Source organism: Salvia hispanica, chromosome 1, assembly GCF_029641045.1.
Source record: "Salvia hispanica isolate PSC_SH4W2 chromosome 1, Shi_PSC_v1, whole genome shotgun sequence".
NCBI classification, from domain to species: domain Eukaryota; kingdom Viridiplantae; phylum Streptophyta; class Magnoliopsida; order Lamiales; family Lamiaceae; genus Salvia; species Salvia hispanica.
This window is the reverse complement of record NC_142692.1, coordinates 63,007,650-63,079,738: the sequence shown is the minus strand read 5'-3', so window position 1 is coordinate 63,079,738 and position 72,089 is coordinate 63,007,650. Positions and strand designations below refer to the sequence as shown.

The 72,089-nt window shown below is 36.7% G+C and overlaps 4 protein-coding genes and 1 pseudogene across 4 annotated transcripts; 3 read left to right on the top strand and 2 right to left on the bottom strand.

Annotated features, from left to right (window-relative positions):
* Positions 1 to 15,924: 15,924 nt before the first annotated feature.
* On the bottom strand, positions 15,925 to 17,949 carry LOC125185662 (patatin-like protein 2). Its single transcript, XM_048082229.2, has 6 exons — positions 17,580 to 17,949; positions 17,324 to 17,507; positions 17,091 to 17,252; positions 16,700 to 17,005; positions 16,439 to 16,614; positions 15,925 to 16,350 (listed from the first exon to the last, which is right to left on the bottom strand). Exons 1-6 carry the CDS (start codon positions 17,912 to 17,914, stop codon positions 16,011 to 16,013), a joined length of 1,503 nt encoding a protein of 500 aa, XP_047938186.2. The 5' UTR covers positions 17,915 to 17,949; the 3' UTR covers positions 15,925 to 16,010.
* A 4,629-nt stretch (positions 17,950 to 22,578) lies between these two features.
* Positions 22,579 to 25,198, bottom strand: LOC125219595 (patatin-like protein 2). Its single transcript, XM_048121611.2, has 6 exons — positions 24,823 to 25,198; positions 24,557 to 24,740; positions 23,799 to 23,960; positions 23,404 to 23,709; positions 23,135 to 23,310; positions 22,579 to 23,047 (listed from the first exon to the last, which is right to left on the bottom strand). Exons 1-6 carry the CDS (start codon positions 25,143 to 25,145, stop codon positions 22,708 to 22,710), a joined length of 1,491 nt encoding a protein of 496 aa, XP_047977568.1. The 5' UTR covers positions 25,146 to 25,198; the 3' UTR covers positions 22,579 to 22,707.
* Positions 25,199 to 50,082: 24,884 nt separating this feature from the next.
* On the top strand, positions 50,083 to 50,834 carry LOC125218110 (putative calcium-binding protein CML25 pseudogene; annotated as a pseudogene).
* Positions 50,835 to 52,828: 1,994 nt separating this feature from the next.
* On the top strand, positions 52,829 to 55,017 carry LOC125224321 (small ribosomal subunit protein eS1-like). The gene is made up of 7 exons (XM_048127705.2): positions 52,829 to 52,957; positions 53,049 to 53,096; positions 53,191 to 53,296; positions 53,846 to 53,983; positions 54,075 to 54,260; positions 54,374 to 54,574; positions 54,738 to 55,017. Exons 1-7 carry the CDS (start codon positions 52,947 to 52,949, stop codon positions 54,828 to 54,830), a joined length of 783 nt encoding a protein of 260 aa, XP_047983662.1. The 5' UTR covers positions 52,829 to 52,946; the 3' UTR covers positions 54,831 to 55,017.
* Positions 55,018 to 66,430: 11,413 nt separating this feature from the next.
* Positions 66,431 to 69,527, top strand: LOC125224415 (ubiquitin-conjugating enzyme E2 variant 1A). Its single transcript, XM_048127815.2, has 5 exons — positions 66,431 to 66,577; positions 68,534 to 68,673; positions 68,781 to 68,906; positions 68,972 to 69,098; positions 69,286 to 69,527. Exons 1-5 carry the CDS (start codon positions 66,547 to 66,549, stop codon positions 69,339 to 69,341), a joined length of 480 nt encoding a protein of 159 aa, XP_047983772.1. The 5' UTR covers positions 66,431 to 66,546; the 3' UTR covers positions 69,342 to 69,527.
* The last annotated feature ends 2,562 nt before the right edge of the window (positions 69,528 to 72,089 follow it).

Sequence of the window (72,089 nt, the reverse complement as noted above, 5' to 3'; positions counted from 1 at the left end):
AACTACATTACTTAATAGAAAAGTGGAACTACATCATACTTAGATTAAAAAAAAAACTACATTAAAACTAAAATACTAAAAAAAAAAGAAAAAACCAAACTAGTCATCTAAATTCAACCTCTGCGCCAAATTCTTGATCATATTCTTAGTCCTCTGTCGGGCTTCCAGATCGGTTTCTTCACGAAGGCTGTTTTAGGCGTCAAGTATAAACCTATACTCAACCACCTCGCGATAACCTCCGAACTCCTCGATCGCCCTGTCCATGAGCTGAACAGATGGAGCAGGCGCAGCCTGCGGGGGGGCCGCTGATCCAGACGCGCCCGCCTTCGCCTTCCCTTTGGCCTGGGCTTTGGCAGCCTTGGTACCAACGGGACGTCTAAAAGTAGACGTAGGTGTGCCGGAACTCCCTTCCGGCTCAGTGTTCAGATCCACAGGAGATGGGCCACTGCTCGTGTAATCGCCAGCGGCGGTGTTCTTCGTCCGCTTCGGAGCCGAGGATCCAACCGGTATCCCTCTGTTGAACTTCCCCTTGTCCTTCAAGATCAGCCAAACATTGTACAACTTGAACTGCCCGAACTGCTGTTGGTACTCGGACAACGACTTGTTGAGGACATCCTCCATGCTCTCACCACTAGCTCTTCCGTCCCTGTTCCTGTTGTAGATATAGCAGAAGTTGTTGACGTGGAGCTTGATCCGATCCCAACACTTGCGCAGCTGAACCTTGGTCCGCTTGAACGCCCACTTCGGTTTCACCTCGTTGTAGCGTTCCTCAATGCGATCCCACATCCTGGCCGAAGTCTGGTTGTTGGAGGTTATCGAATCCTCCAATACATCGACCCAACACTGAGCCACCTTCAGGTACTCATCCAACTCGTAGTCAGTACGCCCTGTTGCGTACTCCTCGTTCGGCTCATCGTCTGGGAGTGGGACTGGGACCGATGGCGCCTTTTCTTTCCGCGCCATCTTCTTCTTCCCTTTCTTCGGCGGTGGCTGCACAGGGGCAGGAGGTTGCCCACAACTAGGCTCCATATCCTCAACCCGATACTCTTTGGTGCCGAAGAACGGATCGAACTCAGAGTCGGAGACGAAAGTGGATCCTACAGATCTAAGCGTCTCAACCCGGTAGTCTTCGTGGCCGGGCCACCGGGCGCCGCGGCCACCGCTTCCTCCTCCAAACATCGGCATATCGTCGTCGACATTATTCGGGCTCGGGTATTGACTCGGATCCATTGTTGGAAGTGTGGATATTGAGAGAATATAGAAGAGAAAGTAAAAGGTTTGGTGTGTGAAAAGTGAAGAAAATAGAGTATTTATAGTGGTTTAAATTAGGGTTAAATAATTAAAAAAAAAATAAAAAAAATGGCTCGGGCTCGGGCTCGGGCGCCCCTCTGCAATGGGCGCCCGAGCTCACGCCCGATCGATCGGGCTCGGGATCGGGCGCGACCGAACTATCGGTCGCGCTCGGGCGTGACCGAGGGCTGCAATGGATGCCCGACCACGCCCGAGCCCGATCTCGGCCGATCGGGAGCGCGATCGGGCATCCATTGTGGATGCTCTAAGTATAGTATCTGCACATCTTTTGAACAAGTAGGGCTCATCCCAAAAGTAAGATCGTACATCTCTATAAAATTTCTTTTTCTGATAAGGAGTAAGATTTGGAGGATGTACCTTTGCTGCCAAATAATTTATAATATCGGCGTACCATGGGAAAGTGGCTTGAGTGAAAAACAGATGCTCATCTGGGAAGTCCTTGTTGATTTCTTGAGATAAATCTTCTCCTTCCACCGGGTGCTCCAACCTTGACAAGTGGTCCGCTACCACGTCCTCGCACCCCTTTCTGTCCCTTATTTCCACATCAAACTCTTGGAGTAGCAAGATCCAACGGATAAGTCTGGGCTTCGCATCCTTCTTTGCTAACAGATGTCTAATAGCTGCATGGTCAGTATAAACAATAGTCTTAGTTCCAACAAGATAGGCCCTAAATTTATCAAAAGAATAAACAATAGCAAGCATCTCCCTTTCAGTAGTCGTATAATTAGCTTGAGCAGAATCTAAGGTTCTACTAGCATAATAAATGACTCTAAAAATCTTGTCCCTCTTCTGCCCCAAAGCTGAGCCAACTGCAATATTACTTGCGTCGCACATGATTTCAAATGGTTGACTCCAATCGGGTGTGATGAGGACATGAGCGCTTACTAGAGCTTTCTTCAAGGTCTCAAAAGCCTGCAAACAATCGGAAGTAAAATTAAATTTCACATCCTTCTCAAGTAATTTACAAAGAGGTTTAGAGATCTTAGAAAAATCCTTGATGAATCTCCGGTAGAAGCCTGCGTGTCCTAGAAAACTTCTTACTCCTTTTTCGTTGGATGGAGGTGGGAGCTTCTCAATGGCTGCAATCTTTGCCCTGTTGACTTTTATCCCTGCAGAAGACACTTTATGCCCTAGAGCTATACCTTCTTTCACCATAAAGTGACATTTTTCCCAATTGAGAACAAGGTTAGTTTCTACGCATCTCTGCAAAACCTTAGCTAGATTGCCAAGACAGTGTTCGTAAGATTTACCAAACACAGAAAAATCATCCATAAAAACCTCCATCACTTTTTCAATCAAATCATGAAATATAGCCATCATACATATCTGAAAGGTAGCAGGAGCATTACATAAGCCAAAAGACATCTTCCTATAAGCATAAATACCATAAGGACATGTGAAAGTAGACTTATGTTGGTCTTCCGGAAAAATTGCGATCTGATTATACCCAGAATAGCCATCAAGAAAACAGTAGTAATCATATCCCCCTAGTCTATCAAGCATTTGATCAAAGAAAGGTAAATGGAAATGGTCATTCCTAGTGGCTGCATTTAACATCCTATAATCAATGCATACTCTCCAACCTGTAGCTACTCTAGTGGCTATCACCTCTCCATCCTGACCGGGCTCTACCGTCATCCCTCCTTTCTTAGCTACTACTTGCGTAGGACTTACCCATTCACTATCAGATATTGCATAGATAATCCCTGCATCTAGTAACTTTATCACCTCTTGCCTAACTACGTCTTGCATGATAGGATTAAGTCTACGTTGGTTTTGCACACGAGGTTTATGCCCTTCCTCAAGTAAAATTCTATGCATGCATGTGGTTGGGCTAATTCCTTTCAAATCACTAATAGACCATCCTATGACAGACCTATACTAATTCAAAACACACAAGAGCTTCTAACACTCTTTTTCACTCAACGCAGCGGACACAACAACCAGGTAAGTGTTATCCGACCCTAGGAATGCGTACCTGAGATGTTCGGGGAGAGGTTTTAGCTCTACCTTAGGCGGTCCCCGTGGCTTTCCCATTCTTTTCTTCCTTTCTGCCTCTTCTTCGGGAGTGCGTAATGGCAAGAATGCGTTCCCCTTTTGAGGGATTCTTTCCGATAGCACTTCTAATTCTGCAATGATGGCTCACACGTTAGCATCACAAGAAGATAAGTTAGTACTAGGAGTGAAGGAATTTTGTAAACAAGTTTCAAGAGGATCTTGGGTTTGGTGATAAGTGACTTCCACTTCTCCCACACAATCGGTGACGACTTGGATGACACTGCATTCTTGGTAGCCTTCTGCCCCTTCCTTTCCATGAAATTTTAGGGCGTCGTAGATGTTGAATGTAATGCTTTCATCGTGTAGCTTCAATGTAAGCTCTCCTTTTTGTACATCTATCATGGCTCCCCCAGTAGCTAAAAACGGTCTTCCAAGTATTAAGGGCACCTTCTTGTCCTCCTGCATGTCAAGCACAACAAAATCAACTGGAAAAATAAATTCTCCAACCCTTACCAAAACATCTTCTACCATCCCCATTGGTGTTGTTGTGCTCCGATCTGCCATTTGCAACGTGATTGAGGTGGGGCGGATGCTATCAACGTCAAGTTTCCTGTAAAAAGATAAAGGCATCAAGTTAATACTAGATCCTAGATCACATAACGCTCTACCTTTCACATCATTGCCCAAAACACAAGATAAAGTAAAACTCCATGGATCTTTGTGTTTAGTGGGTAGTCCCTTTTGGGTAGTCCCTGTTAACCCCACTGTCTCGTACTTCCCCCACTTCCTTTTCCTTGCCACCACATCTTTCAAAAACTTAGCGTAATTGGGCATTTGTTGCAGGGCCTCTACCAGTGGAATGTTGATGTGGACTTTGCTCATTGCTTCCAAGAATTTAGCAAACTGAGCGTCAAGTTTCTTGCTCTTCAATCGTTGAGGATATAGGATGGTAACACTGTTGTGTGGGGATTCGTCTGGTTGCTGCTGCCCCGCCGGCGGGCCGCCGCGATGGGGTGTGGCGGCCGCCGGGTTTTCATCAGTGACCAATCCAGAGTCTATCTCGATCTGCTGGGGTGTAGACGGCGGGTCGCCGTGATGGGGTGCGGCGGGCCGCCGCACTTCTTCGGCAGACGTGTTGCCAAGCGACTTCACCGCCTCCCTTCTTCCCCTGCCTAGGTCTCCTGCCTCCGGAGGTTGATATGTAGTTCCGTTACGCAGCTGCACGGCGTGGCACTTTCCTTTCGGGTTTACCTCTGGCAGGCTAGGAAGCGTACCTGGAGTGTGCCTGCTTCCTATGGTTGTGGCTAGGATCCCAAGGTTAAATCCTCCAACAGATTTCAAACAGATTCTCCCAATTAGAGCGGGGTTGATCCTCCATACCTGCACATGTTTCAGAAGAATTATCAGAACAATAATCTTGTGCATCGTAGGAGAAATCAGAACAATTTGGGTCGTAGTATGATCCCCCATGGTCGGGGTTATAGTACTCATCGCTAAATTCCCCCTGCTGCTCATAGCCATATGGATCCTCCATCCCTGCAGGAAAATCAATAACAAAATAAAAATAAAAATAAAAATAAAAATAAAATAAAAGTGATTAAAATCCAAAGTAGCAAAATTATCCGTTTGAAGATATCACTCCAAAGTTAATTGTCTTCCCCGGCAACGATGCCAAAAACTTGATGTACTTTTTATTAGCACTAAAAATACCTGCAAGTATACATGGTAGATCTAGTATAGCTCAAGGTCAGTACCGGGATATCAAACACGGGGAAGACAAACACAAAGTGTCTATCCTCTACTAAGACTCAATTACTATCTGGAAAAGCAGTAGGTTTTGGAAAACTTTTGAAAACTAAAAACAATAAAAAGCATATAACAACTAATTGCAAATAAAACGCAGAGATAATCGATAGAGATAAGGGAATCCCAGGGATGTGCGTTCACAGTTATGGTTATACAAGTTCCAAACTACAATACCCTAGCACAGTTATTACTTGGATAGAATGAGTCACCTAGCTTATGCTCATGCGATGCAAACGTTGATTACAAAATTAGGGTTGTCAATCCTAACACGTAACTCCATAAAGCTCCTAAGACCCTTGAAAAGTCCTACTCTCAATTAATAGTGCCGTTTTAAGGGAAGCTAACTGTAGTGTCTACTAAGTGAATCTAACTCGCTAGAACTCTGTCACAGTTATGAAGCAAGCTATATTAAATCATACAAGATTGTGTCACTCAATCATGCAGCATCAAAACTACTTAGGGAAGAAACAAAGTAAAAACAAAACGGATATTAAATAGAAAATTGGAATTGTATAACCAAAGTCGTTACTAACACATCCCTAGAATCCTATGAGTTTAGTTACACATGATGAAATAAGCTAAACACATAGATTGAAGGGAAGACAATTTGAACATAAAACTAAAGCAAATAAAACCCGTAGGTTGAATCCTTGTCGTTCTTGATGTTCTTGAAATCCTTCTCCAACTCCTTGCACAAGTGAAGTACTCTAGCTCTTGATCTCTATGAATTATTTTGCAAGTAGAAGCTCTCTCTTTTTGATAAAGCTTGAGGTCTTATTTATATGGGAAAGCCAATCCTTGTTGTAGAAGGAAAAGATCTTCAAAATATGGTAAATCTTGGAGCAAATCTAGGGCATCTCGAATTCACCGCCTTTCTCCGGCGGGCCGCCGCACCTTGGCCGGCGGTCGCCGCGTTGGAGTCCAGAGAGTCTGTTTCCTCGGCGGCGGACCGCCGCACGACATCCGGCGGTCGCCGGGCGAGACTTCTCTTCCAAGCATATTTTCCGAGGCAGAGTGCTGCATTGATCTGCCCGCCGGGCGCCTGCGGTCGCCGCACACATCCGCGCCGGTCGCCGGTCGCATCTGACTCCAGATTTCCAGACTTTGCGTTTTGGCTCCCTTTTTCGGCTCAATTATGCACGGTTCTCACAAAACACGTTAAAAATACCAAAATAGACAAAATATGCAAATAATGGACGTGTAGAGTGACTTTGACATAAAAAACGGACCAAATAACGACCTTAAAATAGTGCCAAATCCGAGCGTATGAACTCCCCCAAACTTACATTTTTGTTTGTCCTCGAACAAAACAATAAAGACACAAGAATAGGCGCACGAAATGCACAAGGACTAGACGTCATAATTGCCTCAAAAGATGGAAGAATAGATTAAGCATGTATTAACGCAATCAAATCAAGCAAGGCTTATTAGTGCACTTTCATTACTAACTCGTGGAACACCTTGAATTTAAGCCCTCACATGTCGCAAACTTCCAAAGATGGGAAGTGTTCTCTCACTCTCGAAGTGTATAAAGGTAATGTGTATATAAGTACTCAAATCATGCATCATGCAAAGTCTGAAAGGTCTTTATCTTTGGTTGTAATGTAGGCTCTTTGGTAGGTGAAGAATATTTGACTAAAAAGTGATTAAAAATAAAAATATCCCAAGTAGAGTAAAGATAACTCCACTTTTCTAAACCCAAGACACTTTTAACACTTTATCTATTTTTCTCCTTCAACTCACTTTCCAATCCTTTGATTTTATTATTTTTTTTCTTTTCACAACCTTTCACACTTTTTCTTCTTTTTTTTTTCCCTTCTTTTTCTTTCTTACACATCCTTTCTTTTCTTTTCTAAGATTAAGCACATATTTGGAATTTTTCTAAATTTCACAACTTGTACTTTCTTTACATTAAGCACACTACTTTTATACTTTCACCTTATCTCTCCAATTCCTTTACAAAATAAGATAGTAAAAACTAACTAACCCAAGGAATTGTCCCCATTATGTTGGCTTCCAAAGAATAGGCTTAAAGGCTAAAAAATTGGCTCCAAAGGGAAAAATTTTGAAAATTTGAGAGGGTCGAAAATTTGGATAAAAGTAGGCTAGAAAAGATGGCCTAACATCCTCCTAAATCAACTTAAACACTATGTAGACTTAGGCAAGACTAGGAGCAAGTTCTAGAAACATATACATGCATGCATATAAATCACACAAGAATGAAATTTAGGCTCAAATCCTCACAAGGTATAAGCATGATTCAAAACGAACAAACAATTCACTAATTATGCACCTTTTCACCAAACCATCAAATCAAAACGTTAAGCCTTCATTTAAACATAGATAGAATGCAATATCATTGGCAACTCGATCTAAAGTGTGTCCCTAAGCATGCGTGTTTCTAAGTTCTTCATGTTAAGTTCACGACATGGATTCAAGAAAATATTTTTAGAACACAAAAATCACCTACGGGGTTTTGGAAAAAACAAAAGCAAGAACTTTAAAACAAAAAGAAAACCCTAAAACAAAAACCTAAACTCACGGTCCACCACTTCTTCCCCCCAAACTTATTTACAACAAAGTGTAAAATAAGTTTGTAGAGTCGGTAGGGACGTGAGTGAATTACTAAAAAGAAAACATACCTTGAATAATTTTGCGTAGAGGTTTGACGGGGTGAAAATTCGAAAAAATTCAAAAAATCGCGCTGTAAATTGCTCCCAGGTGGCGGCCCGCTGCGGCATATCCGGCGGTTGCCGCGCAACAACAGATTGTTCCAGCGAGAATCTAGGCAAAGGTTGGGTAAGGTATCAACTAGATCCAAAACATAATTTAAGCCAAAGATTTGTAAGTAAGTACATGATTAGGCCTGCTTATTTGGCCGGTTCCGGTTCTAATCGGACCGGTTTGGAACCGGCCGGTTAAGAACCGGTTAATTCCGGTTCCGAACCGGAACCAATGTGTAATTTTAATCCGATTTTTTTATAATTTTAAATAATTCAATACTAAAAAAATAATAATCCAACATCTAGAAATATAACAAATAATACCTAAAAATTCAAATAAATACACAAAATATACAAACCAACAATACAATAATATTCATATACTGATAAGAGTGTTGCCAAGTGTAATAGGTCGGACTAGTTTATGTTAGCAATTTTTTAATACAGAAATAGGAGTTCTAAACTTTAGCAATTTTTTTAAAAAATGAGTTTTAAAATTGAATTCCATTTTCTCTTTTTTGGCTAAACAAATATTCATTGGAATTTCCAATACTAATTGATCTTGGTGTGACTTTTTGGTTTATAACGGAAAAGTTAATAAATTATTCACAAATAGGTTAAAATCGTATGTTAAATGAATTGTTACATAAATTTATTATAAAGTTAAATTTCTATCGTATGAAATGATATTGTATTTGTATAAGTTCTTTTGGAAATTAAAAACAAACTTATGATGTCCTACTCATTGTAGTTAGTTCATAAAAAATGGATTAGGGAAATAATTGTAGATTCAAAGTATCACGGTTTAAACATTTTAAATACTTTAGAAAACAAAGCTCGTAAATCTAACACTGTTTATATCTAAAAATCACTCAATGTTTCAAATTATTTTACTTTAATTCAAAATTAATTTAATTAAAATAGATTTATTAGTATATTAAATTATTAAAAAATAAAATTGAATTATAATCCGGTTCCAGTTCGGAACCGGAACCGGTTTTATTTAAAAAGTTGGTACCGGAACTAGAACCGAATTTTTCGGTTCCTCAATTAACCGACCGGTTCTGGTTAACAGAGAACCGGAGAACCGTTTAAGCATCCCTATACATGATTACATACTCCCTCTGTCCCATAAAAAAAGGGGAATTGGGGGAATTAAGAAGCGGGGAAGAAAGGGGGAAAACGATCAAAGGGTATATGACACATGGATCAATAGATGAAACTTTAATACCAAACCATAGTTTGAAATCATGAAGCAACAAAGTCTTTATGAAAATAGTCCAACAATTCAAGGAAACATAAGAGTTTAAACTTAGAGTAGCGGAAGCATTTGAGAGTTGACTACTACTATGTATGAAGACACAAATAGCAATCGAAACATTGATTGAATACGATCTTTGTCCCAATGCTTAACATTCTCCGTTCTCGTCTCGTCTCAACCTGCACATAGAAAAAACACATGCATGACTGAGTACTTGGTGCACTAAGTGAACTCATGCCAAAAATATTTTTATCAATAAAGTTATGTCCAGCCATCGTTGAGTGAATCTCGGATTTTTACTTTAAAATGTCGAGAAACACTAAAATCATTTCCATCGTTAAAGGTGTCTGCGCAGACAAATGTCATCATCATCATCCATCATATACCATATCTGAAGCATCATGTGAAACGAGAATGTGGCCACAAACTCGATCACTGGACCGGCTGACCCAAAAGACGGCTCACGATCCCCATCAGTGCACTAGCCTAAGTAGGGGCTCAACCCTAGTTAGACCCGAATTCGTTAATCATCAAAGTCTAGTAGAATATTATTCTAGTAGACAATCAAATATGCAATTCAAAACAGAAAATACGGCATGACATAACATTTAAACCATCCTTATAGCACCATGTTCATATCGTTGAAAATAAAAGAGTTAAAGTAATAGAGCCTACCTCAATAGCTTAATAGCTTAGTAATTTCATTAAACAAACTTCTCGATCCGACCTTAACAAGTATGCTAACAACCTTCTTGAAAAATAAATAAAGTAAACATCAATCTTGAGAAAATAAACATTTCGAATGCATGCATCATAAGATTCAATTATTCTCGCTCTTCTTTAAGAATTTTGTTGGAACTTGAAATTATAATTAAATCGTTTGATTTAATTAATCCTCGTTCTTTCTTGGGCTTCACAAATTTTGATTATTTGCGGCTGCCCGAGGCGTCGCGGGGCGATGCCAGCTGGCCGCTCATATCTTCGAACTCATGATCTCGTCAATCTCGTACTTCTTCATCCTCTTCGAAAATCGTTTGGGAATTATTTAAAATAAAATCTGGTATTTCTCGAGTGAAAACTCAATCAACAAAAATAATAATAGAACACGATCCCGAGTAAAGAATTTAATTTGGGCTCCGGAATATTTACAAAACCATAAATCTAACCTCCTATAATATAATTTACCCAAGACCAAATAAAACAAGACCCTATTCTAAATCAAAAGGCCCAGTTCATAATTCACTCATTTAAATACTTGGCCCATTATTTTAAAATCTCAGCCCAAAATGAAATTAAAAATAAGTGGCCAAAAAGATTTTAAAAAAAATCCAATTCGCAATCGAACTAAAGAAAAATGAACATCGAAAAAAAAATTGAGAAAAAAAGAAAAAGGAACATCAAAATTGCCTGTCTGCTATCTCCTCTCTCAACACAATTTCAAAATCAATTTAGGGGGCTAACACTTTGTAATGAACATAGGATAGCCCAAATTTGTATATATGAAAAGGTTATTGGACTTTGATTTGTTTTTACTTGGGTCGGCCCAAGTTCATATATATTTTGTTCGATTTCTTCCGTTTAGACAAATTATTATTTGTCTCGTAGTAACTTGGTGTTATTATGTAACACCCACCATAAAATAAAGATAAAATATTTTATCACTGCAATTTCTAATCGATTATCATATTTATACAAATATACATAATATATTAACATGTTCCAAAATGCTTCAACATCATTTACAACCATAGAAGAAGTCATATATAACAGGCTTCAACCTATCATACTACATTCGATATACAAAAGTCTAAGTCATGCACAAAAGCAAAATCAAGAGTAACCCAAAACCAAAAACAATTGCAATGCTGATGAGGAAACAAAAGAAGTGTCAACAAAAGAAGTGTCAACAAAAGAAGTGTCAACAAAAGTCCTCCATCCACCTAACCTGCAACATATTTAATTATTTAGACGCAATTATAAAATAAGAAGGTAGATATAATAAATGTAGTCATTAGTTCTTTTATTTTGTACTTATTTAATCATTATTGATCGCATAATTCACTTATTTAATTTAACTCAAATGAGTGTATAATTCTAACAACTTTTATATTCATTCTAGCATCCACCATTTCCACCTTTAATCTTAATTCAACATACGAATACCACCTCAATATTTTCCTCATCGCACGTGCTTGGACACATCAGGGTGCACAAACAATAACCTGTCTTCCATGTCATAATATGTACTATTTCCTCTGCGTGTGGACCGATCGAATTCATATATCGCCTGGCCTTATAGCTCATGGGGCAGTTCATTATATCATGTTATGAATCGCCTGGCCGTATAACCCCATGAGTAAATGTTGTGTTTCAACACATATCACTGCCACCGCGCGTGGCTCGATCGAATAGCTTATAACGTGGTGCACTTATATAAATTATACCTCCTGGCCGTATAGCTCATGGGGCAATTCATCATCATATATCATGAACCGCCTGGCCTTATAGCCCCCATAAGTGAACATGGTGCACCCACATACTTATACCACCTGGCCGTATAGCTCATGGGGCAAATCATCAAATATCATAACCCACCTGGCTGTATAGTCCCATGAGTAAATATGGTGCACAATTTATATCTTTGCCACCGCGTGTGGCCCGATCGAATAATCAATTCATATTTCCCATTAGTTTGGCAGCCCCATGTGACATCAACCAAGCACGACATCCACATATATATCATCCATATTTACTTGATTCCTTTCATGGTTAAACTATGTAATGATTTATTTCATTTCACTAATAGCAATTTTTCTTATTCTACCGCAATATCTCAACTGAAACTACTTTTGTATAAACACATGAAACCATTTAATCATAACATAATAGCACATAAAGAATTATGCTACAGTTAACTACTCAATTTATATATACTCATGAGAGCACTTAATCATCACCTAATAACACATCAAGAATATAGCTTTTAAGTATAATACCTTGAGTTAGCTTGACCAAACCTAGGTATTACTGAACTTTCTCCTCGTCGTTATTCAACTGACCCGGATCAGCTATTCCTCCACCTTTAGTAGAAATTCAAGAACAATTTATTTCTATATTTAAGCATGTAAAGTTATTGGATTCCAATAATTATACATATAAATATACCAACTTTCATAACAATAAGTTCAAAGAATATAGAACTATCTTAAATATTGACTAACAATTCCGGAACAGTCTGAATGCTATGCAATCACCATTTGCAAATAGATTTTATCTCACCTCTTTCACAAACAATTTCAACTTCTCAATTCATTCTTATATATTGTCCACTATTGAAGGAAAAGACAATGGCTAATATTATGTGTGTGAATAGGACAAGATAAATAAGCATTTTCAATTTAACAATAAATTAAAGTAATTCAAGGAAATGAATTCTTTCGTCTCCCTCAACACCTATTTGCCTACTTGAGTCAATTCTACATATTCTAATGTAGTTTAAATTATACACCTAAGCTTCTAAAACAAGGTAAGAACTAAATTAAGAAAAGAAACAGAGATGGGTATTTACAGTGGTGTAAAGAGCTACTAATGTATGCGAGTTTCCCGGAGAAAGTGGCGCCGGAAAGAGAGTTTTCAAGAAAATGAGGAGTTAGAGATGGATGAGATCGTTTTTCCCTTTCTCCTCCCCCCCCCGGACTCCCCTCCGTCGGTTCCTCTCCCCCTATTTCTGTTGACAGTGAAGATTGTAGAGGAATGAATGTGCTTCTCGAAGGTGCTGATTTTTGGGAAGATAAATTGGGTAAAATTTTATCCCTTATTATATTATTCTAAGGAAAACTAACTAGACTTAAAATGTCAATTATTTTATTTCTTATTCTAATATTAAATTTTCTACCCTTAATTTTGATTATTTTAATTTTTTGGAATATTTGGGGTGTTACAACTCTCCCCCCCTTAGAAAATTTCATCCTCGAAATTTCATACCTAGAACAAAAAGATACGGATATTGTCTCCGCATCGCATCCTCTGGTTCCCACGTTGCCTCCTCTATCGTATGACTTCTCCACAGTACTTTAACTAAGGAAATTTTCTTATTTCTGAGCTCCTTGACTTCTCGAGCTAAGATTTGCACAGGTTCCTCTTCATATGTTAGATCTGGGTGTACATCTATTGATTCAACTTGTACCACGTGTGAGGGATCTGATCTATATTTTCTCAGCATAGACATATGGAATACGTTATGAATCTTTTCGAGTTCAGGTGGTAAGGCAAGTCTGTATGCCACTGGACCTATACGTTCAAGCACCTCATAGGGTCCGATATATCTTGGGCTGAGTTTGCCCCTTTTACCAAATCTGAGGACTTTCTTCCATGGTGATACTTTCAAAAAAACTTTATCGCCAACCTCAAACTCAATATCTTTCCTCTTTGAGTCTGCATACGATTTTTGTCTATCTGAGGCAGCTTTCAATTTATCTTGTATTACCCGGACCTTCTCCTCGGTTTCTTGAATTAAGTCTGGCCCCACCATCTTGTTCTCGTTGAGCTCCGTCCAACACAAAGGTGTGCGACATTTTCGTCTATAAAGCGCTTCATATGGGGCCATCTGGATGCTCGACTGGTAGCTATTATTATAAGTAAACTCAATTAAGGGCAAATACTTTTCCCAACTACCTCCGAACTCGATAACACAACACCTCAACATATCTTCCAAAATCTGGATCACACGCTCTAATTGCCCGTCCGTCTGAGGATGTAATGCAGTGCTAAATTTTAATTTGGTGCCCAAAGCCTCTTGTAATATATTCCAAAATCTTGATATAAACCTTGGGTCTCTATCCGAAATGATTGAGAGTGGCACTCCATGAAGCCTCACAATTTCACCAACATACAACTCCGCCAACTTTTGTAAGGAAAAATCTGTTCTCACCGGTAGGAAGTGGGCTGATTTGGTTAATCTGTCAACAATCACCCACACCGAGTCTTTCTTTCTCGGTGTTGAAGGCAGTCCAGTCACAAAATCCATCGTGACATGATCCCATTTCCACTCGGGGATAGTAATTGGTTGGAGTAATCCTGAAGGCACTTGATGCTCGGCTTTCACCTGTTGACAAGTTAGACATCTAGCAACGAATTCCACAATGTCTCTTTTCATACCTGGCCACCAATAATGATTCTTCAAGTCCTGATACATTTTGTTGCCTCCAGGATGAATTGAGTACGGACTCTGGTGCGCCTCCTGGAGTATCTTCTGCTTTAGCCCCTCGTGGTCCGGTACACATAATCTCTTTTTGAAATGTAAACCACCCTCGGCATCAAGCTCAAAATCTTTCGTCTTCCCATCTCTGATCAACTCCATCTTTATTTTCAGTTTATCATCTGTTTTTTAGGCTTCTTTAATTTGCTGTAGCAATGTGGGTTTCAATCTCAGTTCTGCTAGCAATCCTCCATCACTTAAAACTCTCAATTGGGCATTCATCACTTTCAAAGATGCTAAGGATTTTCTGCTCAAGGCATCAACAACTACGTTGGCTTTTCCTGGATGATAATCGATAATGCAGTCATAATCTTTTAGGAGTTCAATCCACCGTCTCTGCCGTAGGTTTAACTCCTTCTAGGTGAGTAGGTATTTTAAGCTCTTATGATCTGTATAAATGTAGCACTTCTCACCATAAAGGTAATGCCGCCAAATCTTCAAGGCAAAAACTATCGCTTCCAGTTCAAGATCATGGGTAGGGTAGTTCTTCTCGTGCGGCTTCAACTGCCGCGAAGCATAAGCAACTACCTTCCCTTCCTGCATCAAAACACACCCCAAACCATCGTGTGAGGCATTGCTGAATATCGTGTAATCTTTCCCTGTTTCGGGTTGGATTAACACTGGTGCCTCAGTCAAGAACTTCTTCAGCCGATCAAAACTGGTCTGACACATCTCACTCCAACAAAAAGGCTGGTCTTTTTGCAGCAGAGCGGTCATAGGTTTGGCTATCATCGAAAAACCTTTCACAAATCTTCGGTAATAACCAGCTAATCCCAAGAAACTCCGAACCTCAGACACATTCTTAGGCGGTTTCCAGTTTATTATTGCTTCGATCTTCTTCGGATCAACTCTGATTCCTTCTACAGACACTACATGTCCCAAGAATGCAATCTCTGATAGCCAGAATTCGCATTTGCTGATCTTGGCATATAGTTTCTTCTCCCTGAGAGTCTGCAAAACTGTTCTCAAATGTTTTTCATGATCATCTCTGGTCTTTGAGTATACCAAGATATCATCAATGAAAACAATCACGAACATGTCTAGGTACGATTGGAAGATTCTATTCATTAGGTCCATAAATGCTGCGGGTGCATTGGTTAACCCAAATGGCATAACCAAGAACTCGTAGTAGCCATACCTAGTCCTGAATGCCGTCTTTGATATATCGGACTCTTTTACCCTCAGTTGGTAGTACCCAGACCTTAGATCGATTTTTGAGAATATTTGGGGTGTTACATATTCCAAGTACTATAATATACACATTCCAAACACTTCACTTGATTAGCAACGTCCACGTCATTAATTCAACGGGATTTTCCTCGCGAATTAGAACTTTCATACACGTCACAAAGCAACTCCATTGTTTAAAAGAGATGTCTCACTTGATATCAACACATTACATCGAAACAAGTTTCAATCATCAATCATCAAACACATAACGACTATACTCATTTAAAAAAAATAATATAAAAAGTAAATGAGAAGAATGGCATGATGACAAAATTCCACTTTCACTATTTCACGATACAATTTATTTAGTGTAGTACATAAAAAGTACGGGTGTCATAATTTTATTACATCATTTTGGCGAATTATTTTATTTGGAATACAAAATCATCAGAAGAATAGCCAAGGCACACAGGATTGATCAAGGTCAAGGCCTTGATATTCTACAAAAAACTTGGCGATGAGAAGGGAAAAAAGGAGTGGGTACATGAATTGTTGATTTCACTATCAGCTTCTTCCCTATTGAACTAAGTTCTCCATTCAGCTTTTCGATTGGAATTGAAGTGATCTTACACTGGGAGCTTGGTCTCAAAATTTGAGCATGCTTTCCTAGTACATGTTTGGTCTCATCTGACACTGATCGTGCAAAATCAACGAAGTCGTTCAATGGATTTTGGAATGGCTGCTTCGTCTCGACCTCTCCCTTCTTTTCAGCATTATTTTCACACCCCCGAAGCTTCCGTTCATTCGACAATAAACTCGCAAACCTGCCCAGATTCGTGTATGTTAAATATAAATCAAAAAGGGAAATTATATTTTTTCTATAGAGATAGATGATGAGCATGTGAATCGTACCTTTTTAGAGCTTGTTCATTAGTTCCACCATTTGGGACCGGTTCAGCTAGACCGGACCGCAAATTGACCCTTGAAACCGGTCTAGACAGCATTTCATTAGCAAGTTTGACAAGGTCATCCAAGTTATCTTGTGTTGCAGCATCCACCGAATTCTGAACCGCATTTAAGGTATCGTTCTGTATATATATATTTATTATAAATAAATAAATAATGATAAACAATTAAATGGAGTAATAATTAATAATTAATAAATAATAATACCTGGATCCTGAGGTAGTTATCTTTTGAGCAAAGAGCTTGAAAAATCTGAGAAATGTGAAAGTCGACCATATCAGCACCTGCTTGGGTGAAGATCTCGACCATGGGCGTAGTGCCCTTGTATGAAAGCCATTTCAGAATGCCCCATTTCTTAGCCTTCTTCACGCTGTATTTCTTGTTGCCTATGCTCGCTGCTCCCGTGCCTAGAGATATGGTGAGAAGACGAGGATAGTCGACTGGCCGCATGTGGAACAAGTCTATGTTGCTGTCGAACATCTGCTTCGTCACTTCTGCTATGGCTATCAGAGCCTATATATATACAATTTTTCCAATCTAATTAATTTCCAATTATTTCTCGAAGATGAAGATGAGATAGAGGTATTAATTTATGTACCGGATTGTTTGCAGCGACGCCGCCATCGACAAGGTTATATTTTCTAGAGTTGCCTTCGCCGTCGCGTGTGGTGAATTTGTGGCCGGGGAGAAAAGTAGGAGCTGCCGATGTGCTTATGCATATGTCTGAAAATTTTGCATCTAGTAGTGGCGATTCTCTTGCCTGCCAAAATTAATTAATTTTTGTATTGGAGATAATAATTAATTTAATTTGGTTGGCAAAATTGTTAGTACCTCATAACTGGAGAAGATAACCGGCTGCAGAAGCTTGATGTCGAACGCCGGAATAATAACATTGGTGATCGCATCGCTCAACTTTGTGTCTTTCAACTCGTCCCTCAAAACCTTATGAAGGTGCTTCCCGTGATATAACGGCCCCATTAACGATATCAGAAATTTCATACCCGGAAATAACCAACTGCAATGCAATTAATTAGTATTTAGTACGTATTAAAAACTAGTATATCAATGAAGAATGTTAATTACGTACAGTCCCTGAGGAAATATCTTGGGGCAGTTTTCCAAGTAGAAAGGCATGATTTGTTTGGCAGCGTAAAGAGGGCGGTTGTTTTTGCCCGGAGCTGTGAGCATGGTCGTGACTAGGCCGCCAGTGCTTGTCCCAGCTATCACGTCGAAGTAGTCTGCTATCCTCGCTTCCTTGCCGTCTAATTCCTGCAACTCCGACTCAAGGCGCTCGAGGATAGCAGCGGGGAGGATACCTTTAATACCGCCGCCGTCTATGCTCAACACTGTCACATATCTCTCGTGCTTTTGTGGCAGTCCAAGTTGATGCAAATTTGAGCTTGATCTTGAGATCTTCTCCATTTGGTATTATAATTAATGGAACAACTTTTTGATCAGATAGTGAGAAGATTTGATGAATTCATGCAATGATCAGGCCTACTATATATAAATGTGATTGAAAATCACTATATTTATGTTAAATTAAATTGTGGAAGCAGGCTTGATGCTTCTAGTTAGCCGTCGCGATTAACTTGTAGCCAGGCAAAAAAAATCGATTTAAGTCAAATCGGGGTTGTTTGGAGTTTGAATTGTAAACATTTCTAATATACTAGTTTTAATCGGTGAGGCGTCATATGATAACTTTGCGTTTACACGTAACCAATATACTATATAACTTTGAATTAATTTGAGGTAGTTACAAAAAATGACACGGTTAAGACTTCCTTCAAATATAACTAACATTTAAGCCAACTCTATTACTACTATTAAGTAAATGGATTAGGTGGTAGTTACATTACATGGAGTATATATTATACGGAATTTACTAATTAATTGAGGAATGACATAAAACTATATTCTAGTATGTACTATTACTAACTACTGATTTATTGGATTTAATGTTGGAAAGAATATCAAGATTTCAAAACAAGCTACTTGTTCATGTCCTTTCCTCATATATTTTGTCCTTTTTCTCAGAGAATTAATTATACCTTTTTTCAGTTTGTCAGTTTGATTTCACTAATATCCTCACCGATGATTAATTTTTGTTTCAATAAATTGTATATATAAGTACTATATATATATTACGGACCCAATTACTATATAATCAATTTGACTTCAATTGGTAAACGACCAGATTATATATTCAATATATCATTAATTCATGTAAAAGATAACTAAATGAACCCAAATTTACTTATTTTCAATTGGGTTTATTAGTTAATACTCCCTCCGTCCCAATAAATATGAAACATTTGGTTTCCGGCACAGAATTTTATGCAGTGTTGTTTTGTGAGTTAATGAAGAGAGAGTAAAGTAAGAGAGGGAAAAGTAGAGAGAGTGGTGTTTCCATTTTAGGAAACGTTTCATTTTTAGTGGGACAACCCAAAAAGGAAAACGTTGCATTTCTAATGGGACATATGGAGTATTTTCAAAATGGACCGCCGGTCAAATCGAAATACTATAAAAAAGCATAAATATATACAATGAAAAATGCGAGGAATGATATGTTATATACCTTATGTGAGCACCATTCGTGTTTAACATACGTTTAACATTATTCGTTTTAATTTATATATTTAGTTTGATTCTAATACATTAAAAAATGTTATTGAAATTTTTAATTTCACTTATAAAAATCAAAACTTTATTTGTTATTTTATTAATTTACGAAATTATAAAGAAAATGAGTAAACCGAGCTTTGATTTTTGTGAATTGTGAAATTAAATATTTCAATAACATTTTTTAATGTAATAGAATCAAACAAAATATATAAACCGAAACGAACAACATTAAACACGTGTCAAACAAGAGTGATGCATATAAGGAGCTCATAAGGTATGTAGCATAGCATTCCTCAATGAGACGCATACTATCTTCATCTTTTAAAAAATAAATTTTTTTGAATTGACACATATTTTAAGGCATAATTAACAAAGTAATAGAGATATAAAATTAAAGAAAATATAATTAAAGTATTATTAGTAGATAATGTGTCTCACCTCATTAGCTTAATTTTCTTAAGTAGAAAGTTTCAAATTTTAAAGAATAGATCAAAAATGAAAATAGATTATTATTTTAAAGGATGGACTAATGTCAAATGCAGACTTATAATCGTGGTCAAAGATGGTAATAAGCAAATGTACAGATGTTCTACGAGCATCATGATCAAATATAATTACACATCTAATAAGTAAATTATTTGTACCAAATATAGTTTCTGATTAAGCAGATTACCTTTTCAAGATTTTCGATGTTTAAATCCTTTAATTATCTCAATGGCTTTTTTTTTACAAAAATAATATTTGGGCTGTCCATATTGATGTTTGTATCCATGTACAAAAACTAAGGCGAATGCTTTATGTCGATTCTTATCCATGCCCATACATAAGAAAGAGAACCAATATTACTTGTATTGAATAATTCATTTTAACAAATTCTTATTCATATATACAAACAAACATATAGTTTGAAAAAATTAGTCCAAAATCTCATAAATTATTCAAGACCACATGCGACATTGAGAAATAATTATTCCATAAAGTACGTTGATTGGTATAGTGAAATGTTTTTCCATACACAAAAACTAGGATGAATATTTTATATTGATTTCCGTCATTCTTATATATGCACATGTTGGATTTATGTGTTATCTATGATTCAATAATTATATACCATGGGGGCGCATGGTAGTCCAGAAATATATTGAAACACCACCAGTGGCGGAGGGAATTCAGGACAAGGGGGGAGGTGGTGCCCCAATTTTTTTTTTTTTACTACTAGTATTATACATATAATTTATTAGTAAGGTATTTTACAAAAATTTTCAAAAATAGCTATAAATATTGAAGGAAGATTCATCTAAATATAAGTAAATAAATCAGAATATAAGATTTGGGATGAAATTTAAATTAAAAAATTAAACCCTAATTAAAATCTATAAAAACCTCCTTCCGCAGTCCAACAATCCTCATTCCTCCACCTTCCCTTCCCATCCCGTGATCAACAGGCGCTCCGTCAAGGCGTCAACCGCCGAATATTCAATTTAGCCATCCAGCCTCAGAGCCTCCAAGGTTTGTTTCTTGATTTCTATGAGTATTGAAAGCTTTACTCCAGTGTTGCTAATCTAGACATCTAGTACTCTACTACTCCCTCCGTCCCGGCTAAAATGACACATTCCTTAGCCGACACGGTATTTTAGGAGTTATTAGTTAAAGTGTTTAATTGGAGAGAGAAAAAGTGAGTGTAAGTATTAAAATAGAGAGAGAAAGAAAGATAATATTTTAATAGGAGTGAGAAAAAGTTGTTGGGTGTATTAATTGGAGAGAGAAAGTTTCCAAAATAGGAAATGTGTCATCTTAGTTGGGACAAACTAAAAAGGAAAACGTGTCACCTTAAGCGGGACGGAGGGAGTAATAGAAAGTGGGTTGAAAAAGTTAGTTGCATGTGGGTCTTACTTTTATATATTAGTTTTACAATAAAATGTGAGTGAGAATGAGTTAGTGGAATGTGAGGTCCACTACTAAAAGTGGTCAAAGTGAAAGGTGACAAATTTTTAGGGATGGACGAAAAAGGAAATAAGTGATAAATTTTCAGGGACGGAGGGAGTAATAGAAAATGAGTCCTACTTTTATATATAGTTTTATAAAGTAATAAAATGTGATAGAGTAATAAAATGTGATAGAGTGATAAAATGTGATTGAGAATGAGTTAGTGGAATGTGAGGTCCACTATAAAAAAATGATATGAGTAAAAGGTGACAAACAATCGAAAATGGTAATAATTGAAAAAATTTCAAGGACGGAGGAAGTACTACTTATGCTAAGCGAGATGATGTCAAAGCTATTTTATTGGAGAGTCCAGAAGTCCTAAAATATATCAAAAATAACTTGGTTAAAATGCAACAGCGCTTGCAGACTCGACCAAATAAGCATCGCCGGGAGGTGGAGTTCAACGAGGATGATATGGTTCTACTCAATCTCCAACAGTATTGGCAACATTCCGTGGCACGCCCAATCTCAGTCAAGCTAAGTCACTGATTCTATGGGCTGTTCAAGGTCGTGAAAAAGCTTTAAAAAGTGGCATACCAACTGGACTCACCACTTGAGGCGAAGATTCACAACGTTTTTCATATCAACTTGTTGCGTCCATTTTTCACCACCTCCGTCCCGATGCCCCCTGTATCGTTGCCACCTGTACCTTGGATAGCCAGCCCATTCCATTCCCACTCTTGGCTTCAGCTTCCCGAACCGTGTTAGTCGACGGATCACCTCAAGACTAGTAGCTCATACGTTGGTCTGACTACCCAAATGGTTACAGAAAATGGGAGCCGGTCAATCATCTCCGACATCAGTTTTGATCTCCGCCTTGAGGAAAAGGTTGTTCCTATCGGGGGGAGTTGATACGAACCCAAATGGAGACTGATCAAGAGCCAACCCCAATGGATATGGTCCACCACAACGATATGTGGATTTTGTTTAGTTAAATCCTTGCTAGTCAAGTTATTACTTTTGTTATTTGCTTGGTACTTAAGTTTAGTACATTGTGCAATTTTCATTTAGAGTCGGGCATAACTATAAGCTCTAGATTTTCTCGACGGTTCTTTCCTGGATCATACTTGGAGTCGAACCGTCTAGGGTCCTATAAATAATTCTTATATATAAATATGAAAATATTAGAATTAAATTATTCTTCTTCTTTCTCTTTTACTTCTCTCTCGCAAGTTTCACAAATTCCTAACCATCCTACTCCAAATCCCGCCACCAAGCTCCGCATGCATACTGTATTACTTATGTGTGCACGTGATTGTATAGATTTTCATATTATATTTTTCTAGTAAGAAATTTCTAATTGAGTACAAACTCATCCCATATTAGGAGTCTGAGATAAGTTGGAATATGTAGATAATTTATGTCCAACCTCAATTAGTTTGTGGCATTTTGGGAGTGGCCCATAAACAAATCCGTATGCGCTTGCTCCAAAGCGGACAATATCAAATGTCTATTGCAGTCGACAATCCGAACAATTTCCTTTTATAAGAAAATTAAATAAAGAATCTTATATCATACTTTTTGCATCATTTTGACAACTTATTTTACTTGGAATACAAAATCATTAGAATAAAAGAATAACCAAGCACACAAGATTCTCATTATCAAGACATAGATATTCTGCAGAAGACTTGGCGATGAGAAGGGAAAAAAGGAGTGGGTTCATGAATTGTTGATTTCATCATCAGCTTCTTCCCCACTGAGCTAAGTTCTCCGTTCAACTTTTCGATTTGATTTGAAGTGATCCTACATTGGGAGCTTGGTCTCAAAATTTGAGCATGCTTTGCTAGTACATGTTTGGTCTCATCCGTCACCGATCGTGCAAAATCAACCAAACTATTCAATGGATTTTGGAACGGCTGCCTCGTCTCGACCTCTCTCTTCTTTTCAGCATTATTGCTCCATAGCCGAAGCTTCCGTTCATTTGACAATATATTCGCAAACCTGCAAGATTCGTGTATGTTAAATTTATAAACAAAAGGAAAATCAATTTTTTTATATTGAGATAGATGATGAGCATGTGAATAGTACCTTTTCAGAGCTTGTTCATTGGTCCCACCATTCGGGACCGGTTCAGCTAGACCGGACCTCAAATTGACCCTTGAAACCGGTCTAGACAGCATTTCATTAGCAAGTGTGACAAGTTCACCTAAGTTATCGTGTGTTGCAACATCCACCGAATTCTGAACCCCATTTAAGGTATCGTTCTGTATATATATTATAAAAAATTAAATAAATAATGATAAAAAATTATATGGAGTTAAAAAACCGTATTATTTAATAAATAGTATTAATAATACCTGGATCCTGAGATAGTTATCTTGAGAGCCAAGAGCTTGAAAAATCTGAGAAATGTGAAAGTCGACCATATCAGCACCTGCTTGGGTGAAGATCTCGACCATGGGCGTGGTGCCCTTGTATGAAAGCCAATTCAGAATGCCCCATTTGTTCGCCTTCTTCACGCTGTATCTCTTGTCGTCTATGCTCGCTGCTCCCGTGCCTAGAGATATGGTCAGAAGACGAGGATAGTCGACTGGCCTTGTGTGGAAGAAGTCTTCGTTGCTGTCGAACATCTGCTTCGTCACTTCTGCTATGGCTATCAGAGCCTATATATATACAATTTTTCCAATCTAATTAATTTTCAATTATTTTATGGAGATGAAGATGAGATAGAGGTATGTATGTATGTATGTACCGGATTGTTTGCAGCGACGCCGCCATCGATGAGATTATATTTCCTAGAGTTGCCTTTGCCGTCGCGGGTGGTGAATTTGTGGCCGGGGAGAAATGTAGGAGCTGCGGATGTGCTTATGCATACGTCTGAAAGTTTTGCATTTGCTAGTGGCGATTTTCTTGCCTGCCCAATTTAAACCACAATTAATATATGTATAGTTCCTTTGCTAATTTTCATGATATATAGTGTTTCTAATATGTTAAAGATATGTATGGATGTGCATTATTTTTGGAGGAAACCGAATTGTCAAATTCTATACTTGAATTAATCTCTTCCACATATATAGCCTGATTCTGATGTATCGAGTGTTGTATGTTAATAAAAAAAGAAATTGGAGCAATGAATTATTTCTTGTACTAATAGGTGCATCTTCCATGCCTTGATGACCTTATCTTAATTTGCAGAAGACACGGTCAAATGCGTATACATTAGGAGAGTCAACAAAGAAACAGTGGTCCTAGTTTATAGACGAAGACTTTTCTTGGCAAAATTGTTACTCCCTCCGTCCTCCAATATAACCTCCAATACAAAGCCAATTTGACCGGACACGAGTTTTAAGAAATATAGTAGAAAGTGAGTGGAAAAGGTTAGTAGAAGGTGGCCCTGCTTTTATATAGTTTTGTAGTGAAATGTGAGTGAAATAAACTTAGTGGAAGGGAGTCCATTACCAAAAATAGTAAAAAACAAATAAGATATTTATTGGTGGACGGAAGGAGTACCTCATATGTGGAGAAGATAACCGGCTGCAGAAGCTTGATGTCGAACGCCGGAATAATGACATTGGTGATCGCATCGCTCAACTTTCGGTCTCTCAACTCGTCTCTCAACACCGTATGAAGGTGCTTCCCGTCATATAACGGCCCCTTTAACGATTTCAGCAACTTCACAAACGGAAATAATGAACTGCAATTCAATCACCACTTTAATTAATTACTAATACATATCCATCGCGACGAAGCCTTTAAATTTATATTCATTTGCTTACTGTTTCTGAGGAAATATCATGGGGCAGTTGTCCAAGTAGAATGGCTTGATGTCTTTGGCAGCGTAAAGCGGGCGGTTGTTTTCGTCCGGGGCTGTGAGCATGGCTGTGACTAGGCCGCCCGTGCTCGTCCCGGCTATCACGTCAAAGTAGTCTGCTATTCTCGCTTCCTTGCCGTCTAATTCCTGCAGCTGCGACTCAAGGCGTTCGAGGATAACCGCGGGGAGGATACCTTTAATACCGCCGCCGTCGATGCTCAGCACCGTCACATATCTCTGGTGCTTTTGGGGAAGCCGAAGTTGTTGGAAAATTGAACTTCTCTCCATTGATATGATAAAATTAATGGAACAACTTTTTTTTTCAGATAGAGAAGATTTGATGAATTCATGTAATTAGGCCTATGTATATATATATATATGTGATCGAAAATTAGATTTATGTTTAATTAAATTGTGGAGGTGGGAATGACTTGTCTCATGCAACTTGACAGTGGAAGCTGGATTGATGCTTCCAGTTAGCCATCACGATTAACTTTTTTATTTTGGAGTTAAGTCAGCACAAGAAATTGATTTTAAGTCAAATCGGGGGGTTTGTTTTGGAGTTTGAATTGTAAACATTAGTATAGTTTGAATAGGTGAAACGTCATATGATAAACCCTGCGTTTATACGTAACCAATACATATGTACTATAATATTTGGAATTAATTTGAGGTGGTTACAAAAAAGAACACGGTTAGGCTTCCTTAAAAAACGACTCAGATTTTTGCTGACTCAGTTAAGCAAGCTTTATTAATAGGTAAATGGATTAGGTGGTGGTTACGTAGATATTATTCAGAATTTACTAATTAATTATGGAGGAATGATATCAAACTATATACTATTACTAACCACTCATTTATTGGATTTAATGTTGGAAAGAATATCAAGACTAGCTACTTGTTTTTTGTCCTTTTTTTTAGAGAATTTTCTCACTAATTTCCTCACCTGTGATTAATTTTTGTATCAATCAATTGTAGAAAACAATTTATTTTACTGTAGTATATGTTTTACGTACTCTACTACACTATATATCAAATTTGACTTAAATTGGTAAACGACCAGATTACATATTCTAATATATCATTCTCGGACGAAAATAAAGTGGAATATTGTGTTCCTCAATTTGATACTCATGTCTTTCATGGAGTAACAAAATGGACCCAAATTTAAATATTTTCAGTTGGGTTTACAAGTTAATATTTTCAAAATGGACCGGTCGAACTTAGATCGAATCGAAATACTGTAGAAAGCACAAATACACAATTAAAAATATATTATATCCGTCTTTTAGAAATAAAAACTTTTAAATCGACACGAATTTTAATGCACAATTGATAAAATGAGAGAAATATAGAAAAAAAATAGTTGAAATATTATTAGTAAAGAATGAGTCTCATCCTTAGAGAGTTATGTTTCTTTTACTACTTGTCCTCACCACTGGTATTACTCTCCGCCTATATTCACATTTATATTTTAATCATACCCCAAACCATACCACACAACAAAGTTATACCCCAAATTATGACATAGCTTAATTTTTTTATTTCTTTTTTTCAATTACTTTTAATTTCCAATTGCATATGTTTCAAATTTTCTCCATGTGTAATGAAAATAAATATAAAAAAGTTACCTAATTATAATTTGTAAAAATTATTAAGTATGACATCATTTGAATTCCTACAATTACATTTTCAAAAAAAAATATGATGATGCATTGCGATTATTTGGTGATGTATTGATAGAATAAAAATAGATAAATGTAAATGTACAAATTAAAAAATAAAAAATAAAAATGAGAATGCGGTGTTGTCCGCATCCTGCAACGCAACCATTGCCAGGGCTACACCACAAATCGCAGTCTTCAGTCGCAACCTTAAGTCTTGCGCTAGTAAGCTCAGTAATTAAGAGATGTTGGATTACTAATCTTTCCAAATGTTAAAAGCGTATTTACTCATGAAATTTATCAATTTAATCAGTACAACGATTGCTTTTTTTTATGTCCAATTTAATCTTTAAGTCTGTTTAATAAAATTTACATTATCTCTTATTACACTAAAAATAATAATTTAATAACATTAAAAAATAAATTACATACTTAAAATAAAAAGTGCGAGTAACATGGACGGAGAGACTACAACTAAATACTGTTTGAAAAATTAGGAATGTAATCAAATGCAAACTCTAAATATGATACAAATTCCAAACTATGATCTGGAACGATAAAAATTTTCAACAGATAACAAAATAATAGCAATAAGACTGTCAACAGGTGATGTTGTGTTGAAACTATATTGACATTTTTTGTTGTTGTTATTCTGTCATCTATTGACATTTTCTGATGGTTCAGATCATAGTTTGAAGTTTATATTTTATCACTATCCTTGAAAAATATGTATGCAAAATCTCTTAACAATTAGTACTAGTAGTTTAGTAGTACTCCCCGTTCATAAAAATAATCTCATTAGTGAATGACATGAGTTTTTACTGAGAAATTAGTAAAGTAAGAAAGGTGGGAGAAAAAATGGATAAAGTAAGAGAGTGAGAAAAAATATGGATAAAGCATAAGAGAGAGTGAGAAAAAAAAGTGAAAAAGTATGAGATAGAAACTTTCATTTTTTAAAATAAAACTATTTTCTTGTCCTAAAATATCAAAATTATACTACTCCCTATTTTTTAATGGGGAGTACTATTTAATATCACATGCTACATTGGGAATTAATGAGAAATAATGTCACTAATAAATCCTTTCTGTTGTAGTGAAACTTTTTCCATATACAAAAACTAGGATGAATACTTTATATTGATTTTCATTATTACTTATCTTGAAAATGATGGTTTGAAGTGTTATCTAGAAAATTCAATTCTAGACTTTTCTCTACTATATAATATCTAGTATTTCTCACGGAAAAAACAAAGTTTTATGTGTTCTTTCTATTGCTCGCCCTCACCACAGGTAATTTTCTTCAGCAATATAGCATGTTGCGTGATTTCATCTACTAACAAGCTAAAATATAGTAGAGGAGTGCTATAACTAATTATCATATTACCATCAATCTATAATTGAGTTGGCATGCAATTTCATAAACTAAACACAATATATATTTAATTCTGAGATATAATCTTGCAAATCAAACCGTACTTTTCTAATAGCACCACTTCTGCAAAATTACTCTGACTTCTTCACGTCATCTAGCAACACTTCTGCAAAATTACTCAGACTTCTTCACGTCATCTAAAAATATCATCGTGTAACCTCCCTCTCTGTGTTTGCGCACACTTGCCGAGTTGGTGCAACACGATTTTGCCTTAACTTTACCTATTTTTATAGATTATCACAATCCCTAAGCAATCACTCTCCAAAAATCCATCATGCTCTGCTAGGAACCAACTTCAGTTCCGCAATTCAATCATAACTCATCTCTATCCAATAAAATCAAAGACTTTGCCTACTGTTGTCATGATAGTAGGACTGACAATTTTTGGCACGACATGATAATACGACACGAATCCGTACGAAATTAATGGGTATGTGTAAAAGCTTATTGGGTTCGTGTCCTTATCGTGTCGACACAATAAGGACACGAAAATTCCGTGTCGTGTTCGTGTTGTGTTCGTGTCGTGTTCGTGTTACACGTTAAGTATATATAATATTATTTTTATTTTTATTTATTTAAAAATTTTAAAAATTTTAAATTAAAATAAAAATTTTCATATTAGAAATAATATTAATATATTATAATATTATTATTATAGTGTTGTTATCGTGTTGTGTCGTATATGTGTTGTTATTGTGTCGTGTTGATCCGAAGTGGTTCGTGTCGTTAATGGGTTCGTGTCGTGTTCGTGTCTAAGGGTAGAGGGTCGTGTTCTTGTTCGTGTTTGGAGTTTTCTTAACGGGTCGTGTTCGTGTTTGTTGTTATCGTGTCGTGTCGTTATCGTGTCGACACGATAACGACACAACACGCACGATTTGTCACCCCTACATGATAGGGTGTGCACTATAGTTAAGCCCGTGGCACTGGGCCAAACCACAAAACTTAGCTGGGCCACCAAAAAACTTGTTCACACTATAGTGGACAAGCCCAAACCACCAAATTAATTATTTTTTTATTTTCTATATATTTTAATTTAACTACAATAAAAATTATCGGACTATAATACTTATAAAAAAATGCATAATTTAATATAAACAAAAATTAAAACCAAATCTTTGTTGTATTATAGAAATGGGTAAAATTATTGATACGCTCGGATTTTGCTCTGTTTTAAGGCCATTATTTGGTCCGTTTTTAATGCCATAGTCACTCTACATGTCCATTAATTGCATATTTTATACATTTTGGTATTTTGACGTGTTTTGTGAGAAATGTGCATATTTGAGCCGAAAAAGGGAGTCAAAACGCAAAGTCTGGAAATCTGAAGTTCAGACGGCGATCGGCGACCGCGCAAGGTGTACGGCGACCGCCGGCCAGTGAAGTGTAGCGACTCACCTCGGAAATTCATGCTTGGAAAAGAGTCTCGTCCGGCGACCGCCAGAGGATGTGCGGCGGCCCGCCGTGAAAAGCGGCGAATCCGATTTGACCTTGATTATGCTCCAAGATTTACTGTATTTTGAAGATCTTTTCCTTATATGATGAGAAATGATTTTCCCCTATAAATATGACCTCAAGCTTCATCATTTGCAACATAAATTCCCAGAGATTAAAAGCTAGAGTACGTCATTGTGCAAGGAGTTGAAGAAGGATTTCAAGAACATCAAGAACGACAAGGATTCAACCTACAGGTTTTATTTGCTTTAGTTTTATGTTCCAATTATTCCGCTTCAATCTATGTGTTTAGTTTATTCCATTATGTGTAACTAAACTCATAGGATTCTAGGGATGTGTAAGTAACGACTTTGGTTATACAATTCCAGTTTTTCTATTTAATATCCGTTTTATTTTTACTTTATTTCTTCCTTAAGTTAATCTTGATGCTTCATGATTGAGTGACAAAATCGTGAAATGATTTAATATAGCTTGCTACATAATTGTGAGAGAGAGTTCTAGCGAGTTAGGTTCACTTAGTAGACGCTACAGTTAGCTTCCTTTAAAACGGAACTGTTAATTGAGAGTGAGGACTTTTCAAGGGTCTTAGGAGCTTTTTGGAGTTACGTGTTAGGATTGACAACCCTAATATTAGTAATCAACGTTTGCTTCGTATGAGCATAAGCTAGGTGACTCGTCCTATCAAAGTAATAATTGTGCTAGGGTATTGTAGTTTGGAATTTGTATAACCATAACTGTGAACGCACATCCCAGAAATTCCCCTTATCTCTATCGTTTATCTCTGTGTTTTATCTGCATCTAGTTGTTATTTGCTTTCAATTGTTTTTAGTTTTCAAAAGTTTTCAAAATATTTCGGTTCTCCAGATAGTAATTGAGTTTTAGTAGAAGATAGACACTTTGTGTTTGTTTTCCCCGTGTTCGATATCTGATACTGACCTTTAGCTATACTATTCCTACTTTGTATATTTGTAGGTATTTATAGTGCTAAAAAATAGTGCATCAAGTTTTTGGCGCCGTTGCCGGGGAAGACAACTCACTTTAGAGTGATATCTTCAAACAAACAATTTTACTACTTTGGATTTTAATTGCTTTCTATTTTTGTTTTTAGTTTTAATTTATTTTTGCTTTTGATTCTTGCAGATTTTGTATGTGAACGCGTTTTGGGAAGGACAACCTAGAACCGCTTGATCTAGAACTTGAAAGAACTTGTAGGAAAATAAGAAGTGAAAAAGGATCTGGTTCAATGGGTGACAAAACGGTCCTCGAGAAGCTGCAGGAGATGGTGCAGTTGTTGATGGATGAGAGAGATGCGGAAAGGGCAGCTCGCGAGGCTTTGGAGAAGAAGAACAAAGAGATAGTACCTGCGATGAACATGTTCAATCACGGGAATATGATTACTTTTCCAGATGACCTCGTGTAGATGCTAACAACTTTGAGTTACGCATGACCCTTATCCAAAGGGTCGAGCAAACTCCTTTTGCAGGTAGGGCCGCAAAGGATGCCAACCGCCATCTCTCCAAGTTTGTGGAAATTGCCAACACTCTGAAATTGAATGGTGTCGACGACGATGCCATAAGGGTAAGACTCTTTCCCTTTTCTCTAATGATTATGCTAAAGAATGATTTGAGTGCATTCCCACAGAGAAGGTCTCCACGTGGAAGGTCATCGTAGCGGCCTTCCTCGATAAGTATTACCCGCCGGGCACTATCTTGAAGCTTAAGAGCGAGATCTTCCAATATATCCAAGGCCATGACGAGCCCCTCTACGAGGATTTTGCTCGTTTCAAAGCCCTCCTCCACAAGTGCCCCAACCACGGTTTCACCGTGGACCATCAGGTAGGAATCATTTACAATGGATTTAATGAGAAAATTTGTGTTATGTTGGATTCAGGGGCGAATGGGGGATTTTTATGGAAGAGTGGACCTGATGCCATGGCTGTTATAGAGGAGTTCGCCACCAACAGTAGGGGGTGGTCGAAGGAAAGACTCAACTCAAGGAGGGTAGCAGCCGTCCAAAAGGTCGAGGAAAAATCCTTGGCTAAGGAGTTAGCCAAGCTCAGAGTCAGGGTAAACAAAATGGACACGTCGAGGAAGGAGGATCCGATTCCACCAACCTCTATTATTGCAGTTTCAAAGCTCGACATTCCTGCCCCCACAGTGGAACATGTCAAATACGTGCAAGGAGACGGTCCCAACAGATCCTACAACAACAGTTATCGCCCTAACCAGGGGGCGTTAATTTCAATAATTATAATGGGAATCGTCCTCATCCTAACATTTCGTATTCTAATAATAACTTCTTACAACCCCCTGTAGGATTTAATGTTAGTAAAGGAGTAGTTGAGCCCATAAAGAAGGGGGAGAAGTACGAGCAAGGGATCATGAAGATTTTGGAAGTGCTAGAAAGACCAATGACACCAAGATTGGAGTTGTTGAGTCGAGATTGAACAACCTCGAGCCAGGGATAAGTACACTTTCAACTGCTGTCTCGAACATTAATTCTCAATTGGAGCAGGTCCAAAAGAAACTTGATGAGGACAAGGCAAAGGCAGCAGCACGAGTGGATGACATCAATAAGAAGTACGTGGCGAAGCAAAAATCTAGGGACTACCCAACCGCCGGCAGACGGCCGCAACCAACGCAGCGGGCCGCCGCTGACCTACCGAATATAGTCTGCCCGACCGCCGGCGGGCCGCCGCAGACGCCGCGGTGGGTCGCCACTGAGACAACATAATCGTCCACCAAGAATGAGCTCGTGTGGCACAACAGAATTGTACTCCCTTTTCAGCCGAAGAGAAAGTTTAAGCTTGAAGAGCAGTTCAAGCAATTCCTTAACATATTTTGCAAGGTCCATACTAACATTCCACTTGTTGAATCGTTGCAGGAAATACCAAAGTATGAAAAACTACTAAGGGGGGCGGTTATGAGGAAGAAGAAGCCAACTAAAGCCGACCTTAAGCTACCGCATCATTGCAGCGAGATTGTTCTAAAGGAAAGGGAAGTGAAGCACAGAGATCCAGACCAATTTATCATTAGGTGCCGAATTGGAGAAGGGAAAGTTGACAAGGCTCTATGTGATTTAGGGTCGTCCATTAATCTAATTCCGCTGAAGTACTACGAGAAGCTCAACATTGGGCCTCTCAAAACATCAGATGTGACTTTAAGGTTGGCCGATAACTCGGCCATCAAAACAGTAGGCATGATTGAGGATGTGTTGGTGAAGGTAGACGATTTCATCTTTCCTGCCAATTTTATTGTTCTTGATGTGAAAATAGACAAAAATGTTCCTCTAATCTTAGGCAGAGATTTTCTAGCCAATTGCAAAGCTTTGATTAATGTAGGTCGTGGCGAGATCACCATTAGTGACAACTACAGTCGCTCCACCTACAAGATCGAGAGCGAAATGCTTAAGTTTGAGGAGGCAAAGCAGGCAGAGATGGAACGGCAATGCAGGGCGGTCATGGTGACCAACTTGACTAAGCCTCATGATCCATTCAAAGTGGAGGATCCTTGTATCTCCACTATCTACATTGTCAACAAGGTAAGTTGTTCTCCCAAAAAGAACGAACCTAATTCTTCTAACTCTGATTCGCAAAAAAAGGAGATAAACAAGAGGAAAAAGAAGAAGAAAACACCTAAGGAAGACCCCGAGATCTATGTGGTTAAAACTAAGAAGGGGAAATACAAGTGGTGGAAGAAGATAGGAACCAAAATTATCCAAATGCCGATTTTCAGCACTAGGATCGTTGATCCGCCCAACTAATGGGCCACTTCAAGTCGAGCCAACAACTTAAAACATAGGCGCTTATTGGGAGGCAACCCAACATTTTCTTACCCTTTTATTTATTTTTGCTTTATGTTCTCTCTTTTATTTTTCATAAAATTTTTGTGTATTTTTGTTTGCCAAAAAAAAAATTGAAAACCCCCATTTTCTTGATTGTTGATACGCTTATTTCATGTTCATAGCATTGTAAGGCTATTTTATCTTGTATGACTTGTGTATATTTTTGAGCTTATATTGTTTTGTGTGATCTTGGTCTATTATTGAAAATTCTTGCAAATTATTGGGGGATAGAGATCATGATGGGGGATGATTTTTAAATCAAGGTTGATTAATTGGTCTTGCATGTGATTATTTTTACACCTTGATTTGGTTCAAGTTTGGGGGATTGCCAAATAATATGTGTTGTATCCTACTACAATTTTCTTCATTTTATGCTCACATTGCGAATTTGTAGGTACACAGACATCCCTACTGAATTCCCATGATGGGGGAAAACTCATGAGCTTCAAAGAACATCAAGCTAAAGACGAAAAATAAGCACTTGTTGGGAGGCAACCCAACCTTTTTTGACAATTTTTATTTTAATTTTAAGTACTTTTTGGTTTTGGTTTAATTTTCTGCCTTGAAATTTTTTTCGCAGGTTCTGACCCTTACGTGGCGACCGCCGCATGTGTTGCGGCGGGCCGCCACCGGAGCATAGTCTCCAGCGCGATTTTTCAGAATTTTTTGAATTTTCGCCCTGTTCAACCTCTGCACGAAAATTTCAAGGTATGTTTTCTTTTTGGTAATTTACTCACGTCCCGACCGACTCTACAAACTTATTTCACACTTTGTTGTAAATAAGTTTGGGGGGATGAAGTGGTGGACCGTGAGTTTAGGTTTTTGTTTTAGGTTTTTAGTTTGTTTTGTTTTTGTTTTTCAAAAAAATCTCGTAGGTGAAATTTGTTTTCCAAAAATGTCTTGAATCCATGTCATGAGCTTAACATGAGTAGAAACACGCATGCTAAGGGACACATTAGACTGAGTTGCCGATGATATTCAATTCCATCTATGTTTAAGTATGGCTTGACGTTTTGATTTGATGGTTTGGTGAGAAGGTGCATAATTAGTGAATTGGTTGTTCGCCTCAATTCCATCTATGTTCGCCTTGTTTTTACTTTGTTTCTTCTCTAAGTTAATCTTGACGCTTCATGATTGAGTGACACAATCGTGTGTGATACTTGCTACATAATCGTGAGAGGAGGTTGGCGAGTTAGATCCACTTAGTAGACACTACAGTTAGCTTCCCTTAAAATGGCACTGTTAATTGAGAGTGAGGACTTTTCAAGGGTCTTAGGAGCTTTTAGGAGTTACGGATCTAGGATTGACAACCCTAGTGTTAGTAATCTACGCTTGTGCCGCATGGGAAAAACTTATGTGACTTGTTCTATCGAAGTATAAACTGTGCTAGGGTATTGTAGTTGGAATTTGTATAACCATAATTGTGAACGCACATCCCTGCATTCTCTTATCTCTTATACATTATCTTTGTGATTTAATTGCATTTAGTTGTTTACTTGCTTTTAATTGTTTTTACTTTCAAAATTCCAAAATTCTCTTGTTTCTCTAGATAGTATTTGACGCTAAGTACATAATAGCCAGTTGCAATTATATTCCCCGTGTTCGATATCCCGGTGACCTTTAGCTATACTAGATCTACCTTGTATACTTGTAGGTTTTTTTGGTGCTAATAAAAAGTGCATCAGCGGGTCGGCCGACTTCTCATACAAGGACAATGTGTCCTGAAGTTGCTTCATCATCTGCACTTCCAGGGTGTTGTTCAACGCCACTTAGGCCGGTCTGAGGCGGGATGCAGACGCGCCTGCAACAGAGTGTTGGGAGGCGGATCTTGCGTATCGGATTGTGGACTGCTGACCATGTGGACGTGGGCACCGGGAGAGTGACAAGGGGGGCTCCTCCAAAACATCATCGTTGAGGTCGAAGGTCCTTGAGCCGCTACTACTGCTGTAGTTGCCGGCCCTGCCGAGTGTTGTACGCTTCGGCCCAGGAGCAATCTCTTCCTCGCAGATGGCTCTGAATTTCGGGGTTGCCTTCAGTATTGAACAAGTGCATCGACAACGCTTTTATGTCGGCTTCGCTGCTGCCACTCTCAGCAATGCGCATTTGGTTCTCGTATATGCCAATGAACCTCTTGAGGGCTGTAGTGATCCGGCTGAACATCTTCCGGACTTGGTCTTGTGTATGCTCGGCGCTACCTGGTGGTTTGAATTCATTGTACACCAAAAGGACGCGCTTCCAGAAGCATACGTCGGTCTGATCCGTGCCAACTATGGCACCCGTCTTTACCGCGTCCCAGGCCCTAGCAATAGCAACGGACTCCATCTCTGTGTACAGAGTCCCCCATCGACCACTACTGCCACCGCCATCTCTGCCCCCACTGCGAGACCCGCCACCGCGGCCGCCTTGCTGCTCTCCGTCGCCGTCGGCTGCCTTGTCTCCCACCGCCACCGTGGCTTCGCCCCCCACCGCCGCCGCTTTGCCACCCTCCCCCCCGTCTCCACACGTCCGGTTGTCGGGGTCTCCGGTGTCCCCATCAATTCTTCCCATGTGAATCTATCAGATTCATCCAGAGGAGATTGATTGGAATGGAATTGGGAGGATTGGAATTGGGAGGATTAGAATTGGGACGAGAAGTTTATTGCGTCCATGTTGGGTCAGTAGTCCTCAACCCCGATTGGGTACGACCCATATACCTCTGCTGATCAACGGGGGACTGACCCCGGTTTTGGGGTGTTTGTTGCCACGGTGCCGGCGATGACGGACTCCACATTTGGGATGGAGGGGAAGTGGGAATCGATCTCCAGTGTTGGTGAGGTGGAAAGCTCCCGTATTCCGAATCTCCATAGCCGGGAGAATTATCATCTCCTCCTTACATTTTTCGAAAGTTGTATAAAAATTGAAGAGAATGGGATAAAATGTGTGTGAGATAAAAAAGAACAGTGGAATTAGGTATTTATAAAAAAAAATCGAAAATATGTTTAAAAAAATGTCAAAATTGGGGGAGCTGCAGCTCTCGGCTGCTACAATAGGAGAGTCGCGGCCCCTGCCCAAGCGCCGCAGCCGAGTCACCGGCGTGGCTCCTTCCTGGGCACTCTCCCCTGTCGCAAAATCTTGTGGCTCACACTATAGGGAGCCGCAGCCGAGCCATGACCTCCACTAGCCGCGGCTCTCCTATAGTGGATACTCTTAGGGCATCCACAACAGGATTACTCATTAATCCCATCGCGCCACAATTCCCATGCACCACGTCACCATTCATCTCTTTTCGTGCACTTGGCCATAACTCCCACAATAGACATCATCTCTCCACCCAAGAATATTAAATTACATTATTCATTGTTTTACTTGTAAAATTGAAATACGAATACACAATATATAACTTGAAATGGCATCATAGATAATAAAATAAAATTATGAGTTCATCGAAAAGAAACTAAAATTAAGACTTCATGGAAAAGAAACTAAAATTACGACTTAATTGAAAATCTAGTATATGGAGTAAAATTTTTTAGCTTCTCCTGAAGTATGCTCAAAAGGAGGTTGTGCACTTGGAGCTCCTCCTTAGTCATCTTCGACGTATCCTTGACTTGCACTTGGTAGTATTGTTCGATGGTTGTATTCACGTCGATGCACCGAAAAATGCTATCTAGAGTTGGGTTTTGTTGACGGCTCTGCACAGTGCATGGAGATTATATGTTCCGAATTTCTTGAGTAATTACAGAGTTTTGCCCAATTTTTGAAAGATTTTGGGCAGTGCATCTACAACCAAATCAAGTGCCCGATTAAGAAGTGCATTTTCATCTGGCGCCGAATATTTTGTTTTAGGTGAGTGAAATATTTTCATCATGCGCTGAATGAAGGGGTTGGCAGCGGAAGCATAAATAAATCGATTACATAATAATCCTGACCTATTTAGCAGATTATTTAGATAAATTCTATTCGCGCAATTATCACATGTATCATGCTCACAACTTGAATTCATACACGTTTTAGCATAAATGAAATCCTAAAACATGTTCCTACGGAGTTAGCCAATTTACCTTTCTGATTCTCCAAAGAATCGAAGATGTCTCGCGCCTTCTCCACGTGAAATCTTGATTACTAGACCACGGATCTTCTGACTGGTTCCCGGACAGTGCGTTCATATCAGTGTGGGCTGATCTCACCAAATTACAAGGACTTGAATAATGGAGGACAGAAAGAACTGCTCACGGAGGGAGCTGAAGGACGAAAATTTCGTCCTCTCCTATACACTGAAGGGGACAAATTTTTAGTCTCTACAATTATGTGTGTTCTGTCTCCTTTATTCTCCTGTTTATATTAAATCACATATTGGGCCAGTCAGGGATCTATGGAAGGCTTTGGATATGGGCTCCCCCAATTAGCTTTTCTCTAATTAAATTGAACCCACAATTTAATACAAGCTTATATTGGAATATTACGAACAGCCACTATAGAAGTAATATTGCACTCCCCATCCAAATCCGAGATTACAAGTAATTCGGGTTTCCAATATTTATTATTATTTATTTCCCGCGCTTAAGATGGAAACGTTCATTAATTAATTAGTGTCTGCTATGAACTTAATTAATTAACATATTTACTCCAAGAGTGGACTCGGCAAGAAACACTTATTTATAATTCATAGAGTAATCAAACTCAAACTAGCTAGGTTCCGAATAATAAAGTCCTCGTTTCGAGCTCCTCTTGTGAACGTTATCAAACGAGACTCAGCCCACGCACGATTCAATATAATAGCAATCCTAGCACCTCTAGATATTAACCTACACTACCCAATATGCTAGGATTCTTGGGTTACAAAAAACCCGCACCTATTGGCAAGTCAAAGTAGTGCTCAATCAATACCGTATGCTCAATGCTAACTTACATTGATTAAGAAACAAATTATCAAGACCTCGTCTTTCAGTAGACAGCATAAAGACTCGTCTTGCTGTTAGATCCAATTCAATGCTATACCACACCAACGTCATCTTATTTAATTAAGACTTAGAAATAATCGGACTGACATTGCAACCTTTCACGATAGGTAGTCTAGGCTCATCTAGGTTGTGAAATTCTTATTTTCTTTGTTCAGAACTGACCGTGTTACCTTATAGTGGACGACGCCCATAACCGGTCTACTAAAACAAAGACTTAGACTTTGTTACGTTGATTATACATTTAAATATGCAATAAAAATTCGTTAAATGTAAAACATAACAACATTACAACAAAAAAAATATGTTGCATTAATTGGAAAATAAACTATAGAGTTTTGCAGTATCCAATCACTCGAAATGTGATTTCTAGTATACAAACTCTAACACCGAATTCATATTTTGTTTTAGCTGTATGAAATATTTTTATCCGGCGCCAGGTTGAAAAGATGAATGTGTGAAATGAGGAATGGGTTGTGAATAAAAAAATAAAAAAATATCCCACCTATCCCCCAAAAACCACCCCTCGTCTCCCTCTCCTGTCGCGGTTAGGCAACTCTCAACGGGCGTCGCTAGGTTCCGCGACCCTCTCGCCCGCCCATCACGCGACCCTTGGAGTGACGGAGTGGTCGTTGCGGCTCCCCTAGTACCCTCCATTGCGAATGCTTTATTGGCCTCTACTTCAAACACCACCACCCATGATATTATAGTTATGTGATGGCATTTGAATTATAATTAATTTCAAGGGATTTCCAATTTAATGAACTTGAAGTCCATTTGAAACAAAATCCAATTCTTTGAACTGATTTTATGTAGGACTAAGTATGAAATTGACCTAACATTATTTGAAAATGACTTTATGCTCATAAACGAATTGTTTGTGGAAATTCTTGTTTCTATAGGACCATTTGTATCTATCTGAATCAATATCATGATTCATGAATCTTTTGTTGGTTCAAGTAGGATTGTACTAGATACGTACAACACCGTAAAATGTACTCCCTCTTTCCATGAAAAATAGATCATGTTTGCCATTTTTTGTTGTCCACGAAAAATAGACCAAGTTTGAAAAAGGACCCCATATTTGCTACCTAACACAATTAAACACTACTAATAATATGAACCTCACATTCCACTAACACTACTTGTCTCTTACTTTTTTCCCTTCTTTCTTACTTTACCAATTTCACATTAAAACCCGTGACATTCACAATGTGGTCTATTTTCCGTGGACGAAGGGAGTATAAGTTTTACATAATAATTACTCTCTCCGTCCTGCATTAGGAGTCATATTTAGTTATGACACGAGTTTTAAGAAATGTAAAGAAAAGTGAGTTGAATAAGTTAGTGGAATATAGGTCTCACTTGTATATATTAGTTTCATAATAAAATGTGAGTAGAATAAGTTGGTGGAATGTGAGGTCTACTTATCATTTATGATAAAAGTGAAATAAGACTTTTATTGAGGGACGTAGGGAGTATATATGTAAAATAGAATGTTTTTGAAGAATTTTGAATGATAATTCTTGAATGTGCAATGGACCGTGTGTTTAAGCTATCACGGGGAATATACTAATGCTTAATATGACTTGGCTTATCCACAAAATTGTATCCCAAGATCTTAAATCGTCTAATTAAAGTTGATGGCTCTTCAAAGAGGAAAGATCATAGTAATTTTATGAAGTTTTTATTTTGGAATGTCCATAGTTTCTCATTTCATTTCTATTATTTTTTATGGCCACAGGTATAACTTACGATCAATTAATTATTTTACTCAACTTTTATTTTTATTTTTGTTGGAAATATATAGAATGTAGGTGGGAGGGTGGTCCATTTCAGTTTGAGGATACCACAATAGATTTTCTGTCACGGTAATAGTAATACGTAAATTACATAATATACACTCATGCACTTCATATATATTGGAATCATAGATTAAATGTGCCCGGTCAATGGGCTTTGATCAGATAATAAATGTGATGAGACATTTAATTTCGAAATTAAATGATACAGCGTCGGTCTACATTCCGCGTAGATGGACGAAGTATATTCACTTTCTCAAATCCGATTCCCGGTGAGTGAGAAATAGTGAATTAAAGTTGGGCACAATTGAGCTTCATTCAATCTTGGAGTCTTGAGTGTAGGAGCAATCAACTAGTGTTAGTTGTCCCACAATGGAAGTGAGAGCCTCTTTTGAGGTGTACAAATTAGGTGATCAAGCTGATCCGGTTGTAAAGCCGCCCTGATCAAGCTGGCGGAGTCAAGTGAACTAGTCAAGCTGAGTGCAGTCTTGATCAAGTTGATCAGCTGAAGCTAGCGAAGTCTAGCGACGTGACCAAAGCTGGCACAGTCCAGTGAACTGATCAAACTGAGTGCAGTCTTGATCAAGTTCATACCAAAGCTGGCACAGTCCAGTGAAATGATCAAGCTTAGTGCAGTCTTTATGATCCATGATGACAGCTAGGGGTGGGTATTCGGTCGGTTCGGTTAATAACTGAACCGACCCCAAAATTCCATAAAAAAACTAACCGGAGCCGACCCGATCTTTGGTTCGGTTACTTAATTAACCGACCGATCGGTTCTAACCGAACTAACCAAATTGGTTTATACTAGTTTTAACATACTAGTTTTAAGCACTTTATTATCTTATTTTTAAAATAATGTTTTGACACTTGACTTTGAGATATTTGATAGTGACACAAATTAAAATTGACTTTTTTTAACATTGCAATATGACTTATGAGACTTTAATAAAATTTAGAAGTAAATTACAATTTCTTCTACTGTGACAAAATTTGGAAGTAAATTACAATTTCTTCTATTATTAATTAAAAATATAATAAATATTAAAATTATTTATGGTTTTAACTTTTAACTTGTTATCTACTTTTTATTATTATTATTATTATTATTATTATTATTATTATTATTATTATTATTATTATTATTATTATTATTATTATTATACTCCTATTTACAAGTAATACATATATTGTTTAGGCTCTTTAATAGACTTAAACTTTAAATGATCTAAAATTTGAAAACCTTTCTCAAATAATAAGTGAAAGGTTATCTTATTTTAGAATAGTAGTATTACTTAAGCACTTGTTAACTTTGAGAGATCTTATTTTTAAAATTATATTTAGAAACATTATTGAATTTGAGATATTATAAGTATAAGTAACTGATCGTACACAAATTAAAATAGACTTTTTTGACATTGCAAATTTGCAATATGAGACTTTGACAAAATTTGGAAGTAAATTACAGATTCTTCTATTGTGACAAAGTTTAAAAGTAAATTACAATTTCTTTTAATATTAATTAAAAATATAATTGAAATTATAATTGTTTATGGTTTTAACTTTTAACTTTTCATCTACTTTTATTATTATTATTATTATTATTATTATTATTATTATTATTATTATTATTATTATTATTATTATTATTATTATTATACTCCCATTTACAAGTAATACATAAATTGTTTAGGCACTTTAAAAGACTTAAACTTTACATGATCTATAATTTAAAACCTTTTCTCCAATAATAAGTGAAGGGTTATTCTATATTTAACATAGTAATACTTAAGCACTTTACTGACTTTGAGATATAAATTTATAAGTATAATACTTTAATTGATAGTGACACAAATTAAAATGGACTTTTTTAACATTGCAATACGAGACTTTGACAAAATTTAGATATAAATTACAATTTCTTCCATTGTGACAAAGTTTGAAAGTAAATTATAATTTCTTCAAGTATTAAATAAACATATAATTGAAATTAAAATTGAATTTAATTTGGTTATCGGTTATAACCGACGGTTACCGACTTAGAGCAAAAACGTATAACCGGTACCGAACCGATAACCGACCGATTCCGGTTTGGTTCTCGGTTAACTGATTAATCGAAAACCGTTTACCCACCCCTAATGACAGCCATCAAGGTTAGTTGACCCCTACCGGTGGATTGAGCCTATAAATAGACTAGTCATTCTTGTATTCCAAAATGCCAGAATCAAAACTCGAAGCTTTGCCCGCACCTTATTACAGTTCGTCGGAGCTCGTTTCGACTGCGTGCTGCTTAGAACGAGAGGTGGCCGTTTTATTTTTGGGGGCGAAACGACAATCCGAGAGCACTACTGGGACGTATCTCGTCTTGCGGAAAGAGGACTCCTCGATTCGTCTAATCTTTCCTACGGTTTATTGTTTCAATTTTTTCAGTTGTAATTTCGTTTCAGTTTTCCATTTATATTCTCTCTTTTGGGTTGTATTACGCCCGACTTTTATCTTTTGTAATTCCAGAAATCCCAACAATACATTAGTATATATTATATGCATAATAACCTTTTAACTGAATGGTCACTTTTCCAATGATCAATTTGTAGACTTCTCCCCCAATATTTTAGCCTAAAATCTTACTCATTTGGTACATTATTTGTTTCAAACTAGAGAGAGGACATGTGCTATAAAGGAAAAGAAATTGACATTTGTACAGTGTACTAACCATACTTTTACTGAAATGATTGTTCATTTCTTATCGTATACTCTTTTCTAGCTATTTTTATTATATATTTTCTCCGTCCCATGTTACTTGAGGAGTTCCTTTTTGATACGAGATTTAAGAATGTTGTGTTTAATGAGTTAAATAAAATAGAAGAGAAAATAAATTAAAAGAGGAGAAAGGGAAAAGTAAAAGAAAGAATAAAGTAAGTGTGATTAGATTTTTTTTTAATAAAAAGAGAAATGACTCAAGTAACTTGGGACAACCCAAATTAGAATATGACTCAAATAACTTGGAACGAAAGGGGTACAAGAAATCTTTTTATATTAATCAAATAGATATAGATTGGTGAAGAATATTATCGAAATTTGGAACCATATAAAGTTGATTTCTTCTAATTTTAGTTGTTGTAGCTTACAACAACATATCTTGAGTATATTCTTCAAACAAGTTGTAACAATTTATTTGTCATGTCAACTAAGATTATAATTAAGTAGATTTAAAAAAGAGTGAATAGCAATAAGATAATCCAAATAATTAACTTTCTATAATGATTAATGGAACGGTGACTTGAAATTCGCACGGAGATTAGTGGGACCCATTTGTTTCATGTCATTTTTTTCTTGAAAACGATCAAGTTTTTGGCACGGTGACTTGAAATTCGCATGCTCCAACATTGGCTTGAAATTCACACAATTAAATTCGCACTCTTCAGCATATACTCGCATGAATATATCAGAACAAGAACATAGGAAAAGAGGAGGGTGGGGGCGGTGATGCCATGTACAAATTGGGGGTGATTTCATGTACTAATTATTTCATTTTCCACTAATTTATTGTTTATTTATATTTAATTTTGATTATCAGAGTACAAATTGGGGGTGATTTCATGTACTAATTATTTCATTTTCCACTAATTTATTGTTTATTTATATTTAATTTTGATTATCAGAGTAGGATATCACAACTAATTAACCTGGGCATTCATGCATGTGCACCACAATTAATCAAACAAAAAACTCTAATTTAAATGGACTAATTAATTTTTGGAAGCTGGAACACACTAACAATTTTATTTTATTTTTTTTAGGATTTCTGGTACCACAATAGAATTTCTGGTACTGCAATCAATTACATAAAGTTCAACTTTCAATGTAAAGCAGGTGCTTCTCTCCTGCGATTGTCCTCATTGGAGTATTATTTATTTTCCTTTATTTTTTGGGGTAGGTTTTATGTTATCGATTTATAATATGATGTTTATAAAGTTTTACTATATAACTATATGAGTTGTTCCAATTTTATTATGTTGTTGCAACGCACAAATGAATGAAATTGATTATCTGTATTTGTAGTTTTGTACTATGACATAATATGGTAGTGAAACATTCCATATTTTCAAATATATTTGGCTAAGTTTCTTAAGTTGGGGAAAGGGGGTGGGAGGTTTAATGCACCTTGATTGTTAATATAAAAATGAAGAAAAAAGAAGAGGGAAAATATAGTAATACCAACATAAGGTTTAAAAAAATGGAGCTGAAAATAGAATAGAAAATTATAATAAGGAAAATAAAGTAACAAAGACTAGAAAAAGTATTAGAAAAAAACTAAACCAAATAAAATAGAAAAATAGCAATAATAGTAATGAAGGAGGCTCGCATAAGAGGAATAACATTTGAATACCTTAATTTAAATAATTATAAGAATGATGTTGTCCTTAATCAAGGTAGTAAAAAAAGTTTTCACACTAATGTATTAATTTCACACGCTAGTAATGGTTGACATTCATATCTAATACGAGTAGTTCAAAATCATTAGAACCAAGAACCTACCTATATTTATGTTGTTTTATAGTCCAACATAAATAAAAAAATCTAAATTATCTCAATCCAGATTATCCTTCAAAGCTGATTTTCCCAGGATGTCTTCATATCTAGATTTCTCTATTTAGGCTATTATAAAAAGTTGCTTGTATACAAACTGTTGCCATTAAGTGTGCATAAGCAGAAATCACAACACTATAACTCTAGAATATAATTATTTCTGCCTCTGTCAATATATTTTTAATTATAATGGCAGATATACTAAAAGATGTAACTGAATGTCCATGTAATAACTTCAGCCGTTAATAACTCGTCACTTTAACTAGCTAATATTTGTAGTTTTATACTATGACATAGTAATAAATATGATAGTGAAACATTCCATATTTTCAAATATATTTGGTCTATAGGTTTCTTTAGTCGGGGCAAGGGGATGGGTGAGGGCTGCACCTTGATTCTATGTTAATACTTATTGAATTTTGATAATATAAGTTTTTTTTGAAGCGTAAAAATGATGGTACGTGAGTTTGTAAATAATAATACTAACAATTTAAACAAGGTAAAATAAACACTACAAACCAATAAATGACACAATGACACGAAGATTAACTAACAAATAACAAAAATGTATAGTTATTACTAAGCCTTCAGTGTTTATTTTTAAAGATAAATTGCAACATTAATACATTATACATTTAAATATTTGAAATGAAGGTGAAAAAAAAATCTAAAGAGATGGAAGCTCAGAATTCAGGAGTTCTATATCATTCTAGTATGTGAATATGGTTCTGAGATAAAACGTAGATCATAAACCTGAAGTACTAGAAAGACTTTAGAGCTGTATCTACTCTTGTTGTGCCCAGAGACTTTCAAAGAACCAATCTCCAATCCCCACTTTAATAGATACCATGTTTGTGCTAATGTTTAACGCTGCAATATATGAATGGACAACTTCCCCCAACCAAAAAAATGAAAGATGGAGGAAAAGGTGTTTTGCATTTGACATCACTTTATTCTTTCAAGAATTCAAGATCATTATAACGTTAGTACATTTATGTGTAGAGAAATGTGACGTCCCAACCATCATGCAAAGATAACGAAAAGGTATGAACAACTTTTAGCATAAGCTGAAGAGCATCTCTGCAACCATTGGAACTCCCTTTAGGGATCTAACCAGAGCTTATTGGATTTGCATCAAGCAAATTATTGCCTCAATACACTGTAGTTTTGGATATTGTTGAACCGGAACCGAACCGCGAGGGTGTTTCTCGATTACGGTTTCGGTTCTAAAACCGCCGGTTTCGGTTTCGGTTCCGAACTGGCGGTTTTCCGTCGGTTTTTTGCAGTTTCGACTTGATTTCAAGGTTTTCCGGCGGTTTTTTGCGATTCCGGCACGGTTTCGGTTCGAAAATTTTTGAACCTGAACCGAACCACGGTTCAAAAATCGACGGTTTCGGTTCGAGTAAATTCTCACGGTTTCGGTTCGGAACCGTAACCGCCGGTTACGGTTTCAGTTTTAACCACTGGTTCGGTAAACCTTGGGTAGGTCTATCCGCAATCCCATGAGTTTTAATAATGATGGCAAGAGTAGTTATTGAAATCCGATTTATAATTTCCGTGAACTCGGTTGGATTCTGTGAGAGCACATTGACAAGACAAAAGTAAGTTTGACCTGGGTCTACCAAGGCAATCTATTAAAGAAAACTAAACTGATATTTTCTGCCACCTTTCCATCCCTCTTCACAAAGAAAAGTTCCCTCATTGATAATGTAAGATTCATGCATAAATTCTCAGCCAGCCGAAAAGCACGATGTTCACCACGTTTTCTCTTCAATGTAGTTTCTTCAAGTACTCTACAACACAACCATTCACTTTTCCAACTCCAACTCCACCTCCACTTTTGCAATTTTCCCCTCCATCTAGGTCTGAATTTGCTCATGGACTATTCCTCTCTCCACTAACTCTTATGTTAAGACCTAACAAACACAAAACACATAGCTAGTCTATCTTGCATACACAAACACATAGTTACTGTTTATATGTAGACTTACATGTTTGTTAGCATTCCCTGCTTGAACGTTGCTAGCAGTTTTCTGTTGATTCACATTTATTGGCATAGCATGAAGTTGCATGAAGTTGTTGTAGCATGTGATCAGTTTTCAGGCCGGCGGCATCTCCAAGGGGAGAGGTAAATGAAGAGGTAAAGTTTTATATAACTACCAAATTTACCTTTTTTCATGAAAAATCATTTTCCAAGTGGAGAGGTATTTGAAAATGTATTATACATTTTCCCATTTAGAAGAGGTATCTTTACACTCTCTATCAACGGAGAGGTAAAATCTTATAACGATCATATTTTCCTTCTTTTTCATGAAAAATCATTCTCCAATGGGAAAGGTATTACACTTTATGTCTTTTAATGCATTTTGTACTATTATTTTATTTTAAAAAGTGATTTACCTTCTCATATATACATTTTTTCCTTTGGAGTGTGTTATAGTGATGTGAATATAAGAACAATCAATTTTTTGGCACGGTGACTTGATATCCGCACGCTCCAGCATTGCTTGAAATTCGCACGGTTAAATTCACATGGTGCTTTAAATTCATACGCTCCAACACATACTCACAGTGACTCACTCTCACATTGTTCTATTAGAATGATTTTATATTCGCACGGTGCTTGCGACATAATCGCGATGATGGACGATGGGTTAGGTAAGTAAACACCGAATATAGTGAATGCAAATAGATAAAAGTCCCACCTCGAATAGGCTAGAAGCCTCTTCTCTCTCTTAATCTCTTGTAAGACGTCACCGACTCTTGATTTGACAAAACCAAACGACCCACGGAATTCAGTGACATGAGGGCCGATGTTGACATAGTGGGCGCGTACGTTCGCCAATGATCTACTGGCATACGCTGCAATACGCTCACACTGCATGTTGCATTGGTCATCGTTGTCTCTCATGTCTATCATAGACTTAGACTTCTCGGCTATCTCTCCCAAGAAGGTCAGCTTCTGCTCCAAGTTTCCTTGCTCCAGGTCTCCTTCAGGGGCTTGCAGAGCATCTTCTTCGTGTCGGAGGTGAAACTCCAACAGCTCAGCGGGAGTGTAGGACACCTGATTAAGGCGTGTTGTGACATCCGGTCGTGGTCGATAGAGGAAAGGGAATGCCATCTATGCATCACAATAATGTTGGGTCAAAATTCAATTTAAAAACGATGACCATTAAAATTTGACTGATCCGTCTGTTTTGGACTGGTTGTGGTCCACGTTGAAATGTTTGGGATACAAAAATTCAAAACATATTGTCTAGGGTGGAACCAAAATTATAAAATGGTCATATGTTCAGGACCAATTTTGGCCTTTTTCTCTTTATAAATTATACTAGTACTATAAAAAAAAGTGAATTTATGTGCAAATATGATTTCACATAAATATGGTGCAGTAGGTAAACTTGGTTCAAACATCAAATAAGCAAATGCCAACTGACCAACCCAATATAAAGTAAATGAAAACCAAAAAATACAAAAAAAAATTAATAATTAAATAAAATAGAAACAAGTACATCTGTAATAAAAGGTTGAAATGAATACAATACAAGTAAATAAAAATTAAATATAACATTCAAAAAAATGAGAAAACTATGAAAAGTTCAAAATACGCAAAGCAAGCCAAATGTTTTTATTAGATTGATGAGAATCGTCATCTTTTTTTCTCCAAATCTTATTGCCAGAGATTCACTCTCGTGTCTCAATGTTCTTCATGAATTGAGCTCTAATAACCAATTTAGTCATACTAGAAAATTACTTTGCTTAGTTTATTAACATACGAATTAAATTGAGGGTGTCAGGTTGATTTAGAAATAATGAAGAATTTCTCATTTATTTAAAGTGTTTGGTCATAATAATGTACTACGGGCCCATATCAAATTAATAAAAATATTTCATAATAAAAATGTTGAAGGGAATCACAAATCGAAACCAAAACCCTAACTTTTAAACCCAGATAATCCGGAGGTGGTGAAGAGAATTTGGGAATGAATTAATGGTTTGGGAATGAATCAATTTTTGCCACATTGACTTGAAATTCGCACGCTCCAACATTGCTTGACATTCGCACGGTTAAATTCATATGGTGTTTTAAACTCGTACGCTCCAACACATACTCACAGTGACCTCCGTATTGTTCTAGTATTATTTTATACGAGTAAAAAAAAGAAAGAAAGAATGAGAGAGAGAGATATATATTAGCCATATAAGGGAACTTAAGCTTTTCCTTGCTTTTATGTGTTCAATGTTGGAAACAAATGAATATTTCATGGTATTTTAAGAAGAAAAGAAAGAAAAATTATATTTAAAAGAGAGAGAATGAATAATTATATTTGCCCTCACGATGGCTTGTATTGTACTCCCCATATTTCTTGATGAGAGATGCTTCCAACAAATGGCGAAAGGGTAGACAGCGAATGGAGGGAACCCAATTATTTCAAACAGACGTGGAGAGTTCTACTCTACCTTGGTGGGATATGGTGGAATATTTTCAATGATGCGGCAAAGGAGTATAAGAAAGAGTTGGACGAGATCAAAATCACAGCAAGGTGGCTTGACCAGGTCGCAACCCTAGTCTTCAAAGTACTCGACGAAGAAATCGTGCCCACCGCTGCTGAATCCAGTCCCTCCACTCACGCTGGTCTCTCCTCTTTTGATTCTGATGCTGAAGCCAGTCCCTCCTCTTATGCGGGTAAAGCTAAATGTGCTTGAATAAATATCCATATTCATTCCATAACTTATAAATATTGCAGAATAATACCAAAACTTATAAATATTTCAAAAGAAGGCCAAAACTTACCTTTTATATATGTATACATATGCATTTAGAATGAATAGTGTAAATTAATATGCGAGGCTTGGGTGGGAGCATGGCAGGAGAAGTGAGCTTTGAAGCTCTTAGAATTTTAAAATTTTGTATTTTCACCAAAACATAGACAAATCAAACAAGTTACGCGTTCCGTCCCATAAAAATATGAATATTATAGATAACACGTGAAATAATGCATTATCGATAAGTAAAAGACGAATAAAAAGATAGTTAAAATAGTATTAGTGGATGATAGTGAGACTCACATTATTGGTAGTGTTTAATGGTGGACCCTAGTGGTATAAGTTGTAAATTAAATAGGTGAAAACTTTTTATAAATAGAAATGGGTTATTTATGGGATGAATAAAAAGAGAAATTGACCTTATTTAGGTATTTATAACATTCCATGCGAAATTCTAACCAATTTCATAAACAATAAACAAAATATACCATTTTTAATTTGATATATCTAACTGAATCTGAAATAAGTAATAAACTATTCCTTAATTAATGAAAATCCGAATCACTTTTACTAGTAGTATTTATATAGTAGGTCTCCGAATCCGAATTGGAATGAAATAAAGTTTGTTACATAAACCAGGACCCTATTAAAAATAGGGTTACTAAACGTTACAAGCGTGCCACCACGTAAAAAAAAAATCCTCTCTTCCTTCATCTTAGAAAAAGTCTCACAATTAGTTAGAATCAGCAAAGGCAGATTATGGGATTCAAATCTCTGTTCAAGAAGAAGAAGCAGGCGATCCCGGTCCCGATCCCGATCGAAGCCGCGCAGACGTTCGTGATGGCTGCGTCCCGCTCGTCGTCCCACAACGGGCGCGCCCGGATGGAGGATGAGCTCGAGCAGGTGTTCAAGAAATTCGACGCGAACGGGGACGGGCGCATCTGCGTGGAGGAGCTGGGGTCCATCATGCGCAGCCTGGGGCACCCGGTCCCCGAGGAAGAGCTCCGCAGCATGATCCGCGAGGTGGACTCGGACGGCGACGGATTCATCGACCTCCGCGAGTTCATCGAGCTCAACACCAGCAACGTGGACAACGACGAGGCGCAGGAGAACCTCCGCCACGCCTTCGACATATTCGACGCGGACAAGAACGGCGCCATCTCCGCGGAGGAGCTCCTCAACGTCCTCCGCAGCCTCGGCGAGGAATGCACGCTTGATGACTGCAAGAAGATGATCAGCGGCGTCGACATCGACCGCAGCGGCACTATTGATTTTGAGGAGTTTAAGGCCATGATGATGAAGGGCGGCCGCTTCGACCTTTCCAAGTCTGATTAGATTAATCAATGTTTTCTTCATCCTATCTTTAGATTTGTTTATAAATTTTTTTTATGCTTTTGTGTTATTTATTTATTATTTTTGTGTTAATTCATGCAATGTAGATCTGTTTTATTTAATTGAAACTCTTGTCTGGTGATTTGTTGACGATTAAAGCATATTTGTATTCAGTTTGCGACAATTCACCAATATTTTGTGACAAATCATGATTTTCTTTTGTGTTCTACTTTCACAATTATATTTTGATAGTAGTAGTTGTTATTCTGGAGTTTGGGTATTGGAGAGCTCATAATATAATGACAGAAAGAACATAAACACGGTCAAAATAAGAATATTCTAACTGTAGTTTTTGATACTGCGATTAAAGAGGAGATCGCAATAATAGTAGAACCAATCAAAATTCGTTATACTCCGCGTAATTAACAATTTTTCAAAAGGTTATTACACAATAATATTTATATCAAAATATGGTACTCAATAAATATGGCAATGTCAATCTGTATATAAAAGTAAAATCATTAATACCATAAATAATTTTCTTCTAAAACATTATAACCAAATTTGGCAGTATATTATTTAGCAACCTCTAAAATAGTTATTGAAAACTAATTGTGTTTATAATTAATATTGACAGATATAATCATATAAATGCCCATGAATATGGATATTATTGATAACGTCACAATTTGGTTGATGTATATGTAAATAACTACTCAACTCATGAGCAAAGAGGACGGATGAGCCTCCAAGATTTTGAAGCGATAAATATCAGTTCAAATTTAACATTTGACTTATGTGCCACATTTGACGAACTAAGTTCGCAGTTACATAGACAATTATATTGTTTAGTTTCGACAACCAAAATGATGTAAACTTTGTTTGAGAACTGAAGCAAGGTAAGTAAATGGGTTGGATTATGAAGAAATATTTTGGTCATGATAATTTAACAATTACTCTATCTCCTCAATTCTAATAAACGTTTTCTCTCTCTCTTCTTATTTTCTAGCAAAAGTCAAAGGCGAAAACTGCTAAAGCTCAAAGGTCGATTATTAAAATTTTTGTTGGCACATGTAGACTAATGACAGGATCGGCCGATTCAACATGAAACCGTGTCTGGCATGAACAAAAGCTTGAATGTTAGTAGTACTACATATTATAAAATTAAAAAATACTTCCATTTAAATTTTTATGAAATTTCAATTATTAAAATGATCGTAGTTTTTTTATTCTCCCCCTCCATTCACAAAAAACATTTCAATTTTTTTTATTAATGTCCATCCACCAAAATTAGTTTCATTTCATTTATCAAAAATTTTACACAGTCTTCTATTTTTGTCCATATTACTAATTACGCATTGAAGGCTGAGGCATTTCTTTTGCACGGGATTTAAGAAATATGTGTTTAGTGAGTTAAATAAAGTAAGAGAAAGAAGAGAGAGTAAAGTAAAAGAAAGAATAAAGTATGTGAAATTAGATGTTTTATTTTTAGCCTATAAAAGAAATGACTCAAATAATTTGGAACAACCCAAAATGGAATATGACTTAAGTAACTTGAGACGGAGGGAGTAAGATTTTTTGGTGGATGGAATGATTATTAAGGTACTTGTGTTGTTGTTGTTATTATTATTATTATTATTATTATTATTATTATTATTATTATTATTATTATTATTATTATTATTATTATTATTATTATTATTATATCCGGAAGAAAATCACAAAGAAAGTTAACCAGTGTTATTTCTTTGAAAAAAGATTAAAGGACATAAACTTCAAGAAACTCGAGTTGAAATTAGTGTATTTTTTAATCATTCAAATACTCCATTCGTCCCATAATAATTGTCACTCTTATTGTGGGCACGAGTTTTAAGAAATGTGAAGAAAAGTTGGTTGGAAAAGTTAGTGGAACGTGAGACCCACTTTTTTATATTAGTTTTATAATAAAATGTGAGTGAAATGGGTTAGTGGAATGTGAGACTAAATGGTAAAAATGAAGTGCGAAAAAAATTATTATGAGACAGACTGAAATGAAAAAGAGTGACAATTATTGTGGGAGCAATTTTTAAAGCAAGATAAATAGGGCCGATTAGCCCAAATGAGCCCATATACTAAACTCAAAGCAGAAAGAGCATAAATAACACTACCAAAGCCCAAAAAGGCCCATATAAAAACTGCAAACCCCTGGCCTTTTAGGGTTTTTTCTCTGAACGCAGATCTTTAAGAAGAGCTCTCTCTCTCTCTCACAGAAGCTCAGCTGCTGTTCCACCATGGCCGTCGGGTATTTCTCTATCATCTCCACCCATAAACCGATGGATTACACTCTTTTCTTATAATCTACGATTGATCAATTTTTGCTTGATTTGATGTAGGAAGAACAAGAGGATTTCAAAGGGGAAGAAGGGAGGCAAGAAGAAGGCGTGAGTTACCCTCTTCTTCAATTTGTTTGCGTAATTTATTTATTTATTTTTGAAGTTATTTGGAAATGGAGTAAATATTTTTCTCTCATTGTAGTGTCGATCCATTTGCAAAGAAGGAGTGGTATGATATCAAAGCCCCTTCAGTTTTCAGCAACAAGAATGTGGGGAAAACCCTTATTACCCGTACCCAGGGTACTAAGGTACAGTTTTTACTCTGTTTTCGCAGTTTTGCAGTATTAATTAGTGCCATTGTTATCCTAATTTTTTAATTTGAATGCTTATCCTTGTAGAACAATGCATGAGTACTAATTATTCATTAATTAACTTTAAATCCTTATAAGTTCAATACACGTTTGACATATAATTAGACTCCAATTTATATCTTTGCTTTGCTTGGTTGTGTTGTTGGATTAGAATAATCTGGTTGTGGAAAATTTACACTGTGCTGGATCTTGGGGAAATCTATAAATCCAAGATACTAAAGTTTAATATGTTCTCGTCATCAACATAAACTGATCTCTGTTAATGACTGACATTTGTTCTATATGTCTAAACAGTGTTTTAAAGCAAAGTATGTATTTTTTTTGTTGGAATGTTTATCATGATCAGCTCTTCGATGATGGGACTGTATAGTATGCTAATCTTATAAACAAGATTTGTCTGTTACCATTGGTGTTTTTTTTTGTTATGAGAAATTGTTGTAGCTGAGCTGCTACCAGTTTGTTAATGGCATTATTGCTTCTCATCAGATAGCGTCAGAAGGTCTCAAGCACCGTGTGATTGAGGCGTCCTTGGCTGATCTACAAGGTGATGAGGATCACGCTTACAGAAAGATCCGCTTGAGGATTGAAGATGTTCAGGGAAAGAATGTCCTTACTAACTTCTGGGTATGCATAACTATAAGACTCTTACTTGGAGTTCGCTTTAGAGTAACATTGTTGACCTTGAATGTCCCCTATTCGCTTGTGTTATTTGCAGGGTATGGACTTCACCACAGACAAGTTGAGATCACTTGTCAGGAAAAGGCAATCACTGATTGAGGCACATATTGATGTCAAGACAACTGATGCGTATACTTTGCGCATGTTTTGCATTGCCTTCACTAAGAAGCGTGTAAACCAGCAAAAGGTTACATGCTATGCCAAGGGAAGCCAAGTTCGTCAGGTAAATACCTCGTGATTTTTCTTATACTGTATTGGATATTATGATTTCCATTGTTCATATGATAAATCAACAATAGATTATACTTTTAACATATTTTGCTTGTAATTTTTTAGATTAGGCGGAAGATGAGGGAGATTATGGTTAACCAAGCACAGTCCTGCAGTCTTAAGGAATTGGTCCTGAAGTTCATTCCTGAGTCAATTGGGAAAGAGATTGAGAAGGCTACTTCAAGCATCTACCCACTCCAGAACGTTTACATCAGAAAGGTTAAAATCTTGAAGGCACCCAAATTTGACCTTGGCAAGTTGATGGAGGTAAGTTGTGTTTTTTTTATTTCTCTAACTTTAGTTGGTAATATATAATCCCAAATCCCTCTAGTTTGACCCAAAGAGTACTCTTAAATGTAGTTCAGCCTGATATTTTCCATGTTCAGTAGGATAATGCAACCTCAGTAATTTGTGTATTTTTGTCCTGTAGGTTCATGGAGATTACACCGAAGATATTGGTGCAAAGTTGGACAGGCCAGCGGAGGAGCCAGTTGCTGAGCCGACTGAACTTGTTGGTGCCTAAATTGCATTGTTCTGAATTAACTCCATGTCTCTTCTGTTGCAAGTTTAGTTTTATCTCTATTTCATACAAACGTTTGCAGTTGGAGTTTTTGTAAGAGATTTTGTTTCTCCATGAGTAGGGAAATTATACTGAAAATCAGTCTTGTTGTGGTGGTTATATTTATGAATTCTCAGCCCTCATTTTTGAATTTTGTTATTGTTTCTCTGTTTTTATATACTTGTGGTGTTACTTTCTTAGCTTCGTACAATGTAAACCTTTGATATTATGATGTGATTCTAATAAGTCTCCAATTGTTGTGATATATCTTTTGGTATGATAATTATGTGCAGTCTGCAACTGCCCAATCAAAAATAGTAGTTTAACAAGGTATATGACAATAATAAACTTTGCTCATGTCTGAGCTAAATATGGTTAAGCATTTGAATGGATTTTTTCACAATTCATAATGATATTATTGGTATACACTGCACACATGTATGTGTGTAATTTAGGGTAATTAATTTGGCAATGATTGTAGCAATAGCATCGACGGCGGAGGCCTTGACAATCGCGACCCTCGAATCCCTCGGTCTTGCAAACATCAGTGCATTTTATATCGTCCAAACATATTCCTGAAAATCTCTCGCTTTTATAGGTGCATACTTTTCCTTTTACCCCTATCTCTCGCCCATTCACATTCACTGCAAGAAGCCCTGTTACCACCAACATAGCAACAAAAATTAATACTGTCCACTAGAGACAAATTCTAAAAAGCATAATCTCGATGAATGCATACATATATACACTAATGAGTAATTAAAAATTTAAAATTAGCCTTGATTGATAAAAATTACTAGTAGTATAAGTCAATCCTTGTTACATTAAAGGATTAGTTTGTATCAAATACTCTTGATAACTTATTATTTGAGTTAATTTTGCTTGATTAATATCTTAACAAAAAATATGGGATTAACAAATTATACTACTAATAATAAAGGATAATAAATACAGTCATGAAATATAAATGCCTCAAATTAAATGGGACATGCGGCGAATTTTATTATTATTATTATTGCTACTAATACTACTAAAATAGATTCCAAGAAAAATAGCCCGTTTAACTTAATGGATCTTTGTTAGCTTGTTAAATGAAATCAGGCAATATGGTATGGGTGAAGAAAAATACCAGTGGTGAGGACGAGCAGTAGAAAGAACACAACTCTCGTGGTCATAATTAATTAGATAAAACTATATTTTTTAAGAGAAATAGATATGATAGTGATAATCTTATCATCCTTGTGTGGTCTTATATATTAGAGAAAAGTGTACAATTAAATTATAGATAACACCTAACTAAGAATGAAAATCAATACTGATAAAGTATTCATCCTAATTATTGTACAAGGAATAAAGTTTCGCTATAGCAAAAAAAAAAGTATATATGACATTATTGCACATTAATTCTCAACGTCGCATGCATGCATATTTTTCAAATTGAATCTAAGAATTTATCTGAATTAATTATTCCTTAGTAGTATTGTTGGATTGCATCTATCTATACATAAATAAAAGTGGAGATTATTATTGTACAAGGACTAAAGTTTCACTATAGCAAAAAAAAAGTATTTGTGACATTATTACACATTAATTCTCAACGTCGCATGTGATATCCAATAACTTTTAAGAGATTTTGCATAGATATTTTCAAACTGAATCCTAGAATTTATCTGAATTAATTATTCATTAATGTATTGCTGGATTATATCTATCTATACATGAACAAAAGTGGAGTTTTGGAAGAAATAACAAAAATGTCACTGCAATTAATTTAAATTTATATAATTACTTTTGATATAATTTTAGATATAATTGATGCAAAATAGTAAAAGTAAATAGAGCTACAGTTTTTGACTTCATCGAGTAGTGATTTAGAGACATAATGTCTCTAAGCTATAATACCCTATGTCACTTTTCCATAATCTTATTTGAATATGTACTAATATATTAGATAAAAGGAAATAACTATTTATTAAGGAAGGAAAGCTAATCAAATTAACTATCTATAACTAATTAATACATGGTAAGTACTATCAATTAATATTCACATTTTTTTTATCAAAATTTTAACCAATTCTCAACTATTTTCGCTACTTGATGAGTATTTATATATAAATATTTTATTATTAAATTTTTTAAAATTCTAAACAACTAAATTTAATTTATAAAAATAAAAAGTAAATTATAATTATAATAGTCATTATCATCTAATTATTTTATTATCAAATAGTTATAAAATTTGTAAGTTATAAAAAATACTTGATGTCTAATATTAAATAAATTAAAATGATATTAAATAGTAATATTTAAATTTTAAGTTATACTCCGTATAAATGATTATATATATTTAGTGTTACCATTCAACAAAAAATAGTCATTCAAATCAAATTATTTTATTAGTCATAAATAATCATTTAAATTATAAGTTATGGAAATAACTACATGTATTTACACTCAATTTCTTAGTGTTATCATTCAACGAAATAATAAATTTGCATTCAAATTTCTTAGTATTATCATTTAAAAGCTATTAAATTTTTAAGTTGTATAAATAGCCACATGTATATATCAAGATATAGTGAACCGAGCGAAGAATTGTAATATTTTATACTAGAAAAAAGAGAATATAACTCAAATAGTAAATATATGAGTTAAGAACATGTGATTATTTTCTTATAGATGTTCGATTATAGCATTCTAAATATTAAGAAATAAATAAATTAAATTTTTAACATAAAGAATTAAAATCATATCTAGAAACTCAATCAGTATGATTATTATATACTATGTATCAAATTTTAATTTATTGCATAATATAGTAAATGATCTTGTAACTCTAACAATTTATAAAGAAAAAGAGAACACATTAACTCTATATTTTTAGAATATTAAATAGATGAATTAAGAATATGTGAATTTTTTTTATTAAGTTGTGATTATTTTTATTGAAACGGTACAATTCAAAACAGCATACCCAATTAGTATTAACACATATAATAGTGAATTGATTTAAGAACTCTAATGTTTTATTAAGAAAAACAGAAAATATAATTCACACGTCTTTAACATATTAAAGAGATGAGTTCAGAACGTGTAAATATTTTCTGATTAAGGCTCAAATTTAATGTTCCAAATTTTAAGAATAAAGAAAATAAAAAATTAATATTAATATTATTAAATTTTTTAAAATTAAAATATCAAACTCAATTAGTATTAATACATTATATATCAAATTTTAATGCATACCATGTTATCGTGAATTGAGCTAAAAGCTTTAATACTCCTTATAAAGAATCTTCTAAATAAAAAAGTGATAAAATCAAATTTATCAATATTAAAAATTACAGTTTAATTATAAAATAATTATTTTTGGCCATAGTAATCTAATTCTTTACTATTTATAAAATAAGATAACAAATTTTAATATTTTGTAGAGCTAATTATTTTATTAAATTATTTAAATTAAAATTTGTAAAAATTAATTTGATAAGAAATCTGTTATATGATTCATTTTCTAATAAAATATATTATTATTTCATTAGGTAAATAATGTACACTAAATATATAGATTCAATGAAATACACTATTTAATTATTTTAAACACGTATCCTTAAATAAATGCAATAAGATATAAAAAAAAAACTGCCATCACAAATATGAGGATTGCATGCTAATAAAATTGTAATCGCATAATTAGTGTGCAATGTCCTTAAATAAGTATATTTAATGAACACTTTAATATAAAGGGTAAAAAAGTAAATAAATATAACATGAATTTAAATAAAAATCTAAAACAATCTAAGATGACTATTTTAACCTCATTATGGCTTGGAGATATTATGTCTCTAAAACATTTTCCTTATTGAAATTGATATCCTCAATAATTTGTGTATGTTTTCTTGTTTTCGGTTAATCAATTCCATTTCTTTTTTCAGCTTAATCTCTCTCGATTCATTCTAACACTTGGCAACAACATCAAACCATCACAATACTCATTACCGATTCCTCTTGTTTTGGATTGATCCACAAACATTACAATTTACACCAAAGAGTGTGAATATCGAAAAGGAAGGATTCAAGAAGACGATGGCATCAAGATTTGATGATGGGAAATTCACCGTAAAGAACGACTTCGGTTTATGGCGCATGAAAATATTCAACAGGGGTTATCAAGGCGCTCAACCGGTGAGAAGGATGAGAAGGATGTTCTTGATGATAAGGTAATTGCGAAGAGAAATGAAATACTCGCGAAGGCGCTAGTGCTGTGGTGTTATGCTTCGGCGCCAAGGTGGCCAAGGCATTGACAACGGCCAGAATCTTGGAAAAGCTAGAAAGTTTGTACATGACTAAATCGCGCGCAAACAGACTTTTCATGAAGCAACGTTTATATTCGTATAGATTTCTAGAGGAGCAAAGCATAATCAAGCAGATGTAGGACTTCAACAAAGCCGTAGATGATCTAAAAAATATTGATGTCTCCATAGATGATGAGGATAAGACAATACTTCTTTTGAATGTCTTGCCTAATACTCCCCCCGTTCCACAATAAGAGTCATGTTTTGCCATTTCGGTCTGTCTCACAATAAGAGTCCTATTTCACTTTTACGATAAATGGTAAGTAGACCCTACATTCCACCAACTTATTCAACTCACATTTTATTATAAAACTAATATATATAAGTGAGACTCATATTCCACTACTTTATTCAACTCACTTTTCTTTACATTTCTTAAAAACTCGTGTCATAACTAAATAGGACTCCTATGGAGGGAATACTTATGATCAAATACAGGATGCTATTCTCTATGGAAGAGAATGATCCATTACTTTGCTCGGTCAGCCTTGAGAGCCAAGGAGCTACAAATGGGAGGTCAAAAGAATAATGATGTCGTGCCAGAAAGTCTCAATATTAAAAAATCCAAGGGCTAAAAGGACTTCAAGAAATATTATTGAAAGGGAGCAAACCATATCCCACATCGAAGAATGAACAAGAGTTGCAAGCATATATAATGGCTACCCCAACTCCATTAGTATGAGGCCTTTTAGGGAGTACCCCAAGAGCAAAACCGTGAGGGCTTAGCCCAAAGCGGACAATATCATACAAATGTGGAGTTCGGGTGTGCACCACCGATACCCAACAGTGGTATCAGAGCCATGGTTCAGGGGTTGGGCCTGTGTGGCTCGGGGTTCGGTGGTTGCACTTGCAAGTTCTCTGATGTCTCTGCGTGAGCTCGACCAAGACCTGTGGTGATCGGGTGACCTGTAACATGAGGCACACATGGTGTCTTGGTTTGAGGGGAGGATTAAAAGGGAGCAAACCATATCCCACATCGGAGAATGAACAAGAGTTGCAAGCATATTTAATGGCTACCCCAACTCTATTAGTATGAGGCCTTTTGGGGAGTACCCCAAGAGCAAAACCGTGAGGGCTTAGCCCAAAGTGGACAATATCATACTAATGTGGAGTGTAGGGATCAGATTAGTCTAGATTCACTAATTACCGAGATCTCTTTGTTCTTGTACAAGCGAGCTCAACCAAACTCTCACCCTCGCGGCTGATGTTACAAGTAATACAAATTGAATACAAGATTCAAACCCTAACTATTACAAGGTTTTGATAGCTGTAGAACCCAGCTTCTTGTAATCACTTCAACCTGCACACTTCACAAATTAGTAATAACAAGTAGGATCCTCTCGGATCTAAAGGAAATTACTAATAAGACCAAGAACAGCAAACAGATCAAAGAATCTTGGCTCAGAACCCGCCGCAACCACACTGATCTATTCTACTAGAACAAGATCCAAGGGAGCACAACTGGACCGGCTAGAGTTCACCCTCACACCACCGATGCCTTCACCACAAGTTCTCCTCACTCCAGATCAAGTTCCACCGAACAAAACCTCAGAACAGAACCTTCAAGTCTCACAAACCCTAGTTCTTCTCCAGCACCCAAGCAATCGAAGAGATTGCCTTATTCCAGCACTCACAAAAGATCTACCACTCAGAGAACCGTGAGAGATCACCAAGAGATGGCCAGAGACTCATCGGAGAGGAAGAGAGAAGAGAGAGAGAAAGAGAGAGAGAGAGAGAGAGAGAGAATACACGGAATCGAGTGTAGAGAGAGAGAGATTAGAGAGTGAATGAGACTCAAAGAGTCGGCTCTCGCATAACAAACACAACCCTACATCCAACGGTGGAGAGGCATGATCCAGGAGAGGGAGGCACGTGGCAGCATCTGATGAAGGGAGGTAAATAGTTGGGCTCAGCCCAATTATTCCTTCTGGGCTTCAAATAAAAGACAGCCCAAATAATAGTCCACCCCAATATCCAACAATTATGATGGATCTAAGATGGTTCAGAATGGCCAGATATAGACACGTCTTGTCATTTGTGAAAAAGTCTCATAAACCTTCTTCACTAAATATCATTAATACACTATTATCAAATGTATTCTAAAATATCCTTGATAGTGTATGATCGCGAGAGCCGTTTCACATATTCGTCTCAGTGCGCGTGTGATACCGGACGCGGGTCAGACAGAGTGCATGGGTCGAGGGTGACGTTGCATGAGAAGTTAGTTAGTTGTAACTGATTCTCGTTGGAGAGGTGAGCCAGCATATAAAAGGCTAGACTCCAGCTCATATCACACATTATTATTCAACACTCATTTTGTAACAAAAGTAGGAGATATGAGAAAGAGAGAGTTAGTTCTTGCGATTCAATCTTGAGAGTAGATTGTAGAGAGCTTTGAGTGATTTTCTTTCTCGTTCCATAATCTGTACATACTTCCTTGAGCGTGATCAATACATCCATAACCGATCTCTTCCCGTGGACGTAGACATTTGTTGAACCACGTTAAATCCTTGTGTTCTTACTTTTCTTGCTGCGTCAATCGTTGATAATCCCTAACAAATGGCGTTGTCCGGTGGGAAGCGAAGTTTCTGATGGCGATGGCGTGTTTCGAGGCTGAAAAGTTCAACGGCAAATCGGATTTCGGTTTATGGAGAATTAAGATGAAGGCCTTGCTGATTCATGAAGGCCTTGCCGACGCTCTGGATCCGCTGGAGGGAGATGATAAGCCCGATCCTAAGCGGAAGGAGATCTTGCAAAAGGCGCAAAGTGCTATAATCTTGAGCCTTGACGACAAAGTGTTGAGGGAAGTTGCTCATGAGTCGTCTACCAGTGCGATCTGGAAGAAATTGGAGGAGCTCTACATGGTGAAGTCTCTCGCTAACAGGTTATATCTCAAACAACAACTATATTCATATAGATTTACCGAGGGAAAGACTCTGAGTGAGCAACTAGATCTGTTCTCAAAATTTGTGGATGATCTTGAGAATGTAGATGTAAAATTGGCTGATGAAGACAAGGCTATAGTCCTCCTCAACGCCTTGCCTTCGTCATATGAGCAGCTAAAGGATGCATTGCTCTATGGTCGAGATAAAACCATCACTTTTCTTGAAGTGCAAACCTCCTTGAAGACTAAGGAATTCCAGAAGATGACTCTTCCTCAGGCAGAGACCTTAGGGGAGGTCTTGAATGTCAAGAAATTCAAGGGAAAATCCAAGCAAAAGTCTGGGCAGTATGGCCAGAGTAAAGGCCCCTCTGATAAGGATAAGAAGGAGACAAGAAGCTGTCATTATTGTAAAAAGCCTGGCATCAAGAAGAATTGTTTTGCTTGGAAGAGAAAGCAAGAGGCATAGAAAAATGACCAAGGATCAACTGATATTGTACAAGCCGAGGAGCCTCATCAAGTCTTGAACATTCTTGATGGATCTATGGGGGATAGGTGGATTGTTGATTCGGGTTGCAGTTTTCACATCAGTTCACACTAGGAATGGTTCCAAGATTTTGAAGTAAGGCAAGGCTTAGTTCTTCTTGGCAACAATCAAACATGTTTGATCAAGAGAATTGGGAATATTATGCTCAAATTAGCAGATGGATCTCTGGTAAAGCTCTCTGAAGTCAGATTCATTCCAGAGATTAAAAGAAATCTTGTGTCTCTAGGTGTTCTTGAAGCAAGAGGCCTTAGTTTCAGGTCAGATAAAGGGCTCATGGAAATATGCAAGGATGAGAAGGTCATAATGACTGCTTTTAGAAGAAAGACCCTCTACTATCTGCCAGCTGAGGTGATATCTGGAGCCTCTAATTCTGTTCAAGGATTGTCTGCTGATCTAAGACTCTGGCATGTGAGAATGGGCCACCTGGGCACAAAGGGAATGATGAAGTTGATCAAGAACGGTCTGATCTGATCAAGAGGTGGATCTGAGTAGGTGTGAGCAGTGTATGATGGGAAAGAGTAAGAAGCTTCCTTTTCCAAAGGAAAGGCACACTTCTCAGTCAGTTCTTCACTATGCCAACAGTGATATCTGGGGGCCTTCTCAGCCTCCCACAATGAATGGAGGAAGGTATTTCATGACAATAATAGATGATTTCTCCAGAAAATTGTGGGTCAAGATCCTCAAAGAAAAGTCTGATGCCTTTGGTTACTTCAAGGAGTGGCATTTGATGGTTGAAAGAGAGAAGGGGATAACCTTGAAATGTCTAAGAACCGACAATGGTTTGGAGTACTTATCTTCAGAATTTACTGAGTATTGCAAGAGTAAGGGAATCAAGCGGCACAAGACAGCTCCTAGAAATCCACAACAAAATGGCATTGCAGAGCGCATGAATAGAATAATTATGGAGAGAGTTAGGTGTATGCTTCTCATCTCTGGAGTATATAAGAGGTTCTGGGGGGATGCAGTGTCTACTGCATCAAGCCTCATCAATATGAGTCCTTCTTCAGCAATAGACTATGGCATACCTGACCATATATGGTATGGCAGACCACCAGATTTTGCTAAGTTGAAGCCTTTTGATTGTAAGTCTTATGCTCACATAAGACAAGGAAAGCTTGATTCCAGAGCTTTAAGGTGTATTTTTCTGGGATATCAGACTGGCTCCAAAGCCTTTAGGCTCTGGTGTATAGAGCCAAACAATGGGAAGCTCATAGTCAGTAGAAATGTTGCTTTTGATGAAGAAAGCATGCCCTGCTTGACTGAAAATAGAAGTAGTGATGCTTCAGTGGAGGTGGAGCCTCAACAAGTTGATGAGAGTGTACCTGATAGTAGGGATTCCCATGACTCCAATGTTCAAGAGAGTAACATGAGGTTGTGCAGAGGGAAAAGTCTAAAAGAACCAGAAGATTGTCTGCTAGATTCTCAGAGTATGAGATGGCCTTTTTTGCTTTGTGTGTAGCAGAGGATATTGAGTTTGAGGAAGCTGCTACCTATGATGAAGCCTTGAGAGGAAATGAATGGGAGAAATGGTTTGTTGCAATGAAAGAAGAAATAGAGTCTCCGATGAAGAACAAGACATGGGTGTTGGTTGATAGACCAAGTACTCAAAAGGCTGTGGGATGTAAGTGGATTTTCAAAAATAAGGTGGAGGTATCCGATGGGAACAAGATAAGGTACAGAGCGAGGCTCGTAGCTAAAGGCTATTCACAACAGGAAGGAATAAATTACAATGAAATTTTCTCTACTGTGGTGAAGCATGCTTCCATCATGATACTCCTATCTGTTGTTGATCAGAAGAATTGGGAATTACATCAATTAGATGTCAAAACGGCCTTTCTGAATGGTGATCTAGTTGAGACCATTTATATGGAGCAACCTATGGGATTCATTTAACCTGGAGATGAAGATAAGGTTTGTCTCCTAAAGAAGAGTTTGTATGGTCTAAGGCAAAGTAGCAGACAGTGGTACATCAAATTTGACTCACATCTTAGTAAGATTGGATTTGTGAAGTCTGCATATGATAATTGTGTCTACATTAGATCAGATGGTAATCATGCAGTGGCCTATTTGGTGTAATATGTAGATGATATGCTTGTAGCTGCAACCAACATCAGTGAGATCAATAGCATCAAGCAAGAGTTGCAAAGAGAGTTTGAAATGAAGGATCTAGGTGAAGCTAAAAGGATTCTTGGTATGGATATACGCAGGATCAGAACAGAGGGAAAGATATGGTTGCTACAGAATGATTATCTGGGAAGGCTGGTGAAGAGATTTCAGATGGAAAACTCAAAGCAAGTATTTATTCCTTTGGCACAACATTTCAAATTATCTCTGCAGCAAATTCCTAAGTCAGAGAAGGATAAGGCAGAAATGGAAAATATCCCATACTCAAATATTGTGGGCAGTATTATGTATTCTATGATTTGCACGCGGCCGGACCTTGCTCATGCTATTAGTGTAACAAGCAGATATATGAAGGAGTATGGCAGGGATCATTGGATAGCTTTGAAGTGGATCATGAGATACATAAAGGGCAGTAGGAATATTGGGATTTTGTTTGAGAAAAATGAAGTCTCAGATGGTGAGCCATTGATTGGCTACTGTGACTCGGATTTTGCCTCAAATCTTGATAGGAGGAAGTCACAAACAAGATACATATATAAGCTCTATGGTTCTGCAATCTCTTGGAAGTCAACACTCCAGTCTGTGGTTGCCTTATCCACTATAGAGGCAGAGTATATTGCAATGACAGAGGCTATAAAGGAGGGAGTTTGGTTGAAAGGAATTCTGGGAGATTTTGGGATTGAGCAAAAGGTTGTTAGAGTGTTCCGTGACAGCAATAGTGCCATATGTTTGGCAAAGCATCAAGTTTTTCATGAAAGAAGTAAACACATAGATGTGAGACTTCATTTCATAAGAGATCAGATTGAAAAGGGGGAAGTAGAGGTTCTTAAAGTAGGAACGGAGGAGAATGCAGCAGATGCATTGACTAAGCCATTACCAGTCTCTAAGCTCAAACATTGTTTGGAGCTGGTAAGTGTGCTGCCCCATTAGTCTGAGGTGAAGGTTTGGAAGGATGGAGGAGGGATGTTTGACCTCTCGTGCTCAAGGTGGATATTGATAGTGTATGATCGTGAGAGCTGCTTCACATATTCGTCTAAGTGCGCGCGCGTTACCGGACGCTGGTCAGAGTGCATGGGTCGAGGGTGACGTTGCATGAGAAGTTAGTTAGTTGTAACTGATTCTCGTTGGAGAGGTGAGCCAGCATATAAAAGGCTAGACTCCAGCTCATATCACACATTATTATTCAACACTCATTTTGTAACAGAAGTAGGAGATAGGAGAAAGAGAGAGTTAGTTCTTGCGATTCAATCTTGAGAGTAGATTGTAGAGAGCTTCGAGTGATTTACTTTCTTGTTCCATAATTTGTACATACTTCCTTGAGCGTGATCAATACATCCATAATCGATCTCTTCCCATGGACGTAGACATTTGTCGAACCACGTTAAATCCTTGTGTTCTTACTTTTCTTGCTGCGTCAATCGTTGATAATCACTAACAATCCTTAACAACCTACTAAATGTTACTAAACAAGATGAAAATATTCAAATAGACAAGATAACAATTCTTGATTTAAAAAAAAATAAAAATTGGAATAGAAAATTGAGCACCTTCTGTTTGAAGAAATTATTTGCGCTGTATTTTATCATTGAAATGATATACGGAGTAGTACAATTTTGCCCTCTGCTTTACGGAGATGCTATTGACATTTAACAGACAGCTTTATTCTTTTCTTTCTATTTGCATTATACACTGCACATATCAACTCTGCCTTATAGTAAAGTTGCAATCTTTGATCATCTCGCTCTCTCTGCCCGTTATTAAGCGCAGTCAGAAATGGGTTCTGAAGAATCTTCGCAGGTTATTGGTAAGCTTCGAACCCCTAATTTGTTTCCCACTCAGCTTTAATCTGATTTTCATTTTCACTTTGTTTCCTTTGTTTTAAGTTTATCCCCCTTTTTTTGGTCTCATATATGGTTGCATGGTTCAATTTTGGGGGAACTCGGGGATTGATTGACGTATCCTTGGCTTGTCATTTGATGTGAATTGCTGTGGAATTTGTCAACAAACTGAACTCTTCTTTCCGCTATCAAACTTCTGTTTGCTATATTACATATTTTATGCGAAATTGGAACCTGGTGGCTGGTGAATGAGGATGGCCTGAGTTCTGATAAGTTTAGCAACCAGTTTCTTCGGTTTGTTCACATAAATGGAGCCTGCAATTGAATTTTAGGCCTTTTGAGGAGTAGATTGAGAATGAGGTTTTTTAAATTTTATAATGCAGGCAAATAGTAGTTGTTGTTTCTTGATGGGGCCTAAAGCAGCCTATCACACACCCTATTACTATGTTGAATATGCAGTTGCTTGATTCAGCAAATCGACCTTAGTTTTAGTGGTTGCTCCTAATGTAGAGATAGGAATTGAACGACTATCTCATGGGAATATAGGTCTTGTGATTTGTGTCATATACTTAACTAGTTTAGTTGCTATTCTTCATCTTTTGAGATAGATCACTGCTTTTGATCACCTGTTTCCTTGACTGTAATTCAAGCTTAGGGCCTTAGATATACAGATTTGTTTCCGAAATTTCACCGCACAAAACGTCTTCAATGAAGGATCGCTTGTTAGTTCAATCCTTAATATGATAAACCTGTTCATTCCCAAGAATATTTGATCGTCAAAGGTTTTAAAGTGAGAGAGCGAGAATGATTAGACGGAAAAATTTATGCTTGTGGCCGGCCCAGCTAGTTTTGACCTCTCTCATCCTTCCTCTTCAGAGTAAAGAAGGTGGGAGACAGCTTATGTTGACCTACCATAAACCTGGCTTCTCCAGACATCCCTACCATTCGTGCCAAAATCCACTCAATCAATGTTTCTCAACCTCCCTCGTACAGACTTAACTACTCTGTGCCAGCAAGAAATCTGGAAATCAGATGGGAATACATTTTCAGTGAAAATGTGAAATGACCTGCATCATTTTCTAGCGAAAGAAATTCATCTAAAAGGGGGGAATTTCCATTAATAGCTCAAAAGTAGTGTGACTTGAAGTTAATGCATCTTAGCTTCTTTCTTGGCTACATAAGAGAGATGGGGTTTGATTGTCTGTCGGGTGTATAAAATTGGATTTGTTGACCATGCTAATGGTTTCATATTTCAATCTACTCCTGTAATTTAATGCTTGCTTTCTTTCCTATAGTTCTTTCACTTAACTGAGTCCTGTTTCTCTGAGATTCCATGTTGATGTTTCACTTCGTTGTCACAGAATAAAGAATTGTAGTTATGGATGCTATGCTTTTAGTGGTATATTATCAAAAACATTGATAAATTACTCGTACCTGTTCAACTAAAGCTTTAGCGTGTTACAAACAGTTGCCATCTTTCTTCTCAAAGATCTAATATCTGTAGTTAAAAGTAGCACTATGCTGTAAAATTTCTCACTGGACTAGCATCCATTCCTGTCTTACAAGAGAAGACTTTTACACCATGCAGAACTGCTGGCGCTCAATCCAGTGTTAATCTAATGGTAGTCAATTTACATTGTTTAGATGTCTATTAGAAAGGTTGATATTTCTGCGCAATAATACCAGACTGTAGCTTCAACTCTAGCATTTATTCAACGATAACTTTTGCTTTTAGCCTAAATTCTTTATTAGGTTTTATACACATTCTGATATGTAAATACTCTGTTGTTTACAGCACTCTGCTTTGAGTTAGGAGATGGATGTTTTATAGATTCTGTGCTTCATATCATACAGCTTCATCTTTGAAGTCTTGTTATGTTGTGACCATATTAATCTACAATGACAATAATGCTCCCTTGCAGTACCAAGGAGCTTCAGGTTATTGGAAGAGCTCGAGAGAGGAGAGAAGGGAATAGGTGATGGAGCTGTAAGTTATGGGATGGATGATTCCGATGATGTATACATGCAGTCGTGGACAGGAACCATCATTGGTCCTCCTAATGTTAGTTCCCCTTTACAGTACAACTTGCTTTCACTCTCATTGACTCGACTAAATCTTGATTAATTTGTTGGTAAAATTTGGTGTCACCTCTCTAATTGTGTGAACAGACTGTACACGAAGGGCGCATATACCAGTTAAAACTTTTCTGTGGGAAAGATTATCCAGACATTCCGCCAGCTGTGAGGTTCCAGACACGGATAAATATGAGCTGTGTAAACCTGGAAACGGGTGTGGTAAGTGGTGGTCTTAAGGGTCCCTGTTAGTGCTATAGTAGATGTGCTTAACAAACAGTGTCCAGGTCGAACCCAGTCGCTTCTCTATGCTTTCTGACTGGAAACCGGAGTGCACATTGGAGGATATCTTGATACAGCTCAAAAAAGAGATGATTTCTCCCCAAAATCGTAAACTGTCTCAGCCTCCTGACGGTTCGTTTCTTCTAATTTCCTTCTTCATAGACCGACTAGAAATTTATGACATACTATGTATGTCAAACTGGCCTTCCAATCGAAGAATTTTATTAGAATGTTTTTAAGATATGAATAAGAAAGCTCTTGTTCATGTCTAGTTTCCTTTTTCCTTTTATTCTAAAATTCATAGATCTCTTCTTAACAGGCAACGAGGATTCTAGGTTGGAAAAAGGGATAGTCCTCAGATGCTGCATTCTCTAATTTAACCGATTATTATTAGTAATACTACTTTATTTTTATAAATATTATTATTATGGGTATTACTATTGTAATTATTTTATCATGCACAAAAGAAGTGTAAAATCCCACGTAGTTTGTGGAATATGTATTGTCCAAATGTAACATACTCACTTCAGTAATCCCATTCAGTAATTTTATCTGTTTGCACACTTTAGCATTTACATGTGGACGATTAGGGTAAAATTTGTTACTGCTTTATTTTTATCTTGTAATTATTTTTATGAATTTTGTGGGTCGAAGAAAAAAGAAATAATGAGGTTTTGGGGTTGGGCTGGAAAATGTATAAGCAATCTTTAGAGCACTCCCAATGGTCCGGCGATAACACTCGATTTTTCGCCGAAAATCGCCGAGTTATCGCCGGCCGTTGGGTGTGTTTCGGCGTTAATTCTACCGATAACGCCAACTCCCGATTCATCGCCGATTTATCGTCGAATCATCGGCGCCCACTGTAGGCGCGATTCGGCGATTTTTCGGCGTTTTTTTTTTTTTTTGAGTTAGGGAAAAATAAGGGAGAAATAAGGGAGAAACCATTGGAGCAGTTGGCTAAAAGTTGGGGATAAATTTTGGTGCTGATGTGGCAGGAGTTAGGGAGAAATAAGGGAGTTTTTAGGGAGAGCATTGGCAGTGCTCTAATATACTACTATTATACTCCAACTTTGTAAAATACTCTCTATTATGTTTACTTTTATTAAAAATAGTAAGTGAACATGATATTTTCCATATTATTAATAAAATGTATCCCTAAAAAAATAAGTACTAGTACTACTATACAGTATGAAATTCATTTTTAAGGATAAATTTCATTAATGATAAGATGCATAAAAACTGATTTGTTTACCCTAAAGAGCATGTGCATGGAGCAGGCGCCATGCCGACGGCGCGGCCAACACCATGCTCGCAGTTGTGCACTTGTCAACAGCAAGAGCACGAGCAGCCGACGTGGTATGCTCTGATTGACCGTTGATTTATCATTTTTTTTTTGTTTTTTAATTCAAAAATCTTAAAAGTTCAGATATAATAAAAAAAATATTTTCCCACTTTCCAATAAAATGTATCCATTTTTTCCACACTTTTAATTTATTTTTTCATTATTTTTATCCCAAAATTCACACTTTCATCTATAAATATATTCATTTCAAAACAAAAAATCACACTATGCCAAACAACTCTCTCAACCTCAATTTTTAGGATTTTAATTATGTAATTTTTAATTTTTTAGTAATTTGTATTAGTAAATATTGTTAATGCATTTTAATATTGTGGAAATGTTTTTAGTAATTGAAGTATTTAAATTGAATAATAGAATGGTGAGACCCTTGAGCATGCTTTTGCGGAAAAGTATATCCTGTGGGCGTTGTGCTCTTGAGGAAGAGCAGAGAATAAAAAATGAATAAAAGTGGGTCCGAGCCCACATCCATGCTCTTTACAATAGCATGGACGTGGATGCTCTAATGTATAGACTAAAGGCTAAAGTAACAAATTTTGTGATTGGTCTGCTCATCTTTGGGTGTATTTGTTCTGTAGAATAAAACAACTAGTACATCTTACCACAAAAAATGTACTCGTAGTTTAAGTAATGCAAGTAATAATTTCTTTTCATTATTCTTCTTTAGAGAAAAAAAGGGGGAGGGGGATTTATCTCCGTAGGAATAATTCAAAGTAATTAAGATGCACTCTTTTTATCCCTACTTTTTTTCCCAAGAACTTTTAAATATGCAAAGTTGAAAGGAATATAAATTTAACAGCATCAAGGTCTCCTTTCTACTAAAAAAGGAGGGGGTGATGTTTCCCAGTAGCTCAGTTTCCTTTTCTCCAGTTCAATTTTGAACTGTGAAGTGACAGTGTTCAATCGAAAATGTACATTGTAATTGAATATTTTAGCACCTGCACTTTATAGATAAAAAAATTGTGCTTTTTAAGTTGAAAAGAATTGCATGCCATTTATGTTATAGTATAACGTGTATAGCGTTTGTCGTGTACGAATAATGAAATTACGTCTCTACATTTGAATTTGTTGAGACTTGAGATACTATATATATTAACGATTTTGAGCATCTTGCAAAACAATTGATTTTATTAGTTTTAATCACAATTTACTCAATTGAAGACATTCTGATATCTAAGTAGAAACTTTTTCTACTAAAACATTTTTCAGGCATAAAACCAAACATTATATATCCCATATATATATGTGCATGAAATAGATTTCATGTGGGAAGATGATATATTAGTGCTCTTAGTTAACTCCAACCAAACATTTTTCCTACATTTGCAACTTGAACTTATGTTTCGGCCAAAAATATGATTATTTATATTTATGATCGGACGTTGCAAAGTAGTCGCAAAGATGGCCCAACCTCTACAAAATGTATGTATATGACTTATTTTGAAATTTAGGATTTTCTTTTAATATAATGCTTTATATTTAAATGTTTATGGAACCGGAACCAGAACCAATAGTTCTTGAAGCATTGAACCATGGATATCCCTACTAAAGTGTGTAAAAATATTAGAGAATCACATTCCTTAAATTTCCATGTTCGTGGATAGGCCTGTCAAATTGGGTATCCGCGGATACCCGATCCGAAATTTTCGGGTACCCGATCCCGAAATTCCCAAAATCCAATACTCGATATCCGAAACGAATTTGATTTCGGGTACCCAGATACCCGACTCGGGTATCCAGTCCCGAAAAATCGGGTATCCAGT

What these genes read in the sequence shown, in the direction of transcription:
- LOC125224415 (XM_048127815.2), top strand. Translation starts at nt 66,547, where the DNA reads ATGGGTTCTGAAGAATCTTCGCAGGTTATTG. An exon ending in AGAATCTTCGCAGGTTATTG is followed by an intron (nt 66,578 to 68,533) that starts GTAAGCTTCGAA and finishes GCTCCCTTGCAG; the next exon opens with TACCAAGGAGCTTCAGGTTA. An exon ending in CCATCATTGGTCCTCCTAAT is followed by an intron (nt 68,674 to 68,780) that starts GTTAGTTCCCCT and finishes TTGTGTGAACAG; the next exon opens with ACTGTACACGAAGGGCGCAT.
- LOC125185662 (XM_048082229.2), bottom strand. Translation starts at nt 17,914, where the DNA reads ATGGAGAAGATCTCAAGATCAAGCTCAAATTTGCATCAACTTGGACTG. An exon ending in ATAACTACCTCAGGATCCAG is followed by an intron (nt 16,615 to 16,699) that starts GTATTATTATTT and finishes ATATATATACAG; the next exon opens with AACGATACCTTAAATGCGGT. An exon ending in AATGAACAAGCTCTAAAAAG is followed by an intron (nt 16,351 to 16,438) that starts GTACGATTCACA and finishes GAATCTGGGCAG; the next exon opens with GTTTGCGAGTTTATTGTCGA.
- LOC125224321 (XM_048127705.2), top strand. An exon ending in ATGTCCTTACTAACTTCTGG is followed by an intron (nt 53,984 to 54,074) that starts GTATGCATAACT and finishes TGTTATTTGCAG; the next exon opens with GGTATGGACTTCACCACAGA. An exon ending in AGGGAAGCCAAGTTCGTCAG is followed by an intron (nt 54,261 to 54,373) that starts GTAAATACCTCG and finishes GTAATTTTTTAG; the next exon opens with ATTAGGCGGAAGATGAGGGA.
- LOC125219595 (XM_048121611.2), bottom strand. Translation starts at nt 25,145, where the DNA reads ATGGAGAGAAGTTCAATTTTCCAACAACTTCGGCTTCCCCAAAAGCAC. An exon ending in ATGATATTTCCTCAGAAACA is followed by an intron (nt 24,741 to 24,822) that starts GTAAGCAAATGA and finishes ATTGAATTGCAG; the next exon opens with TTCATTATTTCCGTTTGTGA. An exon ending in TTATCTTCTCCACATATGAG is followed by an intron (nt 23,961 to 24,556) that starts GTACTCCTTCCG and finishes TAAATTGGGCAG; the next exon opens with GCAAGAAAATCGCCACTAGC.